The sequence below is a fragment of the Peromyscus maniculatus genome, chromosome 10, assembly GCF_049852395.1.
Source record: "Peromyscus maniculatus bairdii isolate BWxNUB_F1_BW_parent chromosome 10, HU_Pman_BW_mat_3.1, whole genome shotgun sequence".
Taxonomy (NCBI): Eukaryota; Metazoa; Chordata; class Mammalia; order Rodentia; family Cricetidae; genus Peromyscus; species Peromyscus maniculatus.
Window position 1 is genome coordinate 2,082,695 of NC_134861.1, and position 70,570 is coordinate 2,153,264.

Genomic DNA, 70,570 nt, shown 5'->3' on the forward strand with positions numbered 1-70,570 from the left:
TGGATGTTAACTTATGGATTCATTTGGAGACACTTGACATATTAGCAGTACCCAGTCTTCTAATCCACTGGTATAATGTCTCTTTATTTCCTCAGATCTTCTGCGATTTGATTTCTACCACCCAAGTCTTACAGTCTTGAATACATCACTCCTTCACCCTTGTGTCAGAAATAATGTTCCCACTTTCTGTGAATCAGGCTGATAGGAGCAGGCACTGTCCTCAGTCAGGTGAGTCTGCACACCATTCCCTGGGTCCCTCTGGTTCTTCTTCCTGCTTAGTAGGTTCCTCATGCATGTGCTTGTGGGTATCAGAGAACTCAGGCTAGCCTCTGGCATCGGGAAGCTCACTCTGCTCCATCCATCTGCCTGGTGACTCCCCTGTCTCCGCCTCCACCCCGCCAACTCAGCTCAGAGGCTCCACAGGGCTAGGTGGGTGATGTCTGCCTGGTATTCAGCTGTTGGAGAATGATGGGAGGTTCCATGCTGTGCCCTAAATTCTGCTCCTAATAGTCCTTCTTGGCTGGAAGCCAGAATTCATATTTAGCTTTGAGTATAGGGAAGCCAAGCACCCTTGTTCCTCCCCTTACCAGGTGGGATTCCAGCATTGCCCCCTCTAAGTGAAATCCCCTCCAAAGCTCCTTCCTTGCCCACTGAAGGCAGAAGGACCTTGCCACCAGCCCCAGCTTGGCCAGTTTTCTTTGGGAATCTGTTCTCTTCCCCTTAGCATATCACAGTTAATTGATTTGACTGTTGGAGAAGGGAAGGAGGCCATGGGTGCTGCTTGGGGGTTTGTGGGGCAGAGGGGGCCTGACTTTGCCATAGCAGGAGGTGCAATGGATCCCCCTCCAGCCTTCCCTTGGGCTTCAAACTTAAAGTGCAAGGTGTCCCTTTGTTCCCCCCCACACACACACACACTGAAGTCAAGAAAAATAAATGGGCACATAACTAATCCTATCCTGAGGCTAGCCCTGGGGAAATTTGGAGAACTGGCCATTAAGCATGATCGAGCAGTTTGGCCTAGAAGAGATGTGACCTCGTCTGTGTGTGCCTTTCTAGTGATCAATAATTCACAGCTCTTGGAGCCCAGCAAGCATGGCGCCTCCACATCAGCTCTGGCCTCCTGAGCCACGCTGTAGGTCCATGCTCTACTTGCCACCTGGGCCTGCTGATGTCAGGGAGAAGACAGGCCCTCAGGGTGGGCTCCTGAGAACTTCATATAATGGCCCAGGAGCCAGCCTGTCATCCGTAGTCATACTCTGTCCATCAGTGAAGTGGTCACTCTGCCCACCTGCATCCATAGAGAGACACTTTCGCCTGTGAGCCTTCCTTTATTACCCCAGTGCTTAAAAACATCGCTAAGTCCTGGTTGAATTAATTTGTTCATTTAACTTTTAAATGATTGGCCAGGGCCAGAAGGATGGCTGGTCCCGTGGGTAAAAGTGCTTCCAATGTTAAACTGGTAACCTGGGATCAATTCCCACATCCCACTGCAGAAAGAGAGAACTGATTCATACAAGTTGTCCTCTGACTTACATATACACACACCATGTCACATGCACCCCCCCACACACACACACAAGCACATATGGAATACATAATAAACAAATTTAATAAATAGCAACAACCATAACATAGTCCCAAGGGAGATGGCTGGGGATCCAGAGGGGGCAGGTGAATGAAGAAACATCATAGACCATACATCCCCAGGAATGAGGTGTGCCTCCATCTTGGCTCAGCATCCCAGAAGAAAAAGGACAGTGTCTGACCAGTGGCCCAGGCCGAAGGACCATGCCCACCCTGTGAATGTGCAAATACTCCAAGCCTCCCTCTGTCTCCAGACCCCACAGGTTGGACTCAGTATCTCCATGTCACTAATGGAAAACTTCTGCCCAAAGACATTAGGGCACCTCAGCCACCTGGGAGCAGGTGCCCACCCTGAGGCCAGCACATGACAACCGGGCAGGACCTGTCTATACTTTCAGCCGCACCCCAGCACTGTGCAGCGGCCTGCTGTGTTACAGCTGACCTTCAGCGAGCAGGGTCTGGGAAGAGCCGGGGTCAATGTCACCTGCTGGCTTTGCCGCAGCGCTCGGCAGCACCAGAGACAACACAAAAGCTCAGTCAGGACTCTGCGCAAGACAGAACGGCAAGTCTGAACTAGTCTAGTCGGAAAGGAAAGACCTGAGGCTTCACCCTGCCTGGAGGCCAGCCCCTGTCCAGACACCTGGTGTCTTTCCATACCCAGCTCTCGGGCATTTTCTGAGGTCCCTGGGTGGTAAGCATGTGCGGCAACCTGCCATCAGCGTGAACTCAGAAGATTCAGAATTGCTTCTGCCCGCCTATCCTGTTTACCTCACTTCTAGAGCCTTCTACAAACTTTGGGGGGAGGCAGGTTTCCCCGTTCTCTATATCAAGGATATACAGATATATCCTGGGTCATACATGAACTACTTACACCCCCAAGCTTCTGGGAAACTCAAACCTTGGCGCACCATGGAGAGATGGCAGGTATGGACCATTCAGAGAAGAGCAGCTGCCCTTCAGAGGCAGGGCCTCGGCCACAGGGCCTGGATCTCAGCTGTGGGACTGGACTTTGGGATTTGTTTATTTTTATTTCATGTGTATGGGTGTTTTACCTGCATGCACATCTGTGCATCACATGCGTACGGTGCCTGTGGAGGCCAGTAGAGGATATTGGATCCCCTGGAACTGGAGGTACAGATGGTGTGAGCCTCCATGTGGTGCTGGAAGTTGTACATTGAGGCCAGTGCCCTTAACCACTGAGCCATCTCTCCAGCCCCAGGGGACTAGATTTAGGAAACTTGCAGTTCTGACCTGTCAAGGTGACAATGATCTACAGTGGCTTGGGGACCCTATAGGACCCTCCCACTCCTGGCACACTGCCCCCCCCCATCATTCTTCCAACACAGCATCGTGCCCTGCCTCAGGCCTTTGTACCCACCGCCTCCACCCTATCTCCACTCCACCTCACCCCATCACTGTTTCTTAAGTCTCTTCAAGGCTTTGTCTCTCAAAGACATCCTCAGATGTCACCTCAAGGAGGCTAACCGTGCTCTCCCACTCAGGGTTAATCTCTTCTTAATAACAGAAGAAGGCGGGGGTATGGCTCCATAGAGAACGCTTGCCTAGCACGCATGAGGCCCCAGCTCCGCAAGGAAACAAACATCCTAAGATACCATTCGGTCTTTCGTCTTAGCCACGCCTTATTGCGGTGGTTCCCACGACCCCTCTGGAGTTACATATCGGATACCCTGCCTATCAGATATTTACATTACAATTCATAACGGTAGCAAAAATCACAGTTATGAAGCAGCGAAATTATTATGAAAATAATTTTATGTTTGGTGGGGGTCACCACAAGATGAGGAACTATATTAAAGAGTCACAGCATTAGGAAAGTTGAGACATGGCTGGCCTTTGTCTGACCCCCCCTCCACCCCCAAATCTGAATGCCAGCTTCATGTTGGGTATGTGACTTCTGTATGTTTTCATCATTGTCCCTAGGCTGGTCCCTTAGTATCAGCACCCATCTTGCCTGTGAATCATGCTGTGGGGTGGGAGCTGCACATGATGACAAAGCGGTCACCAATCTGACCATCAAAGTGACATGCTGCAGTCGGTACACGGGGGAGTGACATCAGAAACCTGACACATGTTGGAAGGATTCACTGCCAAACAGAAGATACATCCAACACTGGGCTAGCTCTGGGTTACCTGGAGTTGAACTTGCCCTTGAAGGCTTGGAAAATGGGAGGGGCAGAGATCCCTGTCTCCATTCCAACTGCTTCTGACATCTGAAGTGCTCTAGGCTTCACTGAGCCCTCCCCCACCCCCACCCCCACCTCCACCCCTACTCCCACCCCCATTAATGATTTTCTCTTTGGTCAGGAGCCATAGCTTTAAAATCACACCCACCTCAGTGTACTCTGTTGCTTAGCAACAGCTATAAATCAACAGAACATGCTGGAATGTGCAGGCAACCCTGCCTGGCTGTTAGATGCTTTGGCTTTTTTAAAATCCAAACGTGTCATCTGCCCCACAGCTTGGCTGCCCCCAGCTCTCGGCCTCCTGGGTTCACAAAGCTCCTGGTGAGTGCCTTCCCAAACCATCCCTGGTCGGCTGAACTTTTCACCAAGAGTCTTTTGTGTTTTCCTGGCATTCTGCCCAGCACCCAGGGATGGGACAAGGCAAGCTCTCTGCCATGGAATGGACAGGACCCTCCTATCCAAACTGGAAGCCTCTATTTTTGCTCTACTCGTGGCCCAGGTTGCCCTGCAACTGTGTGGGCACACAGGGGATGTTTCCTTACCACAGGTCCATCAGCATAGTGCCCTGGGCCCATCGAACAGGTGTAAGTATCCAGGGATCCCTCACATGGACCCATTCACTCAAACACTCCTGCAGTCATTCTGTTGGTTAACAGTCTAAAGCACTTCTCATACCCAGGACCCCTCAGAGTCCTGACCTCGAGCGCTTGGATCCCTCTGGAGGACAAAAACAATACCGGTCCCCTAAGCAGGGACCATGTAGGCCAGGCTCAGTGCCAGAAGCCCCAGCTACAGGGAACAATACAAGCTCAGTCCTTGCCTGAGCAGTTAGTAGCCCACGCCATGGCTGGTGAACTCCCAAGGTGCTCAGAAGCACAAATAGGTACCTAGGGCTGCAGGAGGCAAGGCCATGTACAGGGGCAGGGTGGACAGACAGGCCTTCCTGTTGGAAATGGGCAGATGGGTGGGGATTCTAGGTACAGAAAATGGAAATGGACAATACAGGAAGGAAACGGTCCCCATACTTGGTTCCATTGTGGTGGTGGCTAGGGAGGTGGGCCCGAGAGCCATCCATGTCCCTCTCCCTGTCCCTTAACCACTGCCTGCTTGGCCTGCCCTGCCCAGAACAGCCACAGCACCAGACAAAGGCACCTCACAGCTCTGAGCACTCATGCCAGAGCCCATGCCCACCCTTCCTTGCCATTCACATACGTCTGCCGCTCCTGAGTCCACCTTGGCGACGGTAAGCTGGCCTCAGCATCTCAGATGCCACACTGGCTAGGAGGGGCTGGGACACAGGCTGAGCCCCCAAAGTGGCCGGGAAGGGGGACAGTATTAGCCACTTTTCTCCTTGTAGTGACAAAACACTGGTCAGAAGCAGCTAAAGAGAAGACAGCTTTCCTTTGGCTCAGTTTGAGGGCACAGTCCATCATGGCTGAACTGTCATGGGAACGGGAGCAGAAGGTGGCTGGTCACACTGTGTCACAGTCGGGAAGCAGGGAGAGACGAATGCTGGCACTCAGCTCTCTGCTTTGTATTCAGTCTGGGACCCCCCAGCCCATGGGAAGGTAGGGCCCACAGGCTATCTCTTCAGGCAAACCTCTTTGGAAGCAAGCATCATCAAGGTTGAAGGAGGCACTCAGTAGATGGTGATGGAGTGTTGCTCTCTTTGGAAGGAAAGAAATTCTTACCCTGTCTCAAGCTCTACACACCACACACACACACACACACACACACACACACACACACACACACACACACACACACAAATTATGGGTAAATTAAAGAGCACACTGGAAAGTCAAACAGCTTTTGATTTTAAGACATTGCAGGAAACTACCACCATGACCCTGGGGTAGAACAGGTCTATGCAAACAAGCCCAAAGCACAAATGGCCGAAGAAAATCGCTTTTGGTGCCAACAAAATCTCCACAAACAGGTGCAAAGACCAGCCCGGAACAGGAAGAACTCTTTCACCACGCACAGAATGAGCAGCTGATAGACTGAAAAAAAAAAAAAAATGAGGGATTCTAGTGTCTGGTAAGAAATCCAAGGAATCAACCAAAACATTTGCAGGAACTAGAGCATAGCACTGCCCATGGAGTCAGAGAGAAACACCTAGAGACAAAGAGGAAGGCTGCCAAGAAACGGAAATTAGAGTCCCGGGAGAGGTTATCTGCATGCCCAGACCTGTAAGGGCTAAAGACCAGGCCTGGGCTGAAGTTCACTGGTAGAGTGCTTGTCTAGCATGTGCAAGACCCCAGGATCAATCCTCAGCACTAAAAAAATATGAGTTCCTTTTCCCCCAGCAAAGTGGGCTGGTGAGTCTCCAGGGCACATTCACATGTGGCTGGTGACGGCCCAATGCCTGCGGGATGCTGTAGTTGTCAAGACACAATACAGTTGGCACGCCACCCCAAACCCAGCAGCTTCTCTCTAGCTCCTGTAGAGTCAGCCCCAGGCTCCCCAGTTTGGGAGATGTGATAATTGCCTCAGGGCATCCTCCTAAATACCAAGGGCAGGCCACCACCCAGAAGCCCACCGGGAGAGGGTGATCCCATGCTGTCACTAAAGGGACAGTGCCACAGAGCCTCTACCTGCAGGGACATGTAACGGAGAGAAGAAAAGGCAGAGAACATGGACGCAGAGTTCTGCTTCACAGAGCTTGGCGAGCAGAGAGGGCAGACATGACCAAACACGAGCGCTGACTGAAGCTGGGGTTATGGGGCTACAAGTGAGGACACAAAATTACACTCTGTGCATAAGTGACAGGTCCTGGAAATTGTGCCCCGTCTGTGACGGGGCTGCAGGTACGTGCTGAACCACCCCAAACGGGCCGTGCATTCCTGGGTGCAGCACACACCTGCGGGCCCAGGGGTTGAGGGCCTTCCTAGAACATGGTGACTCCAACAGTCACCAATAGGAAAAGTGCTTCCCTGAACTTTCCGCCATCACCGCTGCTACCTCGCCATCCCAGGAGGGACCTTGCCTTGCCATATTAGGAATACAACTGGTGAAACAGGTGTGCCAAACCACCACACCTCTCTCCCCCTCTCTCCTTAGCTTGGGAAACACAAACCAGGTGGGCATCACAGAACAGTGTGGACTCTGCACAGCAGCAAACAGGATGGCAGCAGGAAGTAGCGGCTCGGGAGGAGAGGGAAGGGGAGGGAGCTACCAAGAGGCTACTCTTGTTTCCGGGCTTTCCAACCATCCGGGGGAGGCCCAGCAACCTCGTCCTCCCAGGCCAGCACTCAGGTTCCACAGCCTGAATACCTGGCTGAATGAACACCAACCTCGACATATGGAGAGTGGATGAACTCAGCCATGGGCAGGTCCTCTGAAGGACCTGGCCTAAAAAAGAATGAGATGGGTATGAAGTCCACTTTAGCTTCCCCAAGGTCCTAGTCAGGGTTACTATTGCTGTGATGAAAGACCATGGGCAAATGCAAGTTGGGGAGGAAAGGGTTTATTTAGCTTACGCTTCCACGTCACTGTTCATCGCTGAAGGAGGTCAGGACAGGAACTCAAATGGAGAAGGAACCTGGAGACAGGAGCTACAGAGGCCATGGAGGGGTGCTGCTGACTTGCTCTCCTTGGATTGCTCTGCCTGCTTTCTTATAGAACCCATTGGAGTACTCAGTCTGCTTTGTAGCTTGAGTTTTCTCTCTAGGTCCCGCCAAGCCCCAGCAGTCTGACAGCCCACTTATAAAATAAACACACAGACACTTACATTGCTTACAAACTGTATGGCCGTAGCAGGCTTCTTGCTAACTGTTCTTATATCTTAAATTAACCCATCTCTATTCATCTATAAGTTGCCACGTGGCTTGTGGCTTACCGGTATCTTAACATGTTGCTTCTGCTCACAGCGGCTGGCAGTGTCTCCCCTGCCTCAGCCTCTACTTCTCAGAATTCTCTTCTCTGCTTGTCCCGCCTATACTTCCTGCCTGGTTACTGGTCAATCAGCATTTTATTTATACAGTGTGATATCCACAGTACTGCTTTCTTATAGAACCCATTGGCATACTCAGGCTGTTTTCTTATAGAACTCAGGACCAGCCCAGGGATGGCACCACCCACAATGGGCTGGGTCCACCCCCATTAATCACTAATTAAGAATATGCCCTACAGGCTTGCCCACAGCCCAATTTTATGGAGGCATTTTCTGAGTTGAGGCTTCCTGTCTCTGATGCCTCTAGCTTGTGTCAAATTGACATGAGACTAGCCAGTACATGCTGTTGACCCCAAATCACTATTTCCTCTCTCTTTTTTAATTGTTAGTACCTTTTCCTTTTATTGAAAATACATTCTTTTCTCACATAATATATCCAGATTACAGTTCCCCCTCCCTCTACTCCTCCCAGTTCCTCCCCACCTCCCTTCCCATCCGATCCACTCCCTTTCTGTCTCTTATTAGAAAAGAACAGGCTTCTAGGAGATAATAATAAAATACAAGATAAAACAAAAAACTATCACATTGAAGTTGGACAAGTCAAACCAATTGAAGGAAAAGAGCCCATGAAAAGGCACAAGAATCAGAGACCCACTGGTTCAGGAAACATAAAAACACTACACTAGGAGCTATAATATATACTCAGAGGACCGAGTGCAGACCCGTGTCAGCCCTGGGCACACTGCTTTGGTCTCTGTGAGTTCATATGAGCTTTGCTTATATTGATGTAGAGGGCCTTGTTCTCCTGGTGTCCTCCATCCCCTTTGGCTCTTACACTCTTTCTGCCTCTTCTGTGAGCTTCCCTGAGCTCTGAGGGGAGGGATTTGTTGGAGACATCCCATTGAGTCTTCCAAGGTCTCTCTGTGTAGTATCTGGCTGTGGGTCTCTGTATTTGCTCCCATCTGCTGTAAGGGGACGCTTCTTTAATGATGGTTGAACAAGGCCCTGATCTGTGAGTATAGCAGAATATCATTAGGAGCCATTTTATCACTACTTTAGTTTTTTTTTTTTTTTTTAAGACCAGAGTATTTGATTTTACCCTAGGTCCCTTGGCTATTTAGTCTCTGGTTCTTGGTCACCAGGAAGCATTTTCTTAATTGAGGCTCCCTCCTTTCAGATGACTTTAGCTTGTGTCCAGTTGACATAAAAATACACAACATACCAAGCCTCATGCCCCTCCCTCATCCTTTCTATTGTCCTTCAATCAGTCCTCATGATTCCAACACGACCAGCCCAGCCACAGCCCGAGGCCTGTACACACACTTGTCTCCTGCATGGGAATCTCCTCCCCAGTTGCTGTGTGCTGACTTTGTGTCCCCAGTGGGTTCCCTGGGGCATTAGGCTGCACCTGCCCAGACCAGCACAGATCTTTCCAGTCAATCCAGCCGACTCATGCATCCTTGGGTCTGCTCTGGAACCACACTTAGACACCCTCAAAATAGTGCCTCACTCAGTTTCTAGGCACTGTTCCTTCGGGTAACCTCAAAACTGTCCCTTGAAGGCACTGCCACGCCTGGCTGTAATCCCCACCTCAAGTATGAGCCACCCCCAGCCTCCTCCTCCTTCACAGTACTCCCAGGCACGACACACAGGAAGCTGCCTCCTCCCACTGCTTGTGGGCTTCTGAGGAGGAAACTTGTGGATCTCTTCACTGCGTCTCCAACCTAGAACTGTAAATGCTGAAGGAACAGGGGCTGGGGTGCTAAGGTGGCTTACAGAGTCCTCATGAGGACAGAGGGAAGATAGGGGTCATCCGGGCCTGTCCACCTCATCTGCCCAGGGCTGTGGGCTTAAACAGCATCATGTGGAAGGGACCCTGCCCCCATTGGACCCCACCTGGCCCCCAGTACCCCAGAAGGGACACCGATCACCTTCCTAGAGGCTGCTATGTCGCAAACATGTGACCAGGAAGGAGGGAGGTGTGTGCGGGCTAGATTCACGTCAGCTTGACACAAGCAAGCCCCTGTCAGTTTGGAAGAGGGAACCTCAACAAGAGGTAATGCCCCCCACCAGACTGCCCTGTGTGCAAGCCTGTAGTGCATTTTCTTGATTGATGGTTGATGGGGGAGGGCCCAGCTCACTATGGGTGGTGCCACCTCTGGGCTGGTGGTCCCAGATGCTATAAGAAAGCAGGCCGAGCAAGCCAGTCAACAGCACACCTCCATTGCCTCTGCATCAGCTCCGGCTGCCAAGTTTCTGCCGTTTTTGAGTCCTGCCCTGACTTCCTTCAATGACCGACTACGATGTGGAGCTGTGAGCACATTCAACTCTTTCCCAGCCGACAGTGGCTCTTGGCTGTGGGGTTTTATCACAGCAATAGAAACTCCAACTAAGACAAGGTGTGTTTAAGCCGAGTGCTGGAAGCCTCTGCACCCAGCCACCAGTGACAAATAGCCTAGGGGCCCTGCTTGGCACACGTTCTCCGGACACCCCAGGAGGAAAGCTTGGAAATCCCAGACACAGGATAAATTGCCCTAATTTAGGAGATCATCTCTAATTCTGCAGGGCCCCGGGGGAGCGGGGTTTAATGGTGGCAAAAGCGGATGCCGGCAGAATGGTCACATTAACAACAGTCAACCACAGGCGCACACGCACATCCCTGCGTGCTGGGGGCAGACGTCAGTAGGGAAGACGGTGGTGCTCTTCCCTGCTGCCTTCCAGATGAGCAGGACGTGTCTGTGCAACTCTGGAGGAGGGATAATCATTGCGAAGGAGGCTTTTTTAAGCTGGGATAGTGAGCTATAAATTATTCAGCGATCCGGATGCTATTTTCTGACAAACGCTCAGACTCTGCACCTCCCTTGCACCAGGCCCAGAATGCTAGGCTTGGATGCTGTGCCTTGTCTGCCCAGGGGCTGCCATAAAATGTAATTGGCTGGTCCTAGGAACAGAAGAGATAATTACCATGGGGCCTGGGAGCGAATCTGAAAGTAACAGGGTGGCTGGACAGGATGCACTCCCCAAGCTCATGACCCCCATCTGTACCAGGGACACCAGCCTGACAGAATAAGGGTGAATCTAGACTCCTCTCTTTCCCTCTGCAAATACTTACAAAGCCCCCAGAGTGGTCCAGTCCTGTCCTCACGTTTGGCTTAGGAACCCTGATCTACCTCCTTGAGCACTTCGGTCACATGTATGCTCCAGCCACTAACTCTGCGACTCTCAGTCATGTGTCCCTTCCCAGATATTGCTGGCACTGGTCTATGTACTACAGACCCACAGTGGAGGGAGGAGAGGAGATGGGGCGCACATCCCCAGGAGGAAGCTTGCCCATTGGTCTACTTTTGAGTGGGGAAGTCAAGGCCCAGGTGGCACAGGACACTGAAGGGTCACCCACTGTCTCACTCCATTGGTCCCCTGATGTACCCTGGACCTTGGGAGATGTTGGCCTCTAGAGTGGAGGACACATGGGGCCCGGGTCTCATCATGAATCATCAAAGCCATGACTGATGCGGCTCCCTGGGGAGAGTGGCTAGAAAGTTAGATGTTTGGGGCTCTAGAGCTCAGCATAGGACCAGGAATCTCCCGATGAACAGAGAAATTCAGTCAAGAATGCCAGGAGGATGGATGGGTCTAGGAAATGGACACAGTGAATTTTTTTCCCTGTAGTAGAAGGAGCACTACTGCATCCACAGGTCTAAATCGAGCAGCTTCCTTGTTGAGCAGCCCAGGCACCCCGTTGCTGGGGACCGTGGTGGACAGTGGCACGTGGATACCGGCTGTCATAGTTACTGCTGTGTATTGCTGCCTTGTTAGTTGGTGTTGTGTGTCTATTGCTGTGAAGAGACACCGTGACCAAGGCACTTTATAAATGAAAGCATTTCACTGGGGCTGGCCTAGAGCTTCAGAGGGTGAGTCCACGACCATCATGGTGGGGAGCGTGGCAGCAGGTAGGTACAATACTGGAGCAGTAGCTGAGAGCTTACATCTGATCCTCACGCAGGAGGCAGAGAGAAAGAAAGGCAGAGAGACAGAGACAGGGACAGACAGACAGACAGACACACACACACACACACACACAGAGAAAGAGAGAGAGAGAGAGAGAGAGAGAGAGAGAGAGAGAGAGAGAGAGAGAGAGACTAGGCCTGGCATCAGCTTTTGAAACCTCAAAGCCCACCCCTAGTAACACACCTCCTCCAACAAGGCCACACCCCCTAATCCTTCCCGAACATTCAGCCCACTGAGGGGTATATATGAGCCAATGGAGGCCATTCTCATTCAATCCACCATACCAGCAGTGAAGGACAGTGGGTGGCCAGGAGTCTGTCCCAGGAGCAGCACCAGGTGTGGTTTTACCTGTGAAGGGCCATTGTTATGTCTCAGCAGAGGTAATGTGGGTCTCTAGCCCGTGGCTAGTGGGGCACAGGGGAACTTGTCCGAGTTTTGTGTCTGTTGCTGTGCTAAAACACCGCGACAAAAAGCAAGTGAGGGGAGGAAGGGCCTCCTTCGCTCACAATCACAGGTTACAATTCATCGTTGGGCAGAATGCAAGGCAGGAGCTTCAAACAGCTAGTCACATCACACCCACAGCCAAGAGCAGAGAGAAACGAACCCACAGACACTGTCTTGTTTGCTTGTGCTCAGCCAGATTCCTCTTCTCTTACACAGTCTACAACACCAAGCCTAGGGAATGGCGCCGCCCATGGTGAGCTGGGACTTCCCATATCAGTTAACATAATGACAGTCCCTCACAGTCGTGCCCAAAAGTCTGACAATTCATTCAGACTCTCTTTCCAGGTGATTCTAGGCTGTGGCAAGTTGAACAATGAAAAAACTAGACATCACAGGCCTGAAGCCTGAAAAGAGGGGCAGGGAGTGAGCAACAGCCCCTCCTCCTGGGACATGATGAGTCTAGTGTAACCTGGGGGAGGCTGGTTACTGGCCTCCGCAGAGAAGCTAGACCCGGTTGGGCACTTCTTTCCTGAGGGCTGGAGGGGATATCCAGGTGGGTGAACATGAAAGAGAAGTCAGACTTGAGGGTGGAGCAGACAGAACCCGCTTATCAGAGAATCCTGCCACACCAGGGTTCCCAGCTCCATCCTGCTTGTGATGCAGCCTCTGACATCATGTGTACAGAGCAGCCCCGAGACAGCCTGGAGTGGGTGCCCAGGTAGGCAGGCAGGCAGGCCAGGAGGGTATCCCAAACCACCTTCTCCCTACTTTGATTTGGGGGGGGCTCCACATAGGAAGTACCCTCCCTGAAATTACCACCCAAACAATGTAGGAAAATATTCCACAAATCCCTGATGACAGTAAATTAAATCAACACTAGTTCTGAGGCATGCTAAAAATATTCAAATACAGATGGGGTGTAGAAACCAGGCCTCTTAGACTAGGCAGCTGGGAAATATAAAAGCAGCCACATGAACAAGCCCCAGATTCACTTTATGTAAGGAAAACCTCATTTTCCTCCTTTTCACATTTTTTATTGTCTTTTCAGGAAATACAAAGCCTGTTATAATTGGATTATTCTTGTCCTATTTATCTAAGTATCAGGTGGAAAATATCCTGCAATTAATCTTTTCAATCCTCTGAACCTATGATTGTAAGAGAGATTTAATTTCATTTGTTGAATGAACCAACTGGAAGGCTCAGTATTCTATTCAATTAAAGAAGTATTTATCACAGGCTGGAGAGATGGCTCAGCAGTGAAGAGCACTTGCTGTTCTTGCAGAAGACTGGAGTTCAGTTCCCAGTACCCACACTAGGCAGCTTACAACCACGTGCATCTACTCCCAGTTCCAAGGGCTCTGACGCCCTCTTCTGACTTCTGTAGGTACTGCATACATACGGCATATACTCCCATGACACACAGACACATAAATAAAAGATACAAGTCTTTACAAAAGAAAATAGAAGTGTTTACCAGCCATCCTGGTGACCCAGGCCTGCACTCTTAACTGTTTCAAGAACTGAGGCAGGAGGATTGAAAGTTCAAGGCTGGCCTGGACAATGTAGTGAGACCTGTCTCAAAAAGTAAAATGAAGACTGGGAATAACTATGTCTACAAAGATCCTATGTCTAAATTATGGCTCATTTGTGGGTATTAGGAATGAGGACCCACCATACCATTCGGGGGCACACTGTTCAACCACAGCAGGGTGCCATGTAGATGGTGCCGCTTGGGGACACCTCTTGAAGGAAGCAACAATTTTAAATGTTAAAGGTAGCGTCCAGTCAGTCCTGTTCATTTCTGTAAATCTTAACCTGGAAGATGAGATGAGAAGGCAAACACTAGGACTCTCATGAGATCCAGAACCTTCTCAGGGCCGCTGGGAGAGCAACAGACAAGGATTGGTGGCCAGCATCTATTGGGTGCCCATCATGTGTGGGACACCAGACTGGAGAGGGGGCTGCATTGCTGAACAGCAAAGGCTCCACATTCTGAGCTGGGGTGGATGTGATCTTGGCTGAACAACTGGGTGTGACTTGGGGCGGGAAACCTGGCTCCTCCTATTGGTTTTCTCGAGCAGCGCCTGAGACTCACAGCAGAATGCGCCTCTGATCACTGGCTATGAGTTTAGGTCAGTGATGTGAGGGAACTCACAGGAGTGCCCTGCAAGGTGCGAAAAGCAGAGCGGATTCTGCCAGAAAAGCCAGCTGGACTCAGCGAACACGTATCAAGCCTGCCACACGTCACAGAACATGAGGTGCTTGTGACCATGTCTGTATATTGGAACACAAGGCATGAGCTTGACCACATCTCTCTATCACCTGCGGGGACTGTACTGCCTGGCTCTGGGCCTTTCTGGCATGTGAGAGCAATCCTTGGCACACTCTGGCCTATAGCCACAGCACAGCTGTCTAGCTCTGTGGTCGTGTGGCCCTCTCAGGTGTCTCTCTTTCTGAGGTCCTCAGTCCTGGCTCACTCTCATGACCTCATCTTTACTAATCAAACCTTCAGTGACTCACTTCAAAACTCTGAGGTCTGGGGATCAAGGACTGTGACAATACACCTCTGGAGGATGCGGTCCATGTCGTACCAGTACTGGGCACGTTTTTCTAGCAGGCAACCTTAAGACTACCCAGTGTGTTCCCAGTTGCCTCATGGTCCCAACAACTCCCACAGAGTCCTGCCCAAAGGGACCCAAGACCCTGGGAGTATCTCTTGATCCTGTGGTCTTGTGAGGAGGGTAATTACAAGGACATCTTGTCAGAAAGCTGAGCGCACCACACACCACAAATCCCTACTGGGCCTCTTCCGACCGTCAGCACCCTGCCAGGTGGAGATGGCTACCTTACTTGTAGATGAGCTGGCTGCATCTCAAAGTCGGGCCTTTATGCCTGCCATGCATGGGACCCAGCGCAGTCCAGCTCCCAACCCTGCCTACTATCCATCTGTGTCACTCCAGGTGTGGGTAGCACCCCAGACTTCAGCGTTAGGAAATCACTGCCAGGCGCATGCTGCCTGAATTCGTTCACTTTCTGTTGCTATGATAAAACATGGGGGGGCAGCTTGGATAGGAAAGGGCTTATTTGGCTGACAGGTCATAGTTCATCATCAAGGGACGCTAAGGCAGAGATTCATCGCAGGAGTTTGAAGCAATAACCATGGAGGAATGCTGCTCACTGGGTTGCCGCCTCTGGCTCACTCAGATGCTTCCCCTGGCCCAGTACCATCTGCATAGAGATGGGACCCCTGACTTGGGCCAGACACTCCCCACATCAATTAGCAAGGAAGAAAATGCCTCACCAACCAATCTGAGGGAGGCAATTCCTCAGCTGAGACTCCTTCACACTACATGGGCCCTCTGGTGGCCAGCCCGCACCATGGCAAACATTATCAATCAAAACGATGGATCCTGGTGGCGCACGCCTTTAATCCCAGCACTCAGGAGGCAGAGGCATGCAGATCTCTGTGAGTTCAAGGCCAGCCTGGGCTACTGAGTGAGTTCCAGGGAAAGACTCCAAAGCCACACAGAAAAACCCTCATCAAAAAACAGAGAGAGAGAGAGAGAGAGAGAGAGAGAGAGAGAGAGAGAGAGAGAGAGAGAATGCCCTATCAAGGCACCAATGTGTGGACAGACTCCAGAATAACAAATGACTGAAGCCACTCAAGTACTCAAACTTGCTGAATCACCTCCTTTTGCAAAGTGCTTTAAAGGTGTGTGCAGACAGGTAAGCACTCTAGATGTCAGCTCAGGAGTGCCCAGACAACTGTCCAATCCCTTCTTCTCCCCATCAAGTCCAGTCTGTGTTGTCCAGCTTCACTTGGGAGCAGAGCCTGCCCTGGCACTTGGTCAACCTACCTGGAGTCATGTCATTAACGCAAACTGATTCTCCTTCCCCCAGCAACCATCAAATGCCAATCACTCCTCAGCTAGTGAGGGGATCTTGTGCCTGTCTTCCTACCCACTCTCCATGCGGGGATTTTTGACCGGCTTGAGCTTGTTCAGTGTTGGATGGGTAGGAAGGTGAGAGTGGAAAGCATGTCCAGGGAGGAGTTGGGGGAGGTAAATATGATCAAAATTCATCATATGAAATTCTCGAAGAACTAGTAAGAATATTTTTTTTTTTTTTGGTTTTTCGAGACAGGGTTTCTCTGTGTAGCTTTGCGCCTTTCCTGGAGCTCACTTGGTAGCCCAGGCTGGCCTCGAACTCACAGAGATCCGCCTGGCTCTGCCTCCCGAGTGCTGGGATTAAAGGCGTGCGCCACCAACGTCCGGCTTTAGTAAGAATATTTTTTAAATTACTGTCCAGAGCTAGTGAAATGGCCCAGTGGGTAAAGGCAGTTGCTACCAAGCCTAATGGCCTGGATTTAGTTTTCGGAACTCACATGGTACAAGAGGACAGACTGCCGCAAGTTGTCTTCTGACATGCACATGCATGCTGTAGTGTGTGCACAGGCACACACAGACACATACACGACTATGTAAATGCAATTAAGAAAGATCACTGTACAGGGCCAGGAGAGATGGCTCAACGGTTAAGAGCACTAACTGCTCTTCCAGAGGCCCCGGGTTCAATTCCCAGCATCCACATGGCAGCACACAACTATCTGCAACTTCAGTTCCAGGGGATCCAACACCCTCACATGGACATACATGCAGGCAAAACACCAATGCACATAAAATAAAAATAAATACATTTTTAAGAAGAAAGAAAGAGAAAAGTCACTGTGCCAAACCTTAATAAAGCCAGGCAGGATTCTTTGACATGATCCCGTCTTTTTATGATAGCATGAGGCTCAAGCAGAGAGCAGAGGTCCATAGACGAGGCCGTGGGTGGAGAGCAGGGTATGGGTGGGGCGGGGAACCTGGATCTCACCCCCGGTGAATGCTCACTCATGGATTCCAGACCAGGCTCTGCACCTCATGCTCCCGGCTTCACATGTGGAGACTGAGCTTCCAGGTGCTTACCAGCTGGGGCTGCTGTGATGGTTAGCTCATTCCTTAGAGCCTCAGCTCCTTCCATTGAAAACTGAAGACAACGAGCCCAGATGTGCTTCCATCTGGAAATCACCATACGGATTCCAACAAGGTATAGTCATAAAATGAAAATGACTGGCCATACATCCACCACTGGCTGCTGCAGAACCCCATAGGAGGAGTTTTCTGAGGAGACCAAAGAGGTGCAGAGGCGTGAGCCTCCCCAGGCAGCACAGACTCAACTGGTAGCTAAACAGGAAGGGCCCCGGGAAGATAACGGCAGCTGTTGCTGAGTTAGCATCAAATAAGTTCATGGCCACGGAAGTGTGCAGCCCCACCCATGCAAACCCTGCAAGGTCCATCCATGCAGAAGCAGGGAGCACGGGTCAAGAGATTGGTCCTGAGCCGGGCAGTGGTGGCGCACGCCTTTTCCCAGCACTCGGGAGGCAGAGGCAGGTGGATCTCTGTGAGTTCGAGGCCAGCCTGGGCTACCAAGTGAGTTCCAGGAAAGGTGCAAAGCTACACAAAGAAACCCTGTCTCGAAAAACCAAAAAGAAAAAAAAAAGAGATTGGTCCCACTTCACTCGCAATCAATGGACGGTCACAGGTGAGATTGGGTTGGTAGGCATCACCTCTCCTGACTTCACACATAGCAGGATATCCCTGGAAGACTCTTGACACAAAGGACATGCTCAGAAAGCACCAGGCATGGTCACAGAGACATAAATGACCACATTGAGAGATTATCCCACCCCACACAACTTCAATGAGGTTCGTAAGAATTACTTTAAAGTGGTTATCCTGGGAGCTGGAGAGATGGCTCAAAGACTAAGAGCACATACTGATCTTCCAGAAGATCAGAGTTCAATTCTGCAGCATCCAATCATCTTGCAACCACCTGGAACTCCATCTCCAGGGAGATTCAACCCCTCTGGTCTCTATGGGCACAGCACTCAAATGCACATACCTGCACACAGACACACAGACATACACACACACACACACACACACACACACACACACACACACACACCTAAAAGAATAAAATTAAAACATAAGGCAGTCATCTCCACCTTGCATATTATAAGATCAAGGATGGGAGTGGTACTGTAACTAGTCTAGAACCACACAGCTGGTGAGGGCCAGTTCCAGTCAAGATCCCAAAGTGTGCACCTGTCACTGAACATTTCAGTGTCCCTTCTAACCTCAGTAGTGCAAAAGTCAGGGGCCACAGATACTTGACAATCTAAGACGGTGTGTTTTTCTAGCTTAAACATGTGTTTTCAAAGGGTGGAGAAAAATGAGGATGAAGGCCCCAAGATGTTCATGAACCTGTAAGTCTTTCCATGCCTGATCGGGATTTCAGCACCAAGAACAGCAGCTAAGTCACAGCGCCCTCTGGTGGCAGATATGGGGAAGAACAGGACGTGACTTGAGGCTGTTAAAAAACTGAGAACAGGCTAAAAGTAGGAAGGAGAGAGGAAACGAGAACTGAGGTAAGAAAAGAGGAACAGAAAATGGTGCTAGGCGCAAGCACAGAGGCCCCTAAAAGCACCCAATGGCTCACATTCATCAGAGACGCTGGTGATGAGGCGCCTGCACAAACCAGACTTGGCTTTACACCATTGGTCCTCTATGATGGTCAGCTTTTAATCCATGCAACCTAGAATCACCTGGAAAGAGTCCCAGTGAGGTATTATCTTCCTTCAGTTGCCTTGCAGAGATTGTCTTAATTAAATTAATTGAGATGGAAGACTCGCTATGGATGGCACCATTCCCTAATCAGGGGACCCTGAAATGTATAAGAGTAGAAAAATGGAACAGAGCACAAGCAAGCAAGCAAGCAAGCAAGCATGCATGCATCCCCTCTCTGCACTTGACTGTGGGTGTCAGGTAACCAGATGTCTCATGCTCCTGTTGCAGTGATTGACAAAACCCACTTTACCTAAGTGGCTTTGTGTCTGGTATTTTTTTTAATTATTTATTTATTTTATGAGCATTGGTGTTTTGTCTGCATGTATGTTTGTGTGAGGGTGTTGGATCCTCTAGAACTGGAGTTACAGACAGGTGTGAGCTGCCATGTGGGTGCTGGGAATTGAACCTGGGTCCTCCGGGAGAGCAGCCAGTGCTCTTAACCTCTGAGCCATCTCTCCAGGCCCTGTGTCTGGTATTTTTTTTTACCACAGCAACTGAAGCACAATTATGACATTCTTCAAGCACATAGGCACTCAGATCACTAGAGTGACCCTGCCACATTTGCTTCCCATCCCCCTCCTGCCTATGTCAAGCCCCCCAAACCACCCCCTCACCCCCCATCCCCCCCCACAGGGCTCTTTGTACATAACTACAACACTGTTGATACTCTAATGAGCAACAATAGCTCGTTGTTCTCATCCACCAGAGGCACTGATCACTAGTGGATGGGCCATCAGACACTGAGGTTCACGGGGAACAGTTCGGGACACTCACCTCATCTATACAAAGTATTCCTGCCAGGAGAACAGGATGAGCCTCCATGTACTAAAACCCCTTCAGACTCCACATTACAGAAGGTGGAGAAGACTGGGGACATGCCCACAACACTGAAAGGAAGCTCTCTCCAGTAGGCAGGGTATCCCTTGGGGCCGAGGACTTAGTGTCTACAGTGGCTTCGTGCCAAGAAGGTTCATCTTTCCACCAGAGGTGCAGAAACCCTCACACACCCACGCAGAGAAGCACAAAGCCACTCCCACCCCTTATGTCCCACAGAGGAAGCTGTACAAAAGGGACCGCAGGCCTAAATGCAAACCAGTAACTATGATTCAACATTTCTAACATTGGGGAGAGTACAAATTAGAATCGTAATAGAAACTAGTGGGATGGCGGGTGTGGTCACATGACATCTAAGGGGACAACGGGAGGCCCCGTGTGCCCTCCAGCTAACTGGAACGAGGATACGTGGCCTTCAGCTTTGAGGCTGATGTGTTTTCCTTCCCTGGATGTGCATGCAGCAGACACTGCCTTGGAAGGTTTGTTGCCGGCCTGGCCCTGGCAGCTGCAACTTGAACATCTCCCAAGACAAAATCCCAGGCAGCTGTTGGGAGACATGCACTCAGGTGACGTTGCAAAGCTGAGTATTTTTAAAAAGTGACGAAGCAAAACCTCATCCTGTGCCAACAAAGAATGGGTGCCACTAACTACCCAGTGTGATACCTCAGTAAAACCCCCACTCTATCCCCTACAGACAAAGAGAAGCTTAAACCAAGATTCCTAAGTGTAGATAAGAACTTAGACCCCTTTTCCCCAGGTGGCTGTATCTGCTACAGGGACTTTGGAAAACAGTCAGGATATTCGACCAAAAGACTAAAAAGGGAGGCGGATTAAAATAAATTATATGGTCTGTGTCTTTAAGAACTAGCCTCACAAAGAAAGGGGAGAGCTCCTTCCAACCTCCCTGCTGTGAGTGAGAGGTTTGGAAGAGCCTCCCTGGAGACTTGTAAACTTAGAAAACACCTTACTTTTGCATTCTGTACCTAAAGTCTTCAGTGGGGGCTTTGGGGACTGTGATTTAGGCCAGGCCAGTTTCAAGTCCCCAGAAATGATGGCTCCAGCCCCAGGAACAAAAGAACAGAGTCAGGATGTCTGATGGTAACCAATTAACCACGAGATGCCCCTCTCCAGAGATAACAAGACCTGACCCTGGAGAGAAGTTGTAAAACTCCTGACAAGGCAAACAGACAAACTAAAATAAGATAAAGTCCAGGCCCGGGAAAAACTTGACCAATCAAGGATGGACCCGTACTAACCCCCTCCCCTCTAAGAAATTTTATGGGTTTTGCCTATAAAAACTAACTTCCCCAAGAAAGAGGCACTCCTCCCTGCCTCACTGTATTGGGTGTAGGAATGAGTCCCTGTCTAGACTTGTATCTGCAGAATAAACCTTGCTGTTGCATTCTGGACACCCAAGATCCCTGGTGGTCTCTTTGGGGGGTCACAATCTGGGCATAACACCCGGCACTTCATTTTCAACTTGTCACTTTGCTGTTGCAGCTCAGAGCACAGCTGAGATCTTGGGGGTGGAGGCAGTAGCTAATCCCACAGGCCAGGGCTCCAGTGTCTCTTCACACTTTGCCTATGTAAGCTTGGACAAGACATTCTGCCTCTTAAGCCTTGTCCCCATTGGCAAAGTAAGACTGAGTACCTGCCTTTGTCCTCTCTGGTCCCCAGGGCCCCTAGCCAGCCTGTAGGATCACAGCTATGATCAGCTCTCTTTCCCATTTACCATCCCACATGTCCAGCCAGCACCCTCAGGTGACTGTCATCCTCTCAGGGGCACTTGCGGCCCCCCTCAGATGTCCCATTGACCTTTCCACCCACACCGCCCACTGTCTCCTCCACTGACTCTACCCTGGCTACCCCCAACCCATTCCCTTCAGGAAATGCTATCACTCCCAGGTCTTGAGCCTAAACTGCTACGGACGCCTCTACCAGGAGTCTCCTCTTCCAGGATCTCCTTCTCCATCTCCACTGCCCAGCCCCACAATTCTCCTCTAAATGGCTCCCCTGCCCTGGGTAGACATGGCAATCCTCACTCCCTGCAGCAGGCTCTGGGCCGCAGGGACCAGGATTTCTCCAGACCCTCCCTCCATCAGATACATCTTCTTCCCATTTCCCAACTCTCATCTCTAAGCTGTGCAGCCTGGTGGTTAGGCCTAAAGCTCTACAATTCCAATCCCAGCCATCCCACAGGTGAGCACCTCAAGTAAGCTTTGTCCCTCTTTACCTGTTTACCCCTGACGCAGGCAGGGACAAGAAACATGGAGGGCCAAGTGGTGGTGACACACGCCTTTTAATCCCAGCACTTGAGAGGCAGAGGCAAGTGGATCTCTGTGAGTCTGAGGTCAGCCTGGTCTACAGAGTTCATTCCAGGACAGCCAGGGCTACACAAAGAGTCCCTGTCTTGAAAAACAAAAACAGCAAAAGCAAAGAAAACAGAAAGCAGGAAAAAAAAAGAAACAGAGAGGGTTCCCAGGGACGTGGGTGCTTGGTTGATGCCTAGAAGCATCTGGGGAGCCCGGCGTGCATGAGCCCTGCCTGAGTTTCTTCCCCTGTTACTGTGGTAAGATAGATACTCTGACAGAAGCAGAGTACCTGAAGGGAGAGGGGGAGAGCAAATAACACTGGGTCACAGTGCAAGGCACAGGGGCTCAGCTGCTTGCATTTTTCTCTAATTCTCACTGTGTGTGTTTCCTGTAGCCGCTATAACAAATCTGCACACATTCAATGGCTCTGTATGGCAGAAACACCTTCCCTGATGGTTCTAGGGGTCAGAAATCCAAAATCAGTGGACGAGTCCCAGGCACTGGTGTGGTACATGCAGGCCGTCCCCATGGGGGTCTTCTGAGCTGGTTCTCCTCCCCTTCCAGCTCCTCGAGGCTGCCCATCCATCCTTGGCTCCTCCTCACCCCCCTGAAGCCAGCAATGGCCTGCTGAGACTTTTGGACACTCTTCCTTCCTCTTTCTCATATTGGTTACTTCACTGTCGCTGCAATAAAATTCCCTGACGAAAGCAACCTAAGGAAGCAAGGGTTTGCCTTGGCGGATAGTTCCAGCAGGAGAGGGTTCATCACAGCCAGGATGGCGGTGGCAGGGGCATGAGGCTGGCCCAGCAGGAAAGAGCAGTCACATGCCATCCACACTCAGGAAGCAGGGAGAGAGAGAAAGAGAGAGAGAGAGAGAGAGAGAGAGAGAGAGAGAGAGAGAGAGAGAGAGAGAAGAGAGAAGAGAGAGAGGTGGAGTCAGGCTATAAGCCTCAAAGTCCTCCCCCAACAATACACTCCCTCCAGCAGGCTCACCATCCTAAAGGTTCCACAATCACTGCAAACAGTGCCACCAATGGGACCAAGAGTTCAAATGCATGAGTCTTTGGAGGACATTTCTCTTTCAGACTACAGCACTCGTCAGCATCCTGTGAGACTGGACTTTATTGTCCTTACTCAACTCTGGGGTCCTTGGAAGTGAGAACCACTCCCTGATGTCACATGAGCAGCAGAGAAAAGAACCAGCCTCAGCTCAGGCATACTCATTCCTCGGGTGCATTCACCTCCGTATTTGTTGAGCTAATCCTGAAGGTAGAATTCACCCCACGCTTCAGTTCATGGATGCTTTCACCCACAGAGAAGACAATGGTTGAGGGGACCAGTGAAGCCAGTTGGGACTCCCAGAGATGAGTAATGAGGACCTGAGTTCAGATCCCCAGCATCCATGTAAACGCTAGGTACAGTGGTGAGAATCTGTGACCCCAACACTGGGAGGCAGAGACAGGAGGCTCCCTGGAGCTACTGGGCAGCCATCTTGGCCAATTAGTGAGCCCCAGGTTCAGCGAGAGATGCTATCTCAAAACACAAGGTGGAGAGGGGTACAGGAAGATACTCAGCGTCATCCCCTGGCCTCCACGTGCATGTATACACATATGCACACATAGACACACACACAGACACACACACAGATACACATACACACACCATACACACAAACTAGACACAGTACAATATTCTAACTTACACAATTCAAACATATGCTAATTTGACACATATGCTGAGAAATGATAAAAGGGAAATATTAAATGATTGTTTTTGAGATGAAACCATTATGTTTCTGTGAGAGCACAAACAATCTGTTTAGCGAAAACAATGCAATTCGGAGCATATCTGAACCGAGATGTTTCAGGTGGTGTTTGCGGCATGGCCTATCAGCCTGCACAGTGCAAAGGGCATGTTGAGCGCCAAGGCTGCAGTGACATCATCTGAAGCTGAAAGGACCAAGCAGACGCCATAACAGGATGCTCAGTCTTCTCTCAGGATCAGCCCTCAATTTCAGTTTCCCGAGACTTGAGCAAGCAGTTTCTGGGAGGGCCATAAACAAAAAACATAGTCCTTGGAGTAGCTCCCTTTCTGCACATACTCTGACTGCTCAAGGTTCAGCCAGTTGTTTACTGTCTGGGACCGACCCCTCACCAACTTAGAGCTACGTGCATGGGTCAATGTGAACGTGTGAGGCCAGCCAGCCTCCATGGCAGCTCAAGGACAAAGCCTGGGACTTGTCCAGGCCTGCCCAAAAATGATAACTATAACCCCCAACCGGTAAATTCAAAGGTTACATACCCTCATCCAATCATACAACACCAAGGCTTGTATCACCCTGCTTGCGGTTTTTCCCTTTAAGAACCTCTCATTCTGGGAGCTCAAGGCCATCCTCCTCCACCCACTGCGTTGAGTCCCTTGCTTGTTATCAATAAACCCCTGTGTGTTTTGCATCGTGTATCAGCTCTGTGATGGTCTTGCTCGGGGTCTCACGATGTGAGCACCACAAAGCAACATGAGTGATCACCACCAGAAATACCTCAAATTCTTCACAGGTTTGAGTCTGGTATTACACATACAGAAACTTTTTACTGTAGCCAAAGTTTTGCGGTCCCACGTGTGTGGTCATGACACACAATTAAGAAGCTATGGTTGGGCTGAAGAGATGTCACAGCAGCTGACAGTTCTGACTGCTCTTCCTGAGGACCCAGGTTCCATTCCTAGAGCCCACACCGTGGCCCACATCTCATTGGCCAACACTTGTCGTGCAAAGGAGGCTGGGAAATGTAGTCCAGCTGTGAGTCCTGAAGGGGCAGTGGCCACGCAAGTTGGTAAATGGCTACCCACATCTGCCAGGGAGAGTCTGACCTATTGTGGGATCTAGAGGACTCGAGCCTTTGGACAAGATGGAAAGGGATCAGTTCTTGCTCAGAGAACAACCTGTTTTCAGGTTGCATTTGCTGAAGGGCAAGAGACAGACCAGATCAGTGTCACAGGTCTGGCCTCACGCTGCTCAGGAAACCCCAAACCATGGGGCACAGAGAGGGACCCCAGAGGTGCCTCAGAGAACTGCTTTCCTACTAGCTTGTGAATCCACCAATCCTAACGACCTGGGAGACAGGGACTTCATTCACTTAGATCTCATTTCCCTCACAACTCATGCCTCCCCGATCACCACATTCCATTTTATGGAGAGCAAAGCGATTAAATATCTGCCCGAGCTCACCACCCAGGACCCCAAATTTGATTCTCAATCTACCAACCTTGGCCCCTCTGTATCTATGTCTGTAAAAGCCGGCTTTACTCCCTTAGAATGGACTCAGAAGTTCCAATTCAAGCCACCCTGAGGCTAGAGGTCTGCAAGCGGGCGATTGTTGTCTTGGAAGGCTTCCCGGTGCGGAGACAACAGCACTCTCCAAGGCTTGGGACACCAGCCTTGGGCTGTAAGGCCACCCGCTGGAGACGAGAGGTGCATCGTGCACTCCAGCCGACAGGGGGCGCCCAAACCGGGACAAGCTCGTGCTCTATCCGTCGGCTCGCTGCGCTGGCGCGCTCCCGCCGACAGGGGGCGCCGCGGTCCACGGACCCGGAAGTGGGCCGCTCCGCCCGGGACCCGCCGCCGGGGCAGTGTCCCGCCCGCCAAGCCATGGGGCCGCTGCGCTGGCTGCCGCTGCTCGGCCAGCTGCTGCTGCTGCGGCCACCCGCGGCCCAGCCGGCCGGCCCCATCCAGGCCTTCGTGGTGCCCCACAGCCATATGGACGTGGGCTGGATCTACACGGTCCAGGTAAGTGGCGGGCGTTCCTGATCCCCTTGCACAGTAGCTGCCCCCTGCGGGGTGCGCCCAGCCCAGCCGGGAAGCGGGAGGTAGCCTGGGTTCCAGCCTCCACCCTGGGACCCTGCTGTCTGAGCCGCAGCCCTGGGCTGGTCACTTCCTGCCTTGGAGTCGTGGTATCACATCTTACTGGATGGTCCCTACAAAAGTCAGGGCAGGAGAGTGTGTCCCCAAAGTGTGGGTTGACAGGTAACCAATCTTCGGGAGTAAGCCTGGAGTAGCATAAGGTGGGGCTGGCTTCCAAGCATGTGAATGTCAGCTGACTCCTGGGAAGTGGGCTGGCCCTCTGTGGTGCTGACACAAGGGCTCGCCAGTTCAGCTTCCTCTGCACACCACCACCCCAGCCCGGATAAGCTTGGGGTTGGGCTTGTAACCTCGCGGTTCCTTCTGTTCAGAACCTTGGACAGGGCGGCTTTTTCCCCCTTTTCCCCATTGCCTCAGTTTCCCCATCTGTAAAGAGAAAGCGGTGATCCCTACCCATGCCCCTTAGGCCTGGGTGCACTGGGGGTATTACGTATCGGGACACTTGGTCTCTAGATCTTCTCTTTGGTCCTTTGGGCTTACCACAGCCCTCAGCCTCTCTGGAGCTTGTGTGATGGCGTTTGCCTCCTCAGGAAAGCATGCGGTCCTATGCAGCCAATGTCTACACCACTGTGGTGGCGGAACTGACCCGTGGCCAGCAACGCCGCTTCATTGCTGTGGAGCAAGAATTCTTCCGGCTCTGGTGGGATGGTGTGGCCTCTGAGGAGCAGAAACACCAGGTAAGGCAGGGGCGGGATAGCAGGATATATATGGGTCCCCAGGTACCCCAAGTGTCTGTGAAAGTCCCAGCAGGAGACTAGATAGCGAGTTCCAGATGTGCTCAGGGACATGCCAGCTGTTAAAAAAAAAAAGTGGTCAGGGCCTCTGCCCAGGGACAGGGTGATGTAATCTTTTCTATCTTTTCTTTTTCTGCCTGTTCTTGTGGGGGGAGGGGGAGTCCCCCCACAAGGCAGCACTCCTTCCCCAGAGGCATGGGGGTTAGTGCTGAATCAACACCCAGGTGAACCTTGCCCCCTCCCCTATTGGCACACACTGACTCTCCCCTGCCCCTGCTGTCTGGGTTTGGAATCCTCACGGCTCAGGGGCAGTCAGTGTCACACAATACAGAGAACCTGGGCAGGTTGGTGCCTGGTCCTACCATGGCTTCCTCTTCTATAAAATGAGGTAGCAGGCTCCCGGCTCGGACAGCTCATGCCAAGAAGGAATCTGAGGAAACACCTGGAACAATACTTAGGTGCTCTTAGTTCTCTTCCCTTCCCAGCATTCACCTTTCTTTTTCTTTTCTTTCTTACTTTTTTTTTTTTTTTTTTTTTTTTTTGAGACAGGGTTTTTCTGTGTATCCCTGAGTGTCCTAAAACTCGCTCTGTAGACCAGGCTGGCCTCAGACTCACAGAGATCCGCCTGCTTCTGTCTCCTGAGTGCTGGGATTAAAGGCATGCACCACCACTGCCCAGCTGCGTTCACTTTCTGAGCAGCCACTGCACGTGAGCTGTGGAGAGCTTAAGTCTCTTGAGGTAGCCAACTAAGCAGGCTTAGCGGGAGTGTGCTAGGTCTTACTGGAGCCAGGCTAAGGGTCCTGTCAAGCCTGTCAAGTCATGGTGCATGACCTCGTGTTTGAGGCCACTTACCTGTACCAGCTATGGGGATTGTCGTATAGACTTACAGAGATGGTCTGGCCACTGTCTCGAGGCTTTGCAGTTTATGAATAAACAGGGATGTCGGACTCTAGAGCCCGCCTCTTCCAGTGGAGTCTGTCTCCAACCCTCTGTGAGGGGCGTGGCTTGGGGTAAAGCTCTAGGTAGGAATCTACTAGTGCAGTTCCCTGGAGGCCAGGATTTTGTCTGCTGTGTTCAGTGCAGAATCTCCAATGGCTGGACAGTTCCTCATATGTAGCAGGTGGTTGGGGGTAAGCCACCTCAGCACACAAGCCAAAAGCGCCATAAGGGCTGCCTGACAGCCCACTGCCCACCCTCACACCCACCAGTTTTCTCTACCTATCCCTGCATTCATTTACCTAACATACATTCGCCAGCAAGACCACACTGAATCCAAGTTGCCAGGCCCCCAAAGAAGACAGGCTGAGGGGCTGTTCCCTGAATTAAAGGATCGGAATGACAGGTGACAGTTTACAGTGATGTATGGCCCCAGGTTGAAGGAGTGTGCCAGGAGAGGAAACTGCTGGGGCACTCTGAGGTTCATGGGAAGCCTGATGATTGTACAGTAGTGTTAGCAATCTGTTTCTGGGTTGGGGTGATAACACCAGGGTTAGCATCATCCTCATTCCTCGGAGGCATGCACAAAAATGCTCAGAGTAAAGCAGGCTGTAGCTAACTCCCCCTAAGTGCTTTAGACAGAATGGAACAAGGATCTAGACATGGAAGTATTTAAGCAAAAGGGTCTAAAAATGTGGCCACTGAGTGGTTCTGGCGAGGAGTATGAGGAAGCACTTTGTTCTGCTCCTGCAGTTTTTGTTTTTGTTTTTTGTTTTTAAGTTTCAAGTTATTTGAAAATTAAAAACACATTCATGGACACAGACATGGATCAAGGTCTCAGCTGCCATGGGCCATGTGCTTCTGAGCATAGAGGACATGGTATGCACCAGGGCAGTGTCCTGATGTTGTGGAGTGAGCAGGATGGGAGTTTCATGAAGGCCCTGAGCAGCGCTTGGGACCTATGACCTGGCTGTCTTCTTCTGCCTGCCTGTGCCCAGGTTCGCCAGCTCCTGGATGAAGGACGCCTGGAGTTCGTTCTCGGAGGCCAGGTCATGCATGATGAGGCTGTGACCCACCTGGATGACCAGATCCTACAGCTCACAGGTTTGGCCACTGTACTCACTTCTTTGTGTGTGTGTGTGTGTGTGTGTGTGTGTGTGTGTGTGTGTGTGTGTACTCACTTCTTTATCATTTCTGATAACTAGCTGAAAACCAGTTAAACTGTTTACTTGGCCTACGGTTCCTGAGAGTTCAGGCTATAGTCCCTGGCTCTGTTGTTGACTGTGGGCCTTTGGTGAGGCAAAATGGCAGAAGGACCATGTGGATGAGGACAATGTTGATTTTGTGTTGGACAGGAAGGAACCACAGACAAAGTGGACCTGCCCCAGTGACCTACATCCCCCAGTCAGGCCCTACACCCTAAAATTTTCAGTACCTCCCACATGAGGACCAAGCCCCCAGTATATGAATTTATAGGGCAGTGGTTCTCAACCTGTGGGTCTCGACCCCTTTGTGAGTCGCATATCAGATATTTACATTATGACTCATAACAGTAGCAAAATTACAGTTATGAAGTAGCAATGAAATAGTTTAATGGTGGGGGTCACCACAGCATGAGGAACTGTATTAAAGGGTCGCAGCATTAGGAAGGTTGAGAACCACTGCCCTAGGGGATATTTCACATTCAAGCTGTCACACTCGCCCTGCCTGTCTGTCACTCAGAGGCCTGGAGTCGGCAGAAGTGTATGCCTGGCCTCCATGTCCTGAGATCTGCCTGCTCCTCTGAGCAGGGTACTTTGGCAAAGGGAACAGTGATCTTCTAGGTCTACAGGGATTTGAGTAAAGGGGTTAAAAGTCAGGGGTCCAGCGTCAGGTGACCTAGGACCATCATGGCCCCAAGGACCTTGGCCTCGGGAAAGGGATGTATCATGAAACCCCAATTCTCCCTTGAGAAATTAGTTTGAGACGACATTAATACCTGCCTCTTGAGAGAATTAAGTTGGGATAAATACATGCGAAGTACTTAAGTAGAATATCCGATTCCATAGAATGCCCGGTGAATGTTGTCTGCTCCCACCACCACCATTATGACTGCCATCATCACCACTGTTCTTCTTCCATTACTCCAACATCACCACTACCACCACCACCACCACCATCACCATTATTATCTCCATCACTACTACCCTCACCGTTATCACTAGCACCATCACCATCCTCACTACCACCATCACCATTATCACCACCACAATCACCATTATCACCACCACAATCACCATCACCACTGTCATCTCCACCACTATCACCAGTGGCATCCCATCTCCCCCACTACAGTCATACCTGCACACTCTGTCCCTTCTCCCTGCCGTCACCTCCAGCTGCAGTGACACACTTTGCTCACACAGTCCTCATGGAGGCTGAGGATGCCCTGGGATCTTTAGCCTCCTTTTGCACATGTGAAAACTGAGACCCAGGGGACTGGAGAGATAGCTCAGTGGTTAAGAACAGGTGCTGTTCTTGTAGAGGATCTGGGTTCAGTTCCTGGAATCCACATCAGGAAACTCACAACTTTCTGTAACTTCAGCTCCAGGGCATCCAGTGTCCTCTTCTGGTCTCTGCACTCACATCACTTATCCACCTAGATATGCATATTTAAAAAAATAAATCTTAAAAATAGAGTTGTAAAAACTGAGATCCAGTGAGTGAGGTGACTTGGCCAAGGGCCAATAGCCAGGACTAGACTCAGGGCCCGTTGCTGAGCAACAGGTCCCGTGATCTCGGCACTCTGGCTTGGGCCCAGCTTCCCTGGTAAAGCCCAGAGGGGAAACACACTGTAAAGGGTATTGGCACATTTCTTGACTATTTTTGGAAATAAGGGAGGAGACCTTCACTGAGGCCCACCACGCTTACTAACCCACATGTGTTATCAGCTGTCTCCATAATCCATGCTGTTGAAAGATAAACTTAAGCACATGAGAACGGTGGGCCTGATTTGGACAGGCAACCCCCGACTGCAGGCAATCCAGGGAAACACTGACGGGGTGGAAGGGGATGTGGAATGGACTCCTTGGTGGTTCCTGGCTGAGTGAGCTTACTCTTCTTGCTGTTTGCACTGCAGTGGGCTTTGGTTTGCACATGCGTATTCCCCAGGTTGTGGAGAAGTCACCACCTCATGACTTCTCCATAACTAACTGAGCTTGCTCTCTGCTCCTGTCAACTAGAGGATCAAATGTCTAGGGGACGCAGTTAGCAAGCCTTTGACTCAGACTCACTGCATTCTTCACCACAGGCTGGCACTGTGCCCTGACCAGTCAGGGCTCTGCCTGTATGGGAGTGGCTAGGGCGATTACCTGTCCTCAACATGCTGCTGTTGACCATGCAGCCTCTTGCTCCATCCTCTCTGTTTCCTGCACATCCCAGTCTGCCCTGCTGGCAGAATGATGCTCGTCCATGTCCTCTGCCTGACCCTTACCCACTCCACACACCTGACCCATCAGACCACCAGCCTCCTCCATCCCTTTTGCCTTCCTGACCATCCTTGCTCTCTGAGCCTCAACCTTGCCTATGGCTTATTACTCCACTTACTACTCCCGGGCACCACCTGGGTCTCAGTCAGAGTCCCAGGCCTAGAGGGTCACTGGGTCCTTGTACCCCACTCTTGCCATGCAGACGACAAACCCATTGGGTTTTAGGAGGACAGCGCTTGGGGCAAGGTTTGGGGGAGGTAGTCAGTGGTTCATTCCACACGTTGAGTTTCTTTCTCCTGTAGCTCTGAACCCAGCGTCTGTTCCAGTGTGGTGGCTTCTGAATGATGTTTGAGTGGACAAATGGCTGGATGAGTTTGACCCAGAGTGCCTTGCTCTGTAACGAACTACCCCCAAACTTAGTAACATCCGACAGCAAACATCTAGTATGCCCACTTTCTGGATGAGGAGCTCAAGGTCCATTAGAGTTGCCCTCAGGGTGTGGGGCCTGGCAGCATAATCTGAGGCAAGAAGCTCACTCACCTAGTCCTGAGGGAAATGAGCCAGACACATAAGGACCAGTGCTGTGGGGTCCTCTTACAGGGAGCCCCTAATGCCACCAGATCAATAGAGACATGTAGAATGCTGTTGCCGGGGGCTGGGAAGCTGTGATTCAGTGTTGCAAGACTGAAAGTTCTGGAACTGAATGGTGGTGTGTATGGATGTACTTAAGCCTAGGTACTGTTCGTCTAGAGATTGCTGGTGAATTGAATTCAATGTGCTCAATTAAGAGTTAAGATCGAAACCCTGTTCTGCCGTCCTCGTGACCTGCTCAGCCTAGGAACTAACACTGACACAGGGTACCCAGAGAGCCAGGGTGAGAGGCCACCCGGCCAGCCCAGCTAGGTGACCTCTGTCTTTGCAGAAGGACATGGCTTTCTCTATGAAACATTTGGGATCCGGCCACAGTTCTCCTGGCACGTGGACCCCTTTGGTGCATCGGCGACAACCCCGACCCTGTTTGCCCTGGCAGGCTTCAATGCCCATCTCATCTCCCGGATTGACTACGACCTCAAGGATGCCTTGCAGGAAGCCCAGGTGCGTCCCACTCCATACCCGCTGTCACCTCCTTCTGCCTTCCTGCCCCTCACTGGGCTATGTGGTAACTGCCTGACCTGAGCCTGACTCCTGTAGCTGCCTCCAAGAATGGCTTCCTGCCTCCAGGCCTTTCTACCCTTTAGCTGGGCCTGGGCCTGGGCTGGCTCCTTCCCAGGGCTGTCCATGAGGAATGCAGCTGAGCTGTACTCTAGAAATGTGGATGAAGGACTAGAGGGCCAGGCAGAGTGTTCAGCTGGGGACATCACACACACGCAGCCACAGGGCTGACCGTGTGCTAGGAAGGACCAGGCCTGGTGTCAGCTGCATCCAGCCAGCACCTCCATCAGCCCTGAGCCAGCTTGGGAGGTGAGGTGTTAGCTGCACTTGGACCTTGGGCAGCAGACATGTGCCCTCATACCTTAGAGGCTGTAGGTGCTGGGTCAAAGTGCACATGTAGTGGTGGTGAAGGGCAGGTTGCTGTTCCTGAAGGCTGGGGTCGGGGTCTGCCCTTGCCTCTGTCCTTGGCATGCAGGGGGCCATTTTCTCCTCACATCTCCACTGTGGTGTGCTATGTCTATGCCCCCCCCACCCAATACTTTTCTTTTTTCTTTCTTTCTTTCTTTCTTTCTTTCTTTTTTTTTTTTTTTTTTTGATTTTACTTATGTTCTATTCGTCCCATAAGACCATGTGGCAGCCATTACAAAATGCCACAAACCAGGCTGGATTTTGATAACCTCTTCAAAGACATTGAAAGTAGTGGTAAAATTTGTCTCTTTAACCATTTTTAAGTGTATGATTCAGTGGTGATGAGTACACAACTTGTACAACCATGGCCATCGTTTTTTCCATCTTCCCACACTGAAACTATGCCCATTAAACACCGACTCCCTGTTTCCCGGCTCTGGCACCCCCATCCTACCTCCTGACTGTAGTTGGATTTTTCTTTGGGCTGCCAGCTCCCAAATAACAACACAGAGACTTATTATTAATTATGAAAGCTCAGCCTTAGCTTAGGCTTGCCCCACTAGTTCATAACTCAAATTAGCCCATATTTTATTAATCTACATTCTGCCATGTGGCTTTTGTCTCTTTCCCATTCTATGTGTCCAGCTCATTCCATGGCTCCATGGTGTCTTTTGTGTGCCTAGATTCATCCCCTACTTTTTCTCTTTCTGCCCAGAAGTCCCACCTATACCTCCTGCCTAGCTATTGGCCATTCACCTCTTTAGTAAACCAATCACAGCAATATATCTTCATTGTACATTTCCCCTCCCCTTTTTTTTGTCTAAATAAAAAGGAAAGGCTTTAACTCTAACATAGTAAAACTATATACAATAAGAACAATTATCAGGCCAGCCTGGTCTACAGAGTGAGTTCCAAGAAAGGCTCCAAAGCTACACAAGAAACCCTGTCTCAAAAAACTAAAGAAAAAAGAACAGTTATCAGGGAGGAATTACATTTACAATGTCCAGTCCATTAGTATCAGCAAATTCAAAGAAAATACTACATTATCTATCCTATCTTGATGAGACCAAAGTTTTGTACCTGATTTACTTTCTATCCTAACTTGTATTACCAACCCAAAACTATCTTTTTAGGTCTCAAATCATTTTCTTAGATAAGCAACTTAAGCTTTTATGTCTCTCAACCCTATATATTTTACACCTCTTTTGTGAATTTCTTTTCTGAATTTGGTAACAAAGAAAACTGTAACTATAACTATCTAGTCTTCTGCCCCATCAAAGATCTGAGAAGGATATAATATTATCTGAGTAAACAGAAAGTGTAGAACAAGCAACTTCCAAAACTATGGAAATGACAAAGACATCTGGCTGCCTGGACAGTGACCCAAAGTTCCTCTGCAATGTTGGAGCATCCATCTTCAGCCTATAGTCCTAGAATATCTGACAGACTTTTTTTGTGAAGCAGGAATTTTGAAGGTCTGTCCTATTTTGTCTTGGCACAGTTTGGCAGTCCTTTTTTTGTGTGTCCTGCTTGTCCAATTTGGACAGCATCCTGTCAGCAATCGAGGCAAGGGCAGTTTCTTGCCCAAATGGCCAGCTTTGCCAGCAAACTCCATATGGAGGTTCTTTGATGCCCATCATCCTCTTTTGAAGTAAATTGTTGCTGCCAGGAGCAGACATGTCTCACTGTCTTGAAAAGCCTTATGTTATTAAGACATTTTAAATGCCATATTCTGTAGGTCTTTGAAGTGTTGAAGACCATCTATCTATTTAAAATAGAATGTCTATCTTGACATTCAAAACATACCTAACATGACTACAAGTTTGATTGTTATAGATGACTACTATTTCTTTATTATCCTAACCTGTATTTCTTTATTATCCTAAATAGCTTTAAGGACTAGAAATTTACATTACATTTTAAAATGAGCTGCACAGGTACAATACTTTAAACAAGAGTGGGAACATATATACAGTGTAACAAAAATAACCTTAAATTTGTATCAATATTCAAAAATCCATACCAATGTAAAATATTTGAGACTAGTAGGTTTTTTTTTTTTTTTTTTTTTTTTTTTTTTTTTTTTTGGTTTTTTCGAGACAGGGTTTCTCTTGTGTAGCTTTGCGCCTTTCCTGGAGCTCACTTGGTAGCCCAGGCTGGCCTCGAACTCACAGAGATCCGCCTGCCTCTACCTCCCAAGTGCTGGGATTAAAGGCGTGCGCCACCACGCCCGGCTAGTAGGTTTTTTTTAAGATGTATTTATTTATTATGTGTACAGAAGAGGGTGCCAGATGTCATTACAGATGGTTGTAAGTTACCATGTGGTTGCTGGGAATTGAACTCAGGACCTCTGGAAGAATAGTCAGTGCTCTTAACCTCTGAACCATCTCTCTAGCCCAAGACTAGTAGGATTTTGGGGAGTTTGTTTGTTTGTTTGTTTGTTTGTTTGTTTGTTGTCTAAAAGTAGATTCAATCATTTTTATCTATCATTCCCATATCCACCCTTTTTCTTTTCAGAAAGAGATCCTTGAACCCAACCTTCCCTGTTTAGTTTCCTCCCCTGCCATGACCAGAAACAACTCATAACCAGCCCTCCTAGACAATGGCAAACATCCATAACCTACAGAACAATCAAAAACCACCTACCCCACCTCTTGGGAATGTGGGCATCATATTCTTAAAATTACTTCCTGTTGTCTGGGGGTGACAGCATCTGTAGGGGACCCTGAGAAAGTTGAGATAATGGTCAAGTCCTGGGAAAACTAGCTGTGTCATTTGCTGTCCAGTCTCTGTGTGGTGGCAAAGTGCAGGGCTTGTCTGGATAGAGTCGTCTGTGAGGCTGGACCTTCTCAGCTGGCAGCTTTGAAGATGTTCTGGACGCAGAATTTTGGGGAAACGGCAACAGAGGCATCGTGAGAAGCTGGGTCACCTGAGCCATCTATCTTCATAGCTGTCTGGTTCTTTTGTTCCTTCTCCCATTCTGTGTGTCCAGCTCATTCCGTGACTCTATGGTGTATTTCACGCACCTAGATTCATCCCCCAATACTTTTCTTTAAACAGCCTTTCTTCTCCCTTTACCTCCTCTCCTTCCCCTTCCTTCCCCTCCTCCTCACTGCCTTCCCCTCCTCATCTCTCCTCCCTTTTTCTCTCCTCCCTTTCCTTTTTTCTGGTCTGGTCTGTTCTCTTGATGCTAGGAGACTACAGCTGGGACCACCTTGCAAATGCTCAGCCACTGGGCTCCGCCCACCCCCTTTCCATCTGGACACCAGTCCTTCTGTGTTAGGATCCTTCTTCTTTTTAAGCTGTGTTTTATTTTTAATTACGTGTGAGTGTACTCGTGTATGAATTATGTGTAAAAAGGCCGGAAGGTCAGAGGCCCTGGAACTGGAGTTACAGTCAGTTGTGATTGCCTGACATGGCTGCCGGGAATCCAACTCCAGTCCCCTGAAAGAGCACTGTATGCTGGTAACCCCAGAGCCACCTCTCCAGCCACAGTCAGGATCCCTCTGGTGACCTCATGTGGACACAGCCGCCCCACATGGAGGGCCATTGTGCTAACAGAGAGCATGTCTTTGTACAGGACATGGTTAGAGTTACCCTGCCTTGCAGATGGGGAGAACAAGGCTCCAGAGGGAAAGATGTCCCATGAATGATTGTCCAGGGGGGCAGTGGTAGAGCTGGCCAGCAAGTGTTTCACACAGGTGGCCTTAGGATGCAGGAAGGCATGATGAGGAACATTTTGTTGTCACCTACAAAGCACCGGCTGCCGCTCCTGAACCTGAGCTCACGGGCGTTGCTGGTTTCACCTGTGGATGGCCCTAGAGTACTGAGTGTGGCTTCCCCCTGTTTTTCACTCAGATGGATCTGGGAGCTTGTGCAGGGTCCCCAGGCAGTGCTGAGCAGAGCTGGCTCTGGCACCTCAAGCCTGTCTTAGGCCGTCTGAGACTAGACTGCACAGTAGTGAGCTCTCCATGGCTGTGGGTATTCAAGGAGAGCAGAATGACGCCTCTGAGGCCTGGCCTGGGGGAGCCGGCACTGAGGAGTAGGTGCTGAGGGGACAGGTTCAGCTCCAGAAGGCTGATCTCACGGCTCCAGGCGGCCATGGTAGTGCCTGGCCTGAGCGAGTCTTACAGAGGAGGTGACAGAAAGCAGCCTTGTCCCTGAGCCTCTGAGAGAGGCTGAAGGTGTGGACATGCCATGGAGGTGCAAGGAGGCTGAGGGAGAAGAACCAGGGTACCAGCAAGCGTTACCCTCACCCCTCCCCGATTCTCCCCGGTTCACAGGGGCTGCAGTTCGTGTGGCGTGGGTCCCCATCCCTGTCTGAGCAGCAGGAAATCTTCACTCACACCATGGACTTTTACAGCTACTGCTCGCCCTCACACATCTCCTTCTCTAACAGGTAGGCACCTCCCCCCCACCCCCCCACCCCCCCCACCCCCCCACCCCCACCCCCCCACCCCCCCACCCCACCCCCGTCTGCCTCTGCCCTGCCTGGCTGGGTCACTGTCCGCTCCTGGGAACAACTGTGCAGGCCCTGGGCCCTGTAGATCAGAAGCAGCTTTTTAGCCGTAGCTCCTCACGAGGTTTCCCAGGTCCACGCCTCCTCCCGAGCATGAGGGTGTGGATAGAACCCCACTTCACTATTCCAAAAGCCAGGGGGCATCTCAGAAAACAGAGTTGGCTCCTGAGGTATTGTACCCAACACACACACACACACACACACACACACACAGGTGCATGCACACGTGCACATACACAGGATGAGGGTTTTTTTTTTTAATTTATTCATTTATTTTTTAAGAATGAGTTTATGGCCAGGCGGTGGTGGCGCATGCCTTTAATCCCAGCACTCCGGAGGCAGAGCCAGGCGGATCTCTGTGAGTTCAAGGCCAGCCTGGTCTACAAAGTGAGTTCCAGGAAAGGCGCAAAGCTACACAGAGAAACCTGTCTCAAAAAAACCAAAAAAAAAAAAAAAATGAGTTTATGTGCACCGCGTGTGCAGTGCCCACAGAGGCCAGAAGATGGTGTCACCCCACCACTGCCAGAGCTGGAGTTAACAGGCAGTTGTGAGCTTCCCAGTGTGGGTGCTGAGAGCCAAACCTGGGTTCTCTGCGAGAGCCGCAGGTGCTCTCGACTACTGAGCCAGCCCCCTCTCCTGCCCCGTGGACGAGGTTCTAACATAGCACTCCCAGGGACATTGCACTTTGACTTGGTGGGACCCACCCTGCCTGCTCCCGGCCTCAGCTGTCCCCACCTCCAAGGTGAGAAAATTGAGGTGGCAGGTATCCAGGAACCCCAGCACTGTGCCTCCATTTCCACGCTTCCCTTCATAGCGCTGCGGAACCTCTTCACCCTCCACTCTCCTTCCTGATTCATTGTGACTGTCCCTTGCCTCAGTGACCAGCTGGCTCCCTGACTCTGTCTACCTGGTCTGGAGAGTGAGCTGAGTTACAGGGAAAGGCACTGGGCCAGGGATGGTCAGGGATTTCTCAGATGTGGGGACATTTGTCTCCACATACACCTGGCTGGCCTGGCTTGGTGGGGTCTGCTGTAAAGTCATTCGTTAGCTAAACCCGTAGCCCAAGGTCCTCGTCCCTGTCAGGGGTCACCATGTGCAAGCGTCAGGAATGGGAGGGGGCAGGGTCACCGCACGGAAGCACCACACCGTCTCACGGGATCGGATGCTGTGTGCCCTGTGGCGAGGAGGTCCCTGACAACAGACAGGCTGTGCTCTGAAGACTGGGTCTAACCTACCCTAGCTCTGTTCTGTGTGCCCGAGAGTCCGCATGTGAGGTGCTCACGGCCTGGGAGTGGAAAGTGAGCAGAGAAGAGGCGGGAACTTGCCATTGGCCAGGCTGCTCTGCCAGGCACGGTGTCTACCTTTTATGACCCAAATTGTTTTTGTCACTCCTCCCATTGTTTTGTTTACCAACGAGAGACGAGGCTTGGCAAAGGTGGCCTGGCCACGTCGGCAGGTGGCCTGGGATCTCATAACCGCCACCCAGTGCTGGATGGCATGAACAGGGGTGGCACTTCCTGGGCTTCTCCAGACCCTGTTGCTATAGAAACCTCTGATGTTTACTCATCACAGATTTGGGGGTTGGTCTTGAGAGATTTTTTTTTTTATTGTTTGATTGATTGGGTGGTTCTGCTTTGGTTTAGGCTGTGTGTGTGTGTGTGTGTGTGTGTGTGTGTGTGTGTGTGTGTGTGTGTACTGCAGAGGCCAGAAGAGGACGTTGGATTCCCTGGAATTGGAGTTGCAGGTGTTTGTGAGTCTCCATGTAGGTGCTGGGAACCAAACTCAGGTCTTCTGTAAGAGATGGCTCGGGACTACCAAGCCATGTCTTCAGCCCCAGGTCTTGGTTTTCCTGATGCAACTTCCCTCTGTAGCCCAGGCTGGCCTTAAACTTGTGTGGATCTTCCTGTTTGGGCCTGGTGACTGCTAGGGTCACAGATGTGAGCCATCAATCCCAGCTTTGATTTTTATTTAATTGCATTACAGTGGTTTTGTTTTGTTTTTTATCCTAACTCCTGATATTTGGGGCAGTTTTGTACCCAAGATGAATCTTCACCCTGGCCTCAGGCAAGCAAGGTGTTGGCTTACAGGAGCCAGGGCACAGGTGACCCTCATCCGATCCCCATTGGGCCATCGCGGTGAGGAAGACAAGGCAGCTGGCTACAAGGGGCCTGAAGGGATATTCCCATGATCCCACTGGCAAACCACACTCAGCACTAAGCCTCTGCATCAGTCTCTTCTGCTGGCCTCTGTCCTCCCTCAGGTCTGGATTTTACTGGAACGGTTTGGCCGTCTTCCCGGAACCACCCCCAGATGGCGTGTATCCCAACATGAGTGAGCCCGTCACCCCAGCCAACATCCACCTCTACGCTGAAACTCTGGTGACCAACATTAAACAGAGGGCCGCGTGGTTCCGGACTCCCCATGTCCTCTGGCCCTGGGTATGGCATGCTCCACTTGGGGTATCCTCAACACTGACAGGGCCCTCATCGCGGCCTGGGTGTGGCCCTAGGGCAGGAGCAGCCTGCCCATCTCTAGCCCATCTCTACCTGGTTCTCAATGCTCCATCCTTCCCTGCAGAGCCCTGGGCCTCACCCACGGTTCCACCCTGCCCTGCTGCCCCTCCAGGCTGACAGATAACCAGCATGCCGGCCTCCACTCCCACCACTCACATTGTTCGGGGCTGAAAGCCAGACTGGCCTCCTCAGCTCTATATGCATCGGGTTCCTCATCTGAGCAATGGGTTTAGTGCTGCCTACCATGAGGCTCATGCAAGGGGCATTCCTGGGGGACAGCCCTGTGCCCCATCATCATCACTAACCTTTATTAAGGCACCAACTGCTCTGCAGTATTTGGGCTCCTCCATCTAACTGGCACCACCAGACCCAAGAGGAAGGCAGTTCTTCAAATCCATTTGCAGCAGGGATCTGAGGCTCAGAGAGGTTGGGGGGATTGTCCTGAGGCCACACAGCTACTTAGCAGAGCAAAGAGAAAGGAGTGGCATTCTGTACGGACCTGGGCAGGTGACCCACAGCCTGCCTTCCTAGTCCATGGCTGCTTGTGGTCGGGATGTGTGAGTCAGGGCTATGTAATAATATCACATTATCGCAATTAGTCCTAGGGGTGGTTTCTAAGGAGAGCCCTGACAGCTACAGGAGTCTTTCTGGTGTCCTTGTGGACCAACGAGGGTGGGTGGGCTGTTGAGGGTGGCAGGTGATAAAACCTTCTTGCCTGGGCGAGGGCTCCGAAAGTTCGTAGAGATTCAGGCCGCCGCTCTGTGTCCCGCAGGGATGTGACAAGCAGTTTTTCAACGCCTCAGTGCAGTTTGCCAACATGGACCCCCTGCTGGAGTACATCAACAACCACTCTGCCCAGTACGGCATCTCGGTGCAGTACGCCACACTGAGCGAGTACTTCCAAGCCCTGCACGCCTTCAACACGACCTGGGGCATCCGTGACCACCGTGACTTCCTTCCCTATTCTTCAGGTGCGAGCCTCAGGAGGCTGGGGGAAACTTAGCATCAAGGGTGCAGACCTTCCTCCTAGCCCAGTGTGGGCTTAGGGGGCGGTGGGTACCAGGCTAGTTCCCTCCTGCTCTTCCCACATAGACAGCTGTTTCCCACCGCCACACCTGTGCAGTCGCAGGGCCCCCTCTTGGGAGGACCCTTCCGCCCAGTCTCCCTACCTGCTCCTCCCCTGGGCAGCCCCTGCTCACACCGTGGTGGTCGGGCAGTGTGCCTCCTCTGTGTCCCAGCAGCCACACTTCCTCCTTGCCCTGCTCTGTCATTGTCATCGTGCGGGGCGTCATCTGTTTTCCTACCTGTGTCCTCGGGCCTGGGCCTGGGCAGGTTTCAGCGTCCAGCCTCTGCACCCAGGCTGGGTGAAAAGGCTGGCGCCCATCCAGCTGCACAGTAGGGACACTGACAGTGCCATTGTGTCAGGCGGTGACCGTGACCCCATCCCACCCCTGCTCTCAATGCTCCAAGATAGAGTGACGGCACCCCCCAGCTTCAGCACAACCAGGCCAATGTGTGCCTCCTGCAGGTGGCTACAGCAGGCAGGCCCGTCTCCTCTGCCCAGCTTCCAGCAGAGAGGCCATGTAGGAAAAAAAAAAAAAGCCCCTTCCCCACTCCATGCCCAGGCCCTGCCTCAGAACATCACAGAGAAATGGCTTTTGCGTCTCTGTGGGCTGGGGTACAGCTCAGTGGTAGTGCACTTGTCTAGCGTGTAGAAGACCTGGGCTCAGTCCCTAATGCCCAAAACATAATGCAAATCTCTTTGTTACATATGTCACAGCCTGGGAGGGACCCTAGGGTCCCGCTATGCCTTTGCCCAGATGGAGAAGCCCTGGCAACGTGGCCAAGATGCTGACTGGCACACTTGAGCAGGACAGCTCAGAGGCCAGAACACAGCTGTGCCTGCCAGTGAGCTTTGCCCAGCACATACACTCAAGCACCAGCTGATCAGTCCAAGACCTGGGGAGGAAACAGGCTTGGATGGCATCTGCTGGCTGACCATTTAGTACCATGTGATCAGGGTGCCTGGAGCAGGGCCTCCCCCTCCCCTGCCCCTGCCTTCCCAGACCACAGTGACAATCTGGTTTCATCAGTGAGGGATTAGAAGAGGAGACCCCTGGGAAGGTTCTTTCCCTGTTCCTCATTTCCCTCCCTTCCAAAGACACTGCACACAGAGGCTCCAGCTGCAGGGTCCAGGGCCTGGGTTGCCCTGCCCGCCTTGACTTAGCCTGGCATAGTTCTCAGGCCCCTCATACCACCCTGTGTGTAGACATGGAGAGGATAGGGGCAGGAATGTGGGGGCGTGGCCACAACAATGGTGGGATGGGATGTGTTTTGTGAGAATAGTTAGAGTCCAAGTGGGAGAGGTCTCCTCTGGGAATCATCAGAGTTGTGGGAGTGGGTTTGTCCTGTGTGCGTGGCTGAATGGAGATGGCCTGATACAATACAGAAGCCCGGGTGTGGGTGGTACCAGGCTTACAGCTTGGGAGGCAGAGTTGCAGTGAATTCCTACCTTCTGCCCACTCAGTTTGCTGGTGCTATTTGACCACACTCCTGTGGCCTTTCCTTGGGGCCATGTGGCCACTCCCTGGAGTCTGGTCCTGGTCCTACGGGGAAAGACTAGGAAATAGAGGAAGCTAGACCCAGAAGAGGCAAGAAAGCAAAATATCACAAGAGCCTGAGACCCACCTTTTGAGAAAAGGTGGCTGCTTCCACCCTGGCCCCGGGCTCTGCCTCTGTCCTGAGTCCCTAAGCATCCTACCTAGTGTTTCCCAGCTCCCACCTCTGCCTCCTCCTGTGGGCCTTGGGAGGAACTCTGCTGACGTTCAAGCTGACCTGGCATTTCCTGAAGCCCACAGAGTCACAAACAAAAGTGTCTGTGGCTGTTCAAGGCTCTCCGCTGCCCACTGAAGCCTCGTGTCTCCCTCCCTCCCCCTGCTCCCCCATCCCTTCGTGTATGTGGAGGTTGCATGTTTCCTAGGTATGCTACGGGCCGTCTTCTCTCTCTCTCTAGTGGGGTACTGCACCGCCTACCTTGTCCCCAGTCCACCCAGCCTAGTCTGATGTTCCCATCAAGCATTAGATCCTATCTAAAAATCCTAGGTCCTGATCTCTCTGGGCAAGCCACAGGTCCTGGTGTCACCAGTGGTCCTGTATGCCTCCCTGGGTGGCCCGGGCAGGCCTCGTACCCTTAGCTGTCCCCAGACCCACACTCAGCACCACAGGCTAGACCCTCAGTCTCACTGCATGTACTTATCCCCCAGAACCACTGCAGGCCTGGACCGGCTTCTATGCATCCCGCAGCACCCTGAAGGGGCTAGCAAGGCAAGCCAGTGCCATGCTGTATGCTGGGGAGTCCATGTTCACACGCTACATGTGGCCAGAGCCCCGTGGGACTATGGACCCTACGTGGGCCCTGCAGCAGCTCCAACAGCTTCGCTGGGCTGTGTCTGAGGTAAAGTCCCTGGAAGGCCTCAGTGAGACAGAGTCCTCTCGTGGTGTGGTATGCGTCTCCCCACGACTAGAGGCTCCACTGTACAGGAGAGGAAATTGTGGCCCCCTCTGGTTTCAAGGCTGGTACAACGTGAAACTGGGCCACAGCTGGAACCAAGGTTTCAAGGTACCCAGTGAGCATTTTCCTTAAGCTTTACACCTGATTTTATAAAGAATGGAGGGTAGGAGGACGTTAGTGTCCTGCATGGATCCAAGTCTCAGCTCAGCCAATGGCCTCAGGCTCATGACTTTTCCTCCCTGGGCCCGAATCCCTTCCCTGTACATTCACCCCACAGGATGGTGCGGCAATGGAATGGCATGGCGGCCATCTCCGCCTGCCTCCCTCCCCTGTATCCATGGGGACATGGAGACACGAGAAGTCTTGTCATTTGTCACCCCTTCAGAAAGTGGCTGGGTCAGGCAGGCCATTTTACAGATGCCTGGAGGTAAATCTCCAGGAGTTGTGCCAGGAAGAAGCAGGTAGACTTTCGGTGTGCATCATAACAGTGGAACGTGTAACCAGGGAACCTCAGTCTCCTGCTCTGTGAAAGGAGACAGTCCACCTCTCCCTGGTGCAGTGGGAGCATCACACCCTACACAGTGTGCCAGGAGGAACCAGTGCACACATGGGATGATAATGATGGAGGGGAATCTGGGTCTCTACCAGGAGGAGGACTCAGGCAGGGTATTTCCATGAGGTCAGGAGAAGCTGGGCCAGTTCTCTAGCCTCTTGCCTCAGTTTCCCTTCTGTAAGATGGGAGGGATGCTTGCCTTCTCCCCGGTATTCTGGAGAGCAGGTACCTCCCGGGACCAAGTTTGATACCCTTCTTCCTTGACTCTGACGGCGACAGGTCCAACACCACGATGCCATCACAGGCACCGAGTCCCCCAAGGTGAACGACATGTATGTAGAACATCTAAGGATAGGGATGCTGGGCGTACGCAAGCTGATGGCCTCCATCGCCCTGGACAGGTCCCCGGTGTCTGGCACAGGTAAGGCAGGCCCCTGCCGGGAGGCAGTGGCTGTGCTTTGAAAAGAATCTGGGGCCAGGAATAGCACACACCTATAATCCCAGCACTAGGGAGGCAAAGGCAGGTGGATCTCTGTAAGTCTGAAGCTAGCCTGGTCTACATGACAAGTTCCAGAATAGCCAGAACTATATAATAGAGAGGCCCTAACTGAAAAAAAAAAAAAAAAAAAAAGTCTGGGACAGGGGTGGAGACTGAGACCCCGTATGCCAGTACCATGGTGTGATCTCGCCAGCTGGTTCAATGCTTTGGGCCAGTTTCCTTGTCCTAAAATCCTGGATGGACTGACGGCTCAGTCGGACTGAGCAAGAACCACTAATGAGTTCTGAATGTTTTCTAAGTCTAGAATGTTCCCCATGGGTATTTAATGCCTTGCATAGTCTATGAGAGGGAGGCTTATTTTTGAACTGAAGAAACAGATTCAGAGGGATCACGGTTCAGCTCAACCTCACTAGCTAGGGAGAGGAAGAGCCAGAGTTTGAACCCGCCACCCTGTGCTCCCTACTATGTTCTCTGGCCCAGCCCTGCCTGGTCCCTGCTTTCCCTCTCAAGCCCAGCTGGACTGCCGGTCACCCCCAGGCCACCGTGGCCCAAGCTCTTGGTCCATCAAGTGTCACATGTGTAGAGTGACTCGTCATGCAACTGGGACGTTTAGGTTTGAAACCAGGGAAATCACGAGCAGCCAGGGACAAGCCCCCAGGTCCCCATGCCCCGCTTTGCTCAGCTTGTACTTTTTGCTGGCCCTTTCTAGCCCCTCCGGTCTCCTCCCTTCCCTGATAGGATCTGCGCCAGGTCTCCCACCTGCCCTGCCCTTTCATCCCTCTGTGTGTAGCCCAATCCAGCCTGTAGGTTCTGCCCAGGGCTGGCACAGGGGACACAAGTCTGACAGGAGGGACCGTTGCAGGAAGATGCCATGGGTTGTGGCATCAGTGCTGGGTAAGGCACACAGGTAGGCCTCCCCCTCAGCAGAGAGCAGGGAGAGAAGAACCAAAGAGTGAATAGGTAGAGAGAACAGCAAGGCCCTAGGAGGGAGGCTGGAGACTGAGCGGTGTGTTCAAGAGTCAGTACATGACAGATGGAACAGAGCAGGAGAGCCAGACCCACATCACAAGAGCCCCTTCTGCTGGTCGGGCCACTCCAAGCCTTGGATCCAGGTCTTACCCCTTGCCCTCCCCCATCTGCCCTAGGGGGCGCTGGAAGGCCAGCTCTTGCCTACCTCGTTTTCCCTCCTATCAGGGAGCTCCCAGAAGCATCAGGGGCCTCAAGTGACGCCTGTTCTCTCTGTAGACACAGGCCCTGTGGGATACTTTGTCTCTGTGTACAACCCGCTGGCCTGGAAGGTCACCACCATTATCACCCTGACTGTCGCTTTCCCCCACGTAAGCGTCACCGATGAGCTGGGCCACCCCGTGTCAGCACAGGTATGGGCAGGAAGTCCTGCCGGAGGGCGTTTGCTGTCTGCCTCTTGGTAACCTCCTTCTACTCGTCCTGTGCAAGGGTCCTGGGCATCTTAAAGGGGCACTTTAGCAGAGGTGCCGAGGTTGGGGTGGGATCTAGGCTGCCCCCCTCCGTGCTCCTGAGACAGTCAGTATGAGTCACGTGGTCCGCTTTCCGCCCCCTCCCGCTGCCAGGACAGGGAAGGGCAAGACACAGGGAAGAGAAGTGAGTGGGAAGGAAGGGCCCCAGAGGTCTGTTCAGGGTTGGCGGGCGTCTCAGCAAAACCAAAGCCTGTAAAGATGTCATGGGAATCTTTAGAGGTGGTGGGAAAAATACCACTTCCTGGGCGGACGGCGAGCACCCCCCGTTCCAGGAGTGTGAGGCAGGGGTTATGGGGTGACTGAGGAGATTTCCTTTCCCTGCTGCTGGCTTGCAGATCCAGAACTCTACGAAGGACCCTTCTGCCTATGACCTGCTTATCCTGACCACCATCCCAGGCCTCAGCTACAGGCACTACAAAGTCAGGCGCCCCCGTGGGGACCGGGCACACACCAGGGAACTGGTCGTCCCCACGGCCAGCACCCTCAAGTTTAGTCTCAAGCTGAGGAACCAGACCAGCCGGGAAGGCAGGTCCCTGTTGCCTGTGACAAATGACTGCTATACTCTGCTGTTCGACCAGGACACCAACATGTTACATAGTATTCAGGAGAGGTAAGTCGAGGCAGCAGTGCCTCTGAAGTGTGCCTGGGACCTGGACACATGTACAGTGTCCTATGACCCCCGATGTGCTCACCTTCCCAGGGGAAGGACCAGGTGATAGCAAGACCCCTTCCTGCTCTTGTGTTCCTTAAGAGGAGGAGCATGGGCCACTGCAAAAAGGCTGCTTCAACCGCCTCATTCCAGAGCCCTGACCCATGGACAAAGGGGGACTCGGGCCCTGTGAGAAAGGTGCTCCTGCGGTCCACTTCTCTAACTGCAGAAACTGAGTTACTGTTCAGGACATAGCTGTGCTGCCTAAAACACAAAGGGCCTTTAAACCCTTTATCTCACCCACCACCCCGCACTTGCCCATCTACCCACCGAGCCAGCCAGCCACTCACCTATGTATCTGTGTACCCATCTAGCCAGGATTCTGCCCACCCATGTGTCCATCCATCCACCCATTCATCCACACCCCTGGGGACCAAGAGACTTTAAGGGTATAAAGTATCCTTGGCATGTGACACTCTTTTGTTTTGTTTTGTTTTGTTTTGTTTTGTTTTGTTTTGTTTTGTTTTTGAGACAAGGTTTCTCTGTATAGTTTTGGAGCCTGTCCTGGATCTTGTTCTGTAGACCAGGTTGGCCTCAAACTCACAGAGATCTTCCTGCCTCTACCTCCCGAGTGCTGGGATTAAAGGCGTGCACCACCACCGCCTGGTGACAAAACTCCACTCTTGTGCTCGTGTGACTCCTGGACCACCGATGGGCTCCCCGATGGCGGCCTGTGTCCAGCCTCCCTCTTGTGACTTCACCTGACAGTCCTTGGCTATGTGTGGGGTCAGGGGTTTCCCCTGAGGCTTCTGGTACCTTCCTCAGGCTCTTCCGGGGCATCCTCTTCGCTCCTGATGCCCAGCCACAGCCCCGCTGCCGATGGATGATCCTGTTGAGGGTAACACTAACCGTTCTCCTCTCTCCCCCTCCCCTGCAGACAGAGCAACCACACAGTGCGCATGACCCAAGAGTTCCTGGAGTACCGGGCCAACGGGGACGTGAAGCAGGGCCCCGTTTCTGACAACTACCAGTTTGCGCCCAACCGTACCGCTGAGCCTGCCTGGGAAGCTGTGGGCATGGAGGTGGTGGCGGGCCCGCTGGCGACCGAAATAAGGCAGTACTTCTACAGGTGCCTCCCCTGGGCGGGCACACAGCCCCTGCAAGGCGCAGGAGTGGGTGGGTCAAGGAGCCTCTGCCCCTGTACTTGGGCAATGGCTCTGGCCCGTGACTAATCAATGCTAACTGGGTGAGAGAATTGTTCTCTTCTGCCTGTGGCTTTTTGGGCATGCCTGAGCAGTCATGTTGTTGGTAGCTGAGTCAGAGCATGGGAGAGGGCCTTTGGTTGTTCCACGGATGGCCCAGGCCTCGCATGAATCTCCACAGGGTCCATGGGCCTCCCACTAGGTTGCTGTGTCCAGCACTGCCAGTGTCCACCTACAGATAGCTGCTTCCTGGCACCCAGCTTCCTGTATGAAGGGAGGAGCCTTCAGCCGGTCCCCACAGCACTCTCCTCTGTGGCCCCTTCCTAGGAATGTAACCGACTGGGATCACACCTATGCAATCCACTCCCGTCTGGCCCATGTGCATCCAAGCCGCACTGGGGAAATGCTTTGCCAACGGATAGAGCAGCAGTACCGAGTGGGCCCCCTGGAGCTGAACCGGGAGGCCATCCTGAGGACCAGCAGTGACCTAGACACCCAGCAAGTCCTCTACTCTGACAACAACGGCTACCAGATGCAGCAGAGGCCCTACAAGGCTTTCAAGAGCAACACTATCGCCCGGGTATGCCTGCAGCAGCTCCATGCCGCACCCCAGCGTGTTTTTCCTGGCCCTGTTAACCACCTATTCAAAGCAATAGAGGCTTCTTGGGAAAGCTGTTTCAAAGGCCCTGGCCAGCATCCTGCCTGCCCTGTGGGCTCTGCATCTCCGACAGTGCCACTCCCGAGACCTGTCTGTTTCTCTCCTCCCTCCCGGCTTTGTCAGGGGTCGTTCTGGACGCCACGTGTGTTGAGCACTTAGCAGGGGTCTAGAGTCCTGTCAGTCAGACCACATGGCTAGGAAGCAGCAGGCTGGAAGCTGTGCCTGTGGGTCAGACCACATGGCTAGGAAGCAGCAGGCTGGAAGCTGTGCCTGTCGGTCAGACCACATGGCTAGGAAGCAGCAGGCTGGAAGCTGTGCCGAGGGGACAGCTGGGGTCTGCCTGACCCTGTACTGAAGCCGCCCACTGGGTGGCACTTGTGTCCGCAGAATTACTACCCCATGGTACAGTCGGCCTTCATCGAAGATGCCAAGAGCAGGCTGGTGCTGCTGGCGGAGCGAGCACATGGTGTCTCCAGCCAAGGGAACGGGCAGGTGGAGGTAAGAGAGGCCTGGCTGTCCCCCGGTGGGCCCTCATAGCCATCCCCAGCGTGGCCAGGGGCACGGAACGACCCCCGGTGATCTCCGCAGGTAATGCTCCATCGGCGGCTGTGGAACAACATGGCCTGGAACCTGCAATACAACCTCACGCTGAACGACACCTCCGTCGTGCACTCGGAGCTCTGGCTTCTGCTGGGGCCTAAGCCCATCACGAGTGCCCTGCGCCCAAGGAGCGGGGTAGCACTGCAGCACAAGCCCGTCGTGTTGTTCAGAGAGCTGAGGGATGAAGAGGCCCCCGTTCTCGGTGAGCATCGCCGCTGCCTAGGATGCGTCCCCCGCCCCCACCCCGGGGCAGCAGCCTCTAAGAGGCTCCTGCCTCAGGATGCTGGGCAGCTTTGGAAGGGACCTCAAAGTCTGAGTGCTGACAGGGGGCTCCCTCAAGCTTCCCCTGCCAGTCAGTGCGGAGCTGAGACTCACACCTCTTCCGCTCCCCCTCTCTCTCTTCCCTCGGTCTTCTCCATCTCCTTCCCTGCTGTCCTTTCCTTGCTTAGCATGGCCCTGCATCACCGTGTTGTTTCAAGTGTTGGCAGCACACCACTTACAAGCCTGGCTGTCTGAATCAGGGCGGGCTGTCAGCCCGGAGAGCACTTCTAGTCCAGGGGTGTCTAGCCTTTTGGCTCCTTCTGGCAACATTAGACAAAGAATTGCCGTGGGCACACACACTAAATCCAGGAGTATACCATCCGTGGCCCACAGCTTCTGAGAGTATACATATTTACTGACCATCACCTGCAACGCTCACACTTGAGAACTGCGGTCAATTTCCCAAACGAACAACAACAAAATCACTAAATGAACGCGGTGTCTTGAGTAAGTGTATGATCTTATGATGACTGCATCCATAGCTGTCCTGGGCCACAGGATGAACACCCCTGCAGAACCCACCTAGCCATGATCCAAATGCAACCTTTGGGCCGTGCCTCCTCTAGGCTTTCTGTGACAGCCCCATGGCTCTGTGTCTTTACTGAGACAGCCGCCCCTGAGATGCTGTAGTTTTAAAGGGTTCTGCGGCACAGCCTCTGCAAGCTCAAGGGCCTGGAGAGAACGGGGCTCTGTGTGCTTTCTTCCTACTCACTAGCAGAGGTTTGCATTAGAATGCTTGGTTTTTCAGCCAGAACCCTTCCCAGGCATCGGGAAGAAGGCAGGCAGCTGTCACTCATACAAGGAATGTCTCCTCTGTGTAGGTTCAGGCGCCGTCACTGTCCTGCAAGAGTTCTTGGGATGGCTGAGAATGGGTGTGGGACACTCATTCAGAGAACATTTGGTTGGAGCATGCTACCAAGGGCCTGGCACCTTATGTTTGAGAGAGCATCACACACACACACACACACACACACACACACACACACACCACACACCACACACACACACACACCACACACACACACACACACACACACACACACATGGGTTACCAAGGACCAGATCCAGAAACAGAGTCCCTGGTCAAGTAGAGTCTGGGGAATTCATTAAGGAAGAGCTAAAGCCAGGCATGGCTTAAAACTTGGAAAGCTGAGGCAGGAGAATTGCTGTGTGTTCAAGGCCATCTTGGTCTAAACTGTAAGACCTCCTCTTGAAAAGAGAGAAATAGAGAAACGTGGTGGTGGTGCACGCCTTTAATCCTAGCACTTGGGAGGCAGAGGCAGGCAGATCTCTGAGTTGAAGGCTAGTCTGTTTCAGAAGAACCAGGGCTACACAAAAAAAAACCCTGTCTCGAAAAAAGAAAATAAATAAATATTTAAATATTCAAAAAAACAAAAAGAGAGAAAGAAAAGGGAAGGAAGGGGAGGGAAATAGAGAAAGGAAGAGCTGAGTGAGAGGGCAGGGCAGCTGTGGGTGTCCAGAGAGCGGGTATTCCTGGCAGGGCATCTTCCCGCTCTCGCATTGAAGATGGCCATGTGAGGGACGTGCTCCCCCTGGTGGCTAGGATCTTTGCTGCAGGTGAAGATTGAGTATGTCTGAGAATCAATCTCCCTCCCTCCCTCCCTCCCTCCCTCCCTCCCTCCCTCCCTCCCTCCCTCCCTCTCTCTCTCTCTCTCTCTCTCTCTCTCTCTCTCTCCATCTATCTATCTATCTATCCATCCATCCAACCATCCATCCATCCCTCTATCCCTCTATCCCTCTTGAGCAGCTGAGGACCACGGGAGAATTGACTTGGAGGCCCAAATACTGCAGGGCTGGATGTACTTGAGCTCAAGACCTGGAAGCCCCATAGGCCATCCCTCATCTCACCTGAGCACTCTGCCTCCTTCTCTTCCTCCTTCTCGACACTTCTCCCTCCTCCTCCTCCCCTCCTCCCCATCTTTCTTCATCTTCCCCCCTCCTCCTCCTTCCCCCAGGACAGGACTATACAATTTCTTAGCTTCTCTCAGAGAACTGTCTCCCACCATGTAAATCTGATGCCTGTCTCTGTCACAGAACACCTGAGATAATCAACTTAAAAGCAACCAAGTTTTATTTTATCTCACGGTTTCATGAGCTTCAATCTGTGGTCCTTTGTCTCTGTTGCTTTTTGGTGGCATGGTACATCATGGTGGGGAAGGTAGGGCAAAGATCTGTTCGTCTCATGACAGCTGAAAAGCAAAGAGGGAGAGGAAGGGCCTGGGGTCCCAGTGACCTTTACAAGGGTACAACCTAGTGACCTAACTTCCTCCTCTAGGCCTCACCTCCTAAAATTCTGCCACCCCAGTACCCCACAGTCTGGGGACAAAGCTTTTAGCACATGGGACTCAGAAGATCTAAATATCACGGCATGCAAAAGGAGTTGAGACGGACTTTCTAGACTGGACTGATCCTGTTGGTTCCACTTGGGTCAGGTGACCCAGACCTAGGCCAGTCCGTGTGACTTGGATATGATGAGAAGGCGGCAGCACCTGTTGAAAGTCAGAGTGGAAAGAGAGGGTCAGAGGGTCTCTGTGGGGGAACTGATAGGTGGTGAAGAGCATTCTGGATCCAGAATAGAAAGCAGGCTTGTGTAGGCTTGCTATGTGGGTGTGAGCAAATGTGTCCCTCTGTGGGCCTTAGACTCCTCATCTGGAGTCTGAAGTGGCCAGTTGATGAAGTCCCTCCATATCTTTTTTTTGTTTTGTTTTGTTTTGTTTTGTTTTTTGAGACAGGGTTTCTCTGTAGCTTTGGAGCCTGTCCTGGACTAGCTCTGTAGACCAGGCTGGCCTCAAATTCACAGAGATCTACCTGCCTCTGCCTCCCGAGTGCTGGGATTACAGGTGTGTGCCACCACCGCCCGGCATCCCTCCATATCTTAAGCTGTGTAAGCCCAGCAGCTGGATGCAGAGAGAGCAGCATGGGGCAGGAAAGGCCTGTAGGGGTGGGGCAAGGGTAGAACAGGGATTGAGGTCAGATCTTCAGGCTCATTGTACTGTGGGTTGCACATGGCCAAGTAGGGCGTGGCTGGAAGGGGCAGAGGCCCCCATGTGGAAAGTTGAGTGTCTGAAGGAGTTGGTTCCAAAGCTCTTCCTCACTATCTGTGTGCCTTGCAGGATCCCAGAACCCCCAGGCTGTGACGTTGCCCCCCAACATTCACCTGCAGATCCTCAGCATACCTGGTTGGAATTATAGCAGGAGCCATGCCCAGCACCTGAAGAAACTTCGGAGAGGTGAGGCAGCCTACCAGGGTGACTTCCTCCCCAGGCAGTCCGCCAGGCAGTCCTCACAACTCCACCAGGTCCCCTGTCCCCTCATCTGACACATAAGAGACCAAGGCCTGCAGAGGGGTAGAGAATGAGCAGTCAGTCAACAATCTGGGGCAGGGTGGTCCCAGCCTCTGGCTCCCAGCCCAGGACCGGCCACACAGCTCTGCAGATGGATGCCATACAGCCCCCAGACAGTGGTCCACATGCTGCCTGGCCCTCGGGGCTGCCCTGTGCTAGTCTCTATGTTAGTCAACCTTCTCATCTCATGACAAAACACCTGAGAAAATCTACTCAGGCAGACAGGGCTAATCCAGCACACAGCCGTGGAGACGTCAGCTCATCATGGCGGACAGCATGGCGGCAGCTCAGTGCATGATGCAGTGAGCAGAGAGAGGGTGGACTGCATTCCCCCACTTTTCTCCTTTCCTCTTGTATTCCACATGGGCCTCCATGGGAAGATGGCGACATCCAGGGCAGGTCTTCCCACCTAGGTTGATCCTCTTAGAGGACACCGAGAATGTGCTGCGCCAATCTCCTAGGTGTCTCTTAATCCAATCAAGCTGTCAGTCAAGATCAGCCATCATGTGCTTCTTCCATACAGTCCTCCTGCAGCCCCCCAAGTACCTCAGTTTCCACTCACCCTCAGAGCTGAGGCAGCCTGGCTGTCAGGAGCTTCACTGATTTGCTCAGAAGATGCCCTGCCAGGGTGCCAGGGTCCCAGTTTCTGAGTTCATTAGACAGTGATGGCAATGAGAAGGGAAGCAGGCATCGGGGTTAACACCCGACAGGAAGCATCACACCTCTGTGCTCACTTTGTGTTGAGCCACGTGACCACAACATACACATGTGGTCACATCCAACTCCAGAGGAGGCAGAGTAGAACTGGAGGATTTGAGGACAGGCCCAAGGATGGCCACTGTAGGAATGAGGACACTGGCTTCAGCCCCTTTCATATGCTAGAGGTACAGGGTTGGCGCAGCCCCGTTTGGATCCCACCTCTGCGGCACATGAGCCGCAGTGACCACAGGCAAATGACTGCCACTCCTTAGGGACAGCTGCTGTCCCAAAGGGAGGCTGAGACACGGAACAGAGACCAGACTGCAGAGTGCCCGGTCAAGACTGCAGCACCGAGCTTGCTTGATGGGGGGTCCTCACTGCCACCCCCACCCCCACAGGCCACTCCGAGAAGCAGAAGCCCCAGGCCAACCTGCGGCGTGTGCTGCTGCGCCTGCACCACCTGTATGAAGCAGGGGAGGACCCAGTGCTCTCTCAGCCTGTGACAATGGATCTCAGGGTAAATCCCCCCCACACACACACAATGTTTACCCCACCCCAGACCACCCAGGCCTCCAAGAATGCTCTACCCCTGGGGAAGCAACTCTGTCTGAAGTCCTGTCCTGAGCGACCCCTTTGTCGGAGGACCACTAGCCATGTTCACAGATGAGGCAACTTACTCTCTCCCTTCAGGGTGGGTGAGATTTCCCAGTTAGTACCACAGGCCACATCTGGTTCTTTCATGTTTAATTTTGCACCTTTGGGGGGGTGGGACATGTGATGTTCATACATGTTTGTATGGCTCTGTGCACATAGGATCAGAGCTCAATGTCAGGGTACCCTTCTCTCGTTTTTCTACCTTACTTTTTGAGACTGGATGGCTAGACTGACCATGACTTCCAGGGTACCTGCTGTCTCTGCCCTCATGCCCAGCACTAGGGTAACAGAAAAAGCAGCCACCTGACCCAGTTGAGCTCCCTCCTCAGTCCACTGCACAACCTTTCAAACAACGTGGACAATCATTTGTACCATCAGAAAACCAACACGTTCTCCCTGGACTCTCTGGGAAAGGTGACTCAGTGTCAGAGAATCCAAGGTCTATGTCCAGGTGTACAAGTCGATTGGGCTCCCCCACTCTCCTGAGGCTCAGTTTCCCTTCCTGCCCAGCTAGGAAGGTGCCAGTTCTTGGCTCAGAAGGTGTCTCTGCAGGCTTCCAGGCACCTCCCCATCTAGGAGCCTGTCCCCGTGTGGGCTTGCTCACCTGGCGGACGATCTAGGGAGGCACACACCACCAGTCTTTTTCCTGTGAACAGGTTGGCGATCTGCCCTTTCAGATAAAACGAGGCAGGTGTGCTAGTCACTGACGCAGGGCCCCAGGACCCAAGGCACAGTTGGTGGCCACCCTTCTGTTTTGGTTAAAGGAGCTTCATGGATCTGGGCATCCATAGGGTCCACCCCTCCGCTTGCTCCTGCCCCTGCAGGTTGTACTTGGAGGACTAGGGTCCGTAGTAGCTGTGGAGGAACGCTCACTCACAGGGACCTGGAACGTGCAGATGATGAAGCGCTGGCACTGGAGGACAAAGACGGGCCACCCCAGAGGTTTGGGACCCCTGTCAGGCTGGGGAGCAACACAGACCTGCTATGTGTTGGGTGGCCTTGTGTGGCTGCTTTCCCTCTCTGAATCCACAACCTTTGTTAATTACCTGATTAGGCTAACAATAGCTTGGTGTCAGTCCTTCCTGCCAGGGCTCCACACAGGTGTGGGGGCGGGGGGGGGGGGGCGGGGGCTGTGAGTGGGGTGTGTGTGTGTTAGAGTGGGGTGTGTGTGTGAGTGGGGTGTGTGTATGTGTGTGTGAGTGGGGTGTATGTGTGTGAGTGGGGTGTGTGTATGTGTGTGTGAGTGGGGGGGTGTGAGTGGGGTGTGTGTATGAGTGGGGTGTGTGTGTGAATGGGGTGTGTGTGTGAGTGGGGTGTGTGTGTGTGTGTGTGTGTGTGTTAGAGTGAGGGGTATTTCAGCTAGGCAGGGAGCCCATAAAGAGGCTCGCTGCCAAGGCTAGTAAGGCCAGAGTAGGTTTTTCAGATGGTCCCCCTCAGTCCTTCAGTGTTCAGTGCAGCCCCACAGGGAAAGCAGACTGGTGGGCAGTACACCGCCCCTCAGTGGAGCCCCAGGAGAAGCTAAATGATGAGACCCATTTTGTGGGGGGGAGGGGGGGAGTGTCCAGGAGGAAGAACAGACAGACAGACTCCTTGTCCTCCCCAGGCCGCCCCGCCTCCCTACCAGCGTCACCAGGAGACTCCATCATCACTGTGTATCCCAAGGAAATCCGGACTTTCTTCCTTCACTTCCAGCAGTGACACCCATGCAGATGGCCCCGGGGCCATGGAACTGGAGTCCCCTCCCCCCTCCAAAAAAAAAAAAAAAAAAAACAATGAAGAGAGACTGAGAGGGAGGGGCAAGCTGCTCACCCCACAGCTGTGTGGCAGAAAGTGGCCTTGTGGGGAGAGGGGTCTCATTTTTTTTTTAAATAAAAAATTAAGGTCTGGGCTCTTCCTTCCCATGTCTAAGCCATCCCTTCCCTCTCTTCTCACACGCGTGACCCCTCCCTCCCTCCCTTTCTTCTTCCTTCCCTCCCTCCCTCCCTCCCTCCCTCCCCCACACTCTCAGTTTTTTTTAAATTTTTATTTATTTATTTATTTATTATTTTTTTCCATCATAGGCAATTTATTTTGTTCTATTCATTCACAGTTAATACAGAAAATACTTGGAAACATTTCCATATAATATTTGACACAGAAATCATCAAATAGAAGTATACAATGTTGACAGGAGGTAGTACATTTATAATTTATAACCCCAAATGTATTTATAAATTAGAAACGGAAAGATCTACAAATGAAATTATGAAGGTTCACCAAAGTCATTTAATCTGTCAGTTTCTCATTCATTTTTATGTCTTAATAATATTCTATTGTATGAATAAGCCACATTTTATTTCTCTCCAGTATTTGATAGCTATTTGAGTTGTTTTAACTTTTTTACTATTAGCAACACACTGCTGTAAACCTTCATGTACATGTTTCATGGGTGCACATTTTCAGTTGTTTGAGGATATATTCCTAAGGGTAGAATTGTTGAGTAACAGAGTAACAATGTTTTGCATTTTGACCAACCACCAAACTGTTTTGCCAAAGTGGCACACCATTTTACAATCTCACCAAACCCTTGTTTTTAAGGCTCTGATTTTTGTACAAAAGCATTCAATCATTCTGTCAGACCAAACCAGGAAAAGTAAGCTATAGTTCAGAACTGTTCTATTCCATTTACTATGCAAAGCCATTCTTGGCTTTTGCAACTCTCAGCCCTTTTGAGTATTCTTGCAGTGTTCACCTTTTCCTCCACCACTTTTTTTTTCTGGTTTATTTCTATCTATTACAAATGTATAAAGAATCCTCCATCAACGCTGCTGATAGCAGCAGAACCTTGAGAAATATACCTTTGGTTTGCCTCAGAAAAGGAACACATATTGCACTGTAAAGTTTATAAAATTGGTGCAAAACATTGTGATAATGTTACAATACCAGTTTTAAGAGTTCAGTGACTAATGGGGAGCCGATGGGATACATGCAGAACTGTGAAAGCGATCTCACTTAGCCAGCTGTACACGTAGACTGTAATTCTACATTCAGATCATTTCTGAACTAAGACTATCATCTCAGTTTATCTGTTGAGATCAACCAGGAAACCCTAGAATATACCTTGATTTTTGCAAAAAACAAAATAGGGGAAGGGGTTTCTTCAGCATTTCAGTCCACGAGTAACAGTATCCTAACAGGCAAAGTGTTCTCTCACTGTCAACATAGAATGAACTGCTGCTAGAGGTCAACTTGGGCTTTAATTTGCATTAGCACTTACATGCATAGTAGTCCAAGTTGTTGACCTCATGACTTTAAAAAGTAACTCTAAAAAAGTAAAATGGCTCTTCTTGGAAGACTAAAGAAAGACATCCAGCCACAATTGTAAAAAGTCTCATCAAAACAATATACCCTTTTATGAATTATGCCTCAATTAATAAAAAAAAAAAAGTAGCCCCAAATAAGAAGCAGCTCTGAAAAAGAAAATATAACTTAAGATATTTGAAAAAAAACAAGGTGAATACAGGTTCAAAAATAATTAAGATACATTTTCTTAAGGGTACCTAGAATTAGGCTTTAAAGAATTCTACTGTTTCAAGTTTACCACTAGTTACTAGATACCTGTTTACAAACAAGATGTTCACCTTTTTTGTTCCTTTATCAAGAGAAAAATCTACCTTCAGACTATGAGGGTGGTGATGGGGAGGGACTAGAAAACAAGATTCAAACAATCCCATGCAAATATCACATTTTTCAAATGGAAGAACTCCAAACTGCACCACTCTCAGTTTTTAAAAGGACCCTTTAGTTTTCCAAAGTTAACATGAATGAATTGTAGAAAACTGAAAGGCATCAAGAGGAGGGTCAGCCACACCACAGGGCTCACAGCGGATCTTCAGGATCTGTGTCTGAACATGGCATGTCACAGCATGTGCCTGAGATGTGCCGGTGTGTGCCTGTCACACTTCCCATACCTTCACTGAGCCCAAACCCCGTTATGTGAATATTTTGATGATCAAGAATACACTTCACTGGCTCCAACTATTTTACAGAAAAAAAATATGTACCGTGGGTACACCCAAAGTTCTAGATACCGTACTGGCGGCATTGGTTTGTCCTCGTGCTCTTCTTAGAAGACAGAGTACATGGTGTGGTGTTATTCAGAGTGTCCAGTATCATGTTCATACTGTTGACAACCCTGCTGTGGGGGTACACACCTGGAATCTCAGCACCAGAGAGGTTGAGAGAGGAGAACTCTGAGTTCCATGCTGGCCTGAGCTACCTAGTGAAACTCTTGTCTTTAAAGAAAAGGGGGGGAGGGGCCAGGGTGACAGTTGGCAGAGTATTTTCATAGTAGCCACAGGCCCTGAGTTCAGTCCCCAGTACAGCATAAACTAGGTATGGCTGTGCACACCTGTAATCCTAGCACTTGGGAGATGGAGGCAGGAGGATCAGGGGTTGAGGTCATCCTGAGCTACATAGCAAGTTCCAGGCCAGCCTGAGGTTCATGAGACCCTTCCCCAAAACACAAACATTTATTATTATTATTATTATTATTATTATTTTATTATTATTATTATTATTATTATTATTATTATTATTATCACTAGTGAGAAGGTGCATTGCACCAAATTGCTTCATGCATCTCTATAGTGCAGCCAAGCGTGGGGCATAGGGCTGGATTCGAGTTGCTCACCAGTGCCTGCCGGGGTGTGTGAGACCCTACGCTCATCCCTAACACTGTCCACCCCTTCAAAACAGTCAGTCCAGTTCACCTTTCCTGTGTACTCTGTTCTACCTTCTGCTGCCTACTGAACAAATCCTGACACGCTGTCTGCCGTTGCCGTACCAGGCTCCATGTTCACCTTTTCTCTTAATCAGAAACAGATGCTTGATTATCAGCCAGCCCCCAGCTCCCCCTCACAAGTCACCTTGGAACCCCCATAAAGCCCTGGGTGCTTCAAAGTAGAGCCAACTGCTACAGTGAACACAGACGCTGTATCTGAAAGTGGAGACACATGGTTACGCTCTAGAAGAGCAGACATGCAGAATGCTGGCAAGGAACCCTCCCCACCCCTCCACTGCCTCCCTTCTCCATTCCCGGCACAGTCTCTGTGAGCTCCACCTCCGCAGAAGTCCCTCTGAGGACTAGAAGGCTGTCCAGGGATCAGGTACATACCTTGGGTGTTAGGATCTACTTACCCATCAGCACACAGCTGGGATGGGGCAGCGGGGCACAGTGCTTTTTGTGGCCAGAGCTCTTCCTCATGTCACCCCTGTTACCCAGGGAGCAATCAACATCCCAAGGGGCCAGCATGAACAACTCTGGTCCTGAAGACCAACTGTCTTGGGATCACAAAGCCTCTGGGCCAGCATGAACAACTCTGGTCCTGAAGACCAACTGTCTTGGGATCACAAAGCCTCTGGGCCAGCATGAACAACTCTGGTCCTGAAGACCAACTGTCTTGGGATCACAAAGCCTCCAAGCTTGCTGGAGCTTCTGCTGCCCTGTCGTGCCCCCATGATGCCAATAAAGACAGATTTCCTGTTGTGTGAACAGTAGAGTAGGGCTCAGCAAACTGCAACAGACAGCAAAGGCTGCAGATGGAAAGGGACTTCCAGACATGGGCTGGTGGCTAGAGTCATTCCCTCTTCTGCCAACCCAGGGACATGCACACATCTGTGGTATTTATGGCATCTTAATGTAGGTCCACTGGTGATTTTGCAAAGTGACCCTTGTGGTTATTAACAAAGTGCTCCCTAGCTGCACTGGTCACCATGGCAGTCTCTAGCATCTAGGAAACGAGATGCTGTGAACTAAGACCTGACTGTCTATTATATCTAGTATGTACAGGAAACAGGTACCACTCAGTGACACAGGGACATAGCTCAACCACTCCTGTTCTTGCCTCAACACAGCACTCTACATATCTGCTCCAAAACCTGTGTGCCAGTCACAGTGTGTGTGCCTCATAAAAGGGGTTTAGCTGTCCTCCCACCAAAAACATTTCACTAGAACTTCAACAAAGTGACAGCTACAAAACGTGTTCTGTACTTGCATCTGCTTTAAAAAGACCTGACACTTCATGTCTCAAAAACCCGAGTGCTTCAAAATGCACCCACCACCATCAGTACCGAGTACAGTAGCCAGAAGAGTACACATAATATAAAAATACCTTCCAGACACAGTAGTGTGCCCATAACCCTTCTTCTCGGGACTTCTGACACTGTATGAGACTCCAGGTATGGTGGTTTGAATAGGCATGGCCCCCATAGACACATGTGTTTAAATTCTTGGCCTAGGGAATGGCACTATTAGGAGGCATGGCCTTGTTGGAGTGGGCATGGCCTTGTCAGAGGAAGTGTGTCACTATGCCGGCAGGCTTTGAGGTTTCTTATGCTCAAGCTACGCTGAGTAATACAGGTCACTTCCTGATGCCTGCGGATCAAGATGTAGAACTCTCAGCTCCTTCTCCAGCACAATGTCTGCCAATATGCCACCATGTCCCACCATGATGATAATGGACTAAAACTCTGAAACTATAGCTAGTCCCAATTACATATTTTTTTTATAAGAGTTGCTGTGGTCATGGTTTCTTTTCACAGCAACAGAAACTCTAAGACATCAGGTGTCATCCATTTCACTTCCCAGTGTGGGGTGTAACCCTGAGGTGGTAGACTTGATTAGTATGTGCCAGCTCTTGGCTTCCCTCCCCAACACCAGAAAGAAAGAATAAAGAAGGTAGAGAAAAGGAAAGAGATCATTTTCATAAAATACTTCTGACAGAGGAAGTCTTCAAGTCTTTGCAAAGTGACCCATGTGGATAATAACACATTTCCAGGACACTTTGTCACATCTTCACCCCTGTTCTGGTCCAGATGCTCTGGAGGCACAGAGCCGATTTCAATTTGTATAAACTCGCTTCCAGTAAGGCCTTCACATCTCATGTGCAGGTTGACCACACACACCTGCATTTCTGAGGCTCACAGTCTTGCATCCCCCTCAATGTTGAGATTACACATGTGCACAATCCTGCCTGGCTTCTCCCTCATGAGTTTGAAAGATCTACTATTCTGCTTAATTTTTCTAGTAATCATTTTCCGGGTGTTGGAATTGCTGCTTGGGCTCACTTGTTTGGTTCTGGTCCTGATATTTTGGTATGAAGACTGCAGACATAAAAGGGGTGGAACCTACGCCGGGCGGTGGTGGCGCACGCCTTTAATCCCAGCACTTGGGAGGCAGAGCCAGGCGGATCTCTGTGAGTTCGAGGCCAACCTGGGCTACCAAGTGAGTTCCAGGAAAAGGCGCAAAGCTACACAGAGAAACCCTGTCTCGAAAAACCAAAAAAAAAAAAAAAAAAAAAAAAAAAGGGGTGGAACCTGTAAGTTTCCATCATGCTTAGGAGAAGATACCAGCTATCTCAGCCAACAGGAGCAGCTATAACAAACTACCACAGCCCAGCCATTTATTTCTTGCACTTCTAGAGGTTTTGAGTTCAAGAGCAAGGTGTCGACAGATACCTGATTTGCACTGCCCCTGCTTTACAGGTGGCTGCCTTTGCAATATGTCTTCACCTGGCAGACAGCAGAGGGCAGGACCAAGCTCTTGTGGCTCTGGCTGTCCTGGAACTTGCTCTGCATACCAGGCTAGCCTCAAACTCAGAGATTGCCTGCCTCTGTCTCCTGAATGCTGGGACTAAAGGCATGTGCCACTGCCACTCAGCTAAGGACATTAAATATCTTATCATGGGGGTCCCACACTCAAGACCAAATCTAGCCCTTAGTGCCTCTAAAGGGACCCATCTCCTACTAATGGTTAGGATGTCAATAGATGAATTTGAAAAGGGTCATGTGGTAGTTTGAAAGAAAATTACCCCCAAAGGGAATGGTGCTATTAGGAGATATAGCTTTGTTTGAGTAGGTACGGCCTTGCTGGAGGAAGCGTGTCACTGTGGGGGTGGCCTTTGAGGTCTCCTTCTCCTATGCTCAAACTGTGCTGAGTGATACAGTTCACTTCCTATTGCCTGCGGATCAAGATACAGAATTCTCAGCTCCTTCTCCAGCACCATGTCTGCCTGCATGCCACCCACCATGATAATGGACTGAACCTCTGAAACTGTAAGCCACCCCCAATTAAATGTGGATAAGAGTTAACACGGTCATGGTGTCTCTTCACAGCAATAGAAACCCTAACTAAGACAGGTCACATTTGGTACAAGGCACAAAATTCCTTTCAGTCTCGACAATGAAACATATCAGCCTTGGAGCACCTAATCTCAGGGCCAGCAGAAGCAGGAGGACCACAGTCATGCAAGGAGCCCCCTCCCAGGTGTCCAGGGCCATGCTGTCTCTGGAAGTCATTTAAGACAGCTCTAGGCTCCACGTTTCTAAGCACAGTGCATTCAGGATCACTCCCGAGAGCATCAAAAGGGACCAGAAATTGCCATCTCTTGCCCTGTAGGTCTGGACCGGAGCCACAGGACTTGAGTTGCAGTTCTTCCCCACATGGCCTTCATTGCCACTTCTAGTGTGATACCTCAGTAAAACCCCCCACTCTATCCCCTACAGACAAAGAGAAGCTTAAACCAGGATTCCTAAGTGTAGATAAGAACTTAGACCCCTTTTCCCCAGGTGGCTGTATCTGCTACAGGGACTTTGAAAAACACAGTCAGGATATTCGACCAAAAAACTAAAAAGGGAGGTGGGTTAAAATAAATTATATGGTCTGTGCCTTTAAGAACTAGCCTCACAAAGAAAGGGGAGCACTCCTTCCAACCTCCCTGCTGTGAGTGAGAGATTTGGAAGAGCCTCCCTGGAGGCTTGTAAACTTAGAAAACACCTTACTTTTGCATTCTGTACCTAAAGTCTCCAGTGATGGCTTTGGGGATGTGATCTAGGCACAACAAGACCCTCACTCTATTGTCTTAAAAAGGGGGCCTTAGACAAAGATATCTCAATATAGATAGAACCAGGCCAGTTTCAAGTCCCCAGAAATGATGGTGTCAGCCCCAGGAACAAAAGAACAGAGTCAGGATGTCTGATGGTAACCAATTAACCACGAGATGCCCCTCTCTGGAGATAACATGACCAGACCCCAGAGAGGAGTTGTAAAACTCCTGACAGGGCAAACAGATAAGCTAGAATAAGATAAAGTCCAGGCCCAGGAAAAACTGGACCAATCAAGGATGGACCCGTACTAACCCCCTCCCCTCTAAGAAATTTTATGGGTTTTGCCTATAAAAACTCACTTCCCCAAGAAAGAGGAACTCTTCTCTGCCTCACTTGAGATGGCTTGAGTTGAGTTCCCTGTCATGACTTGTAACAGATAAACCTTGCTTTTGCATTCTAGTATGCTCGTCCTTGGTGGTCTCTCTGGGGGTTACGATCTGGGCACAGCACTAGGACCAACTATTCTCCAGTCTCCAGCTTGGGAAATGAGGCTCAGCATCAGTAGGTTGCTTACCACTGTTGGTCAGCTGAGAATCCTGCACTCTCCTTAGTTTCCAGCAACTGCTGCCGTGCCCTGAGGCGGCCACAATCAAGCTGATTGGAAAACTGCACCCTCAACTCCTTTATTTTATTTTGAGATAGGGTCTCACTATTTCACCATGACTGTCCTGGAACTCACTGTGTAGACCAGGCCTCATCTCAAAAAAGTAAAAAATAAAAATAAAAAAACAATTCATAACCAGGCATAAACATACTCTTACATTAATTAAAAAAAATAGCCAAAGCTGTGTAAGACATCTCAAGTCACACATCATTGGAATTTGGGGGTCTTAAATGCTATATCAGAAATAAAGAAAAGTGTTGAATTCAATTTTACTTCAGGAACTAAACAGAATGAAGAGAAGGGGTAGAGAACAGGGCTGGGAAAACGACTCAGTAGGAAAAGCACTTGGCTTGCATGCCCGAAGATCTGTGTTTGAATCCCCAAAGCTGGTAAAGCCAAGCACAGTAGCACCTGTGCAATCCTGTGCTCCCTGGCCGGAGGGAAGGTGGAGACAGGAGAATCACTTGAAGCTTATAGGCCAGCTAGCCCATGTAGGCGGTAACAGCGACAAAAGACAGACGTGTACACACACACACACACACACACACACACACACACACACACACACACACACGCACAGGTGGCAGGTGGGGCAGAGGGACAGAGGGATGGCTCAGCAGGTAAGAGTCCTCGCTGCCAAGCTTAAAACCTGAGTTTGATCTCTCACACCCACTTGTGGAAAAAAAGAATGAACTGACTCCTGCAAGCTGCCCTCCCCCTTCCACAAGCCCACAAGAGCCACGGCACCTCCTCCCCACCCTACACTAAATGTAAAAGACAAACAACCAAAAGAAGAAAGGACAGAGACTTCAAACAGAAAACAAAGCTTTGCTAGAGCTCCATGGGATGGACACTGACCGCACAGGTATGCTTTGTGCCCTGCTTCTGTAGCAGTGAGAGCCATTTGGTCCTGACCCATTTTTTAGGGTGTGTGTGTGTGTGTGTGTGTGTGTGTGTGTGTGTGTGACCACTTGTGGAAGTGTGAAGAGCACAGGTCTATGTAGGTGTCTTCCTCCATCACTCTCCACCTTATTCTGAGACAGGGTCTTCTGCTGATCCTGGAGCTCCCCAATTCAGCTCAACTGGCAGGCCAACAAGCTTGGGATCCTCTCTCTACACACACACACACACACACACACACACAGCGCTGGCTGGGGTTACAGACATAAGCCACAGCACCCTCTTCAGCACACGGGTAATAAGGGTCTGCACTCAGATCTCTGAATTTGTACAGTGAGCACATCAGCTCCCTAGCCTCTCCCACCCCCTTTCACATCATTTACCCCCCACAGGGCTTTCAGGTTCCCAGGAAAGGTGAGCAGAAAGTGCAGAGTTCCCACATGGGCCCTGACTTCTCCCACTAACAACCCTACACCAGAGGAGAATTGTTTCCAGCAACAGACCTACAGTGCACAGTGCTAGCAGCAAAGCTTCTGTTTCCGTTAGGGTTCACACTTGAAAACTGTGTAGATTCAAACTAACATGTGATGGCGTGCGTGCACCATTATTGTGTCTCTCAGAGGGCCTTCACTGCCCTAAAAAGCCTCCATGCTCTGTCTGCTTGCCCCACCCTCCTGAACCACCCACCCATCTTTCTGTGTCCCTGGTCTGCCCTTTCTGGAAGCTCAAGTAGTTAGAACCATGTGGTAGGCGTGCAAGTGGACCTCCTCCGTTTAGTAACACGTAAGACTCAGTGTGTCTTTTCATTGTTTGGTTGCTTATTCCTTTTAGTGCTGAATGTTATTCCACTCACCTACTGAAGGCTGTTTGCTTCTGATTTGGCACAGTAACACATACAGGGGCTGTGAACATTATGTGCAGGATTATAGCAATGCGATGTTCTGAAAATACCTCTTATAGTCTAAGAGACTGGAACTTCTGCTGAACAGCCGAAGTTGATACACCTGAGGTCACTTTAGACTGCCAGGCTACCGTGAACTCAAACTGTTAGTTTAACTCGACTTTAAGAGAACAATGTAACAACTGACCTTCCTGGCCTTGAATTCCCTGTGTAATCAACTTTCACAGCCTAAGCTAATGCATGTCTATAATCTTAAATTGCGTACTCTTCCATGTCCTTGACCCAGAAAAAGCAGCAAATACAAAAGTTGAAAGTAACTTCCTAAAATCTACCATTAAGGTTGAAAACAACCCTTTATGATTATTGGTTGATAAACGTTGGTTTGCTGGGCCAGTTGGAGCCAGTGACTTAATCCACATCTGGCTGGCTCTTTCTTTTTCTTTTTCTTCTTACTTTCTTTCACCCGGGAAGTTGAGGCAAGGGGATTGCTCAAAGTTCACAAAGTTTTAGCCACATAATTGAGTCCCAGGACAGCTTTGGCTACAGCGTGAGATCCTGTCTCAAAAAAAAAATAAACAAAATTAGAATAAGATACAGTGGAGTGTGCTGTTGACAACATCCAGAACCGCTCCACGGACCTTGGAAGGATGGAAGGCTGATGCAGGCGCGCGGCCGCGAGGGCGCTCGCCCCGCCCCTTCCCTGGACGTGCGCGCGCCCGCAGCTCGCCGCGCGACCGTAAAGAGGGGGCGCGGCGGTGTCGTGAAAGGGGTCGCAAGGCGCCGAGCTCTGGTTGACGGTTGGGACTCCATTTTGTTCGCCGCTCATCTGCCCGGCGGTCGCCAGTCTCCGTGGCGTCTCCTCGGCGGAAAGTTGTGCAGCGGGCGGAAGTTTTGAGGACTCGGCCGGAGCTCGGTGCCTGAGTGTCCCGCAGACGCGCAGAGCGGCGGAGATGCGGCCCCTGGACGCGGTGGAGCTGGCGGAGCCCGAGGAGGTGGAGGTGCTGGAGCCCGAGGAGGACTTCGAGCAGTTTCTGCTGCCCGTCATCCACGAGATGCGCGAGGACATCGCGTCGCTGACGCGCGAGCGCGGGCGCGCGCCGGCGCGCAACCGGGGCAAGCTGTGGGAGATGGACAATATGCTGATCCAGATCAAGACGCAGGTGGAGGCCTCCGAGGAGAGCGCGCTCAACCACCTGCAGGGCGCGGGCGGCGCCGAGCCCCGCGGCCCCCGGGCGGAGAAGGCCGAGGAGAAGGCGCAGGAGATGGCGAAGATGGCCGAGATGCTGGTGCAGCTGGTGCGGCGGATAGAGAAGAGCGAGTCGTCGTGAGCGGGGCCGCGGCGGTAAGCGAGGGAGTCCCCGGCGGGGCGTGGGCGACTGTGGGGTGGCGGGGGGTGGGGGTGCGGGGAGGAGGCTGGCTTGTCGCCTCGGGAGTGAGCCAGGCCCCTCTGGGGAAGGGCTGTAACAGATTGTCGGTGGGGAGGCCGTGGAAGATTCCAGATTGTGCGGGGAAGGCATGAGGCCCTGGGTGAGGCCGCCGCCGCCGCCGCCTCCGGGAGAGGCCCTGGTGTCGGCTGTGCTGTCCAGCGGGATTAACATCCTGGTGATGAATCTCTCCCGCCCGTGCTTTAGGTTTCCAGCCAATGGATTCTGGTCGAGTGATGGCGATTGGCTGACATGACACCCTGGAGAAGCTGAAACCAGAGAGCCTTTTGTTTTCCCTTTTTTCTTTTCTTTTTTCTTTCCCCCCCACCCTCTGTCTTCACTCTGTTCTCACTGACACTACGTTTCTGCTACGGTCTGCGGTTGACGACCTCGATATGAGTTTTTGATTATTCAGTGGTTCTTTTTTTATGTTTGTTTGGGGGAAATAACTTTGATTTGGAAAATGCGCTCACATACGGGAATTAGGGCCTAGATTGTAAGCCCTTGTGGCAGTCGAATGACGTTCGTTCCTGGGCTTTGGTTGTTGTTCATGCATTTTGAGGTGGTTTGCTCTTTCTTGGGTGGCCTGATAGCTCCCTGGAACTTTGGGTCCCTGTGACACTTTGAGACTCGAGTTGGAGCTCACCGGCTCTGGAAGTTCTGAAGGAGCTGCATTGATTCTAGAAGACCACTCCATGCAGCAATGGCAGAAGAAGGGACCAGACTTCATCTGGGACTGTGGATGGGCCTTCCATGGCTAGGACTGATGACCTGGGAGAAGGGTCGGAGGATAGTATTGTTTCTATTGGGGGGCTTTAATTTCTGTGTGAGACCAAAGGAGGAGAGATGTATTTTGTGCAAAATTTAAATTTTATGTGCTCCACTATCTATTGTAACCTGTCTGGTGAGTTTGGACAGCCTAACTCATTTCTAAATGAAATGGAACCCAGAATGGGAGATGAGGTCTTGTTAGTCTGTACAAGTTGGTATTTTATCCCCATATATTTGAGGAGATCCTGGGAATAAAATGAAGATCCCTGCAAAGCCCTTTGTGGGCTGGGAAAGAGAACTTGGAACTGTCTGCAGTGGACCCTAAACTTGGAGAAGAGGCGTCTTCAAGGTTCATATGTAGTCAAGCTATAAGTGTATTGAGAAGCAGACCTGAGAAGCATTTGAGGTCAAAACCCCTACCATGTTTGAAAAACAAAATCTTACATGTTAATAAAAGTATTCGTTTGCTTGAAAAGATATAAATCCAGAAAATTATTAAGAAACATTAGTGAAGTCTTTCTTCGGTGTTCTGTGCTTAGTTGGGATGAACATTGGTCCTATAGCTTTGGGAGCTATGGGTAAATGGGCAGAAGGGAGTTTTCAGCTCTGGCTTCCATGGGGCCTGAGTGAGACAGGAGATGGTTGGTTCCTAAGTCCACAGCCTCTGCCTTCTGTCCTCCACTGTGGTGGAGACTAGTGTTGACATACTGTATAGCACATCTAGATGACATCAGCTCCCTTCAGAAAAGAAGGTCTGGGTCCCCACCTGCTGAGATCGACTGTCTATTTCTAAGCAGTGGTCTTGGCCACCACCCTCTTTGCCTGGGTGACTCGTCTGTAGGGCCCTGCCTTGTAAGGACAACCCCAATACCTTAGAATTTCTTATGTCTGCTGAGTGAACTGCATCCCAGCCCAACTTTTGACTGCCCAATGTGTTCCTTTCCATGGGGTGTTGATTTCTGAAGAACTCCACCTGCATAGTTCCTTCTTAGAACTCCCTGAGGTACCAGCTTATAAGCTCTTAACAGATACAGTTGCCTTAGAACGTGGCAGGGTGGTGTAGGATGGCTTCCAGAGCAATGGGTTCATAAGCTTGGCCTTGGAGGATGAGCTCAACTTGCAAGGTCAGGAAGGATGGGGGGGTTGGCCAGGCACTGAAGTGTAAGTTGTGGTGGGGAGAACGGTCCAAGTAGGTGTATGACTCCAGAGGCAACCACCAAAAGCTGTGTTTGGCACATTGCTGCAGACAGATATTACTCAGATTTTGTTTTCCCAGCCCCTTTACTGTTTCAGGATAGCATATTGCATTGGGTGGCTGATAATCAGGGCTAGAGATGGCTGAAGGGGTAAAGGCAAGCATGCAACCAATGAGTCAGGTCTCAGGGACTCACATGGTAGGAGGCACAAACTGACTCCTGTAAGTGGTCTTCTGATCACATGCTCACTGTGACGTGTGCCGCCTCTATAGATTTTTAAGTTTTAAATGGCAAGAGAGATGGCTCAGCAGTTAAGGGCACTTGCTGCTCTTGTAGTAGACCCAAGTTCAGTCCCCAGCACCCACCTGGCAGCTCGAAACTGTGACCCTGGTTTTAGGGGATTTGACACCCTTCTGAGCTTCCAAGACATTGGCACATCTGTGGTGCACACACATGCCTGCATGTAAATATACACATAAAAAGAACAATCAAGACGTTTTACTTGTGACACAATTCAAGGTAGAATCCTCTCCTTTCAACAGCCATGTCATCATCTAACGCTGCCAACAGTGCATGGATTTTAACATAATGGCTCCTTCCAGTTTGTTTTTAGATATGCTAGCCTCACTCTGGATTCTCCTGCCTCAGCCTCCCCAGTGCTAGGATCATAAGCATGCACCAGCTTTTGGGGGGGGGGTAAAAATGGTGGTTCACCGTGAACCTTAACACCTCTCCCCCATATCCATCTAAACTGACTTGGAAGCCTCTCTGTGAACATCTGTGTGTTTTCCTTTCTTGTGATGCCAGAGACGGACCCCAGGGCCTCTCACCTGCATTCACTCTTCTGAGCAGCATTCCCGGCTTTCTCCCTTCCTTGATAGACTGAACAGTAGTCATTGTACTGGTGGTTTTTACACCTAAGTTTGAGAAGAGTTTCCAGATTCTTTCCAGTGACTCCTTAGTTTCTTTTCCATATGATTCTAGTTCATTGCAGCTCACTCCCAAGTCTCGTGCTCCAGTCCGTGCCTTCCATCCTGGTTTGCTAGCAGCTGGAGAATCAATCAGAGGTTGACTCTGTGAACACAGCAACGAGTGAGTGGCTGACTCCAAGAGGCGGTGCAGCACTGACTGATCTGGCTCCATTTGCCATGATGTGTTACAGATCCCTAAGTCTCTGGTGAGCCCCTGGCTCCAGAGGTCACATCATGGAGGGCTGTGCAGAAAGGCTTACTGGGCTTCTCTTGGGCAGGGTGCAATGCCATCTCAAGCTGAGACCAGTCTGTTCCATAATAGGGTGTTAGGGGTGTGCCAAGTGTTCCAACGGACTGCTTTATAGAATGAGGAGTCACCTACTCTGAGGTCAGAGAAGACACCCAGAGTGATGGAGCGTGTGGCACAAACTGATGGGAAAAGAGCTAAGAAGGAAAACAGAACAAGCTAGGAGTAGGAGAGGGGGCATTACCGCAACACAGGACCACAGAAAACAAACAGATGCACAGGAAAATGAGCAGAGAAAAGTAGCTGTTGACGTGAATTGAGGGCCAGGAAGGCAGGCAGGATGGCAGCCATCAGGTCACTGGGGATGAGTAGCCCAGGGGATGCAGAAGCTCCTGTCTGTACAGAGGCCGGGTGTCCAACAGCTGGCCACGCGAGCATGTCATTCACCCAGAGTGACTTCAGGACTGAGAGTGAGGGGTGGTCATGCATCAGGTGGCAAACCGCAGCAGGCAGTGGGGATACTGTGGCAAGTAGCTGGGGGGAAAGGCAGTGAATGGCCAGCACCGTGTGGATGGGAGGGAGGGCCAGGAGTGGGTACACTTCAACCAAACTCCTGGCTGATGTTTGTTGGAAGGATATGCAGATAGAGTGGCTGTCCTTTTCATCAGCCTGGGACCTTGGGAGCAAATGGCACTATGCTCTTGGAACCAACCAGCAAAGTGAGGTGGGTTGGAAGACAGGACTTCTCCAAGTCAGCCTGTGCTAACTAACCACGGCTCACTCAGCCTGAGGGGTTTAGAAAGAGTGAGGCATGTCATTAGCAGCTT

The 70,570-nt window shown here is 51.1% G+C and overlaps 2 protein-coding genes and 1 long non-coding RNA gene across 3 annotated transcripts in view; 2 read left to right on the forward strand and 1 right to left on the reverse strand.

Moving 5' to 3' along the window:
- The first annotated feature begins 25,511 nt into the window (after positions 1-25,511).
- Positions 25,512-55,692, forward strand: Man2b2 (mannosidase alpha class 2B member 2). The gene is made up of 19 exons (XM_006985602.4): positions 25,512-25,736; positions 26,399-26,545; positions 28,537-28,642; positions 31,928-32,100; positions 36,849-36,964; positions 39,345-39,522; positions 40,370-40,568; positions 42,861-43,051; positions 43,941-44,082; positions 45,406-45,539; positions 45,992-46,266; positions 47,243-47,434; positions 47,835-48,087; positions 48,553-48,663; positions 48,754-48,967; positions 52,221-52,337; positions 53,549-53,667; positions 54,629-54,746; positions 55,408-55,692. Exons 1-19 carry the CDS (start codon positions 25,599-25,601, stop codon positions 55,500-55,502), a joined length of 3,018 nt encoding a protein of 1,005 aa, XP_006985664.1. The 5' UTR covers positions 25,512-25,598; the 3' UTR covers positions 55,503-55,692.
- Positions 55,693-65,864: 10,172 nt separating this feature from the next.
- LOC102903529 (MORF4 family-associated protein 1) lies at positions 65,865-67,832 on the forward strand. Its single transcript, XM_006985601.4, has 2 exons — positions 65,865-66,476; positions 66,766-67,832. The coding sequence occupies exon 1, from the start codon at positions 66,085-66,087 to the stop codon at positions 66,460-66,462; it is 378 nt and encodes a 125-aa protein (XP_006985663.1). The 5' UTR covers positions 65,865-66,084; the 3' UTR covers positions 66,463-66,476; positions 66,766-67,832.
- Positions 67,833-69,008: 1,176 nt separating this feature from the next.
- Positions 69,009-70,570, reverse strand: part of LOC143267543 (uncharacterized) — a 5,669-nt gene continuing 4,107 nt past the window's right edge. The window contains exon 3 of the long non-coding RNA XR_013042684.1: positions 69,009-69,599. This is a non-coding gene — a long non-coding RNA (uncharacterized LOC143267543). The remainder of the gene's footprint in view (positions 69,600-70,570) is intronic.

What these genes read in the sequence shown, in the direction of transcription:
- LOC102903529 (XM_006985601.4), top strand. Translation starts at nt 66,085, where the DNA reads ATGCGGCCCCTGGACGCGGTGGAGCTGGCGGAGCCCGAGGAGGTGGAG.
- Man2b2 (XM_006985602.4), top strand. Translation starts at nt 25,599, where the DNA reads ATGGGGCCGCTGCGCTGGCTGCCGCTGCTCGGCCAGCTGCTGCTGCTG. An exon ending in TGAAGAGGCCCCCGTTCTCG is followed by an intron (nt 48,968 to 52,220) that starts GTGAGCATCGCC and finishes TGTGCCTTGCAG; the next exon opens with GATCCCAGAACCCCCAGGCT. An exon ending in CCTGAAGAAACTTCGGAGAG is followed by an intron (nt 52,338 to 53,548) that starts GTGAGGCAGCCT and finishes CCACCCCCACAG; the next exon opens with GCCACTCCGAGAAGCAGAAG.